The 70,841-nt window shown below is 46.4% G+C and overlaps 1 protein-coding gene across 2 annotated transcripts; it reads left to right on the plus strand.

Annotated features, from left to right (window-relative positions):
• Nucleotides 1–3,001: 3,001 nt before the first annotated feature.
• Nucleotides 3,002–36,919, plus strand: WDR11 (WD repeat domain 11). 2 transcript variants are annotated; one of them, XM_049764405.1, is made up of 29 exons: nucleotides 3,002–3,104; nucleotides 4,663–4,774; nucleotides 9,770–9,923; nucleotides 11,049–11,222; nucleotides 14,221–14,407; nucleotides 15,530–15,695; nucleotides 16,113–16,227; nucleotides 16,998–17,193; nucleotides 18,077–18,180; nucleotides 21,557–21,733; nucleotides 23,250–23,334; nucleotides 24,661–24,767; nucleotides 25,445–25,520; nucleotides 25,900–26,008; nucleotides 26,992–27,116; nucleotides 27,628–27,775; nucleotides 28,543–28,649; nucleotides 28,995–29,109; nucleotides 29,351–29,522; nucleotides 30,269–30,377; nucleotides 31,316–31,378; nucleotides 32,458–32,523; nucleotides 33,210–33,363; nucleotides 33,679–33,774; nucleotides 34,195–34,360; nucleotides 34,981–35,078; nucleotides 35,366–35,511; nucleotides 35,656–35,734; nucleotides 36,241–36,919. In XM_049764405.1, exons 1-29 carry the CDS (start codon nucleotides 3,019–3,021, stop codon nucleotides 36,391–36,393), a joined length of 3,645 nt encoding a protein of 1,214 aa, XP_049620362.1. In that variant the 5' UTR covers nucleotides 3,002–3,018; the 3' UTR covers nucleotides 36,394–36,919. The 2 variants fall into 2 exon arrangements, with proteins under 2 accessions (XP_049620362.1, XP_049620363.1); XM_049764406.1 differs by having other exon boundaries at nucleotides 11,073–11,222.
• The last annotated feature ends 33,922 nt before the right edge of the window (nucleotides 36,920–70,841 follow it).

Below are 70,841 nucleotides of genomic sequence, written 5' to 3' on the forward strand. Positions count from 1 at the left end.
AAGTTCCATGCTTTTGGGGCAGCTGGACTTCATTGCTACTGGGCTGCAGATAGAATGGTGATCTGGAGGGCCATGTGCAGCTGCCAGTGATGCAGAGGAAGAGTTTTGGAATCACTCTGTCCTGGGTTCAGAAACTGCTGCTGCCTTCTTCTGACTAAAACTCCAAGTCACTTTGTAAGTCTGATCATGTCATGTGGAGGAGGCTTGCAATTGTAAGACTTTGTGCCTTATGTAGGTTGAATAAATCTAGTGCATTGACCTGGCAACGTGGTACTATGGCTAATAAATTTGCCTTGCACATAGCCAACTTCAATTTGAGCCCTGACGTTGCATAAGCCCTCCCCCCACCCGAGCATCACTCAGAGTGATTCCTGAGTCCAAAACTGGGAGGAAACCCTGAGCATGGCTCCTACAAGCATATCCGTTCAGGTAAAGTATTTATCATAGCACTTAGCAGTTTACGAGTTCTGGGAAGTCAGTTGGTGACTATTGGCTTCCTCTTCAACATCTCCATCCAATGTGTCAGTCCTTGTTCTAATGTGATCTGGGCAAGTCTACTAGGAAATAAGTAAGTGATTTGGTTCTGTATTATTTCTAACTCTATTCCTTTCCTCTGCTTTCTCCTAACTAAGCAGCATAGGAATACAAAATATCACCATTGCAATCTTGTCACCACCAGCTTAATAAAAAAAAGAAAGGAACTGAGTTGAGCTAGTTTTGAGTACAAATAATCTGGTGGTAGAAGGAAGCTCAGAGGTCCTAGCACCCAGCTTGGAAATTGATGCTATTGGGCCCAGGATGCATGTTAGTTTTCAGCACTGTCATGGAGCAAAAGTTCTTCCCTACTACAGAGCTGTCCAGTGTCCAAGAGTCTGTCCTCCCACACTGGCCATGGGAGGTGCAGGGAAGGCCATAAATACCATTAGCATATTTAATGCCCACTCCTGTACCAGGGGAGTCATATTGCTGTTCCAACCCCAGCTGGTCAGCTGTACATGCCCTGACTATTCAGCATAAGTGTCATCCAAAGAGTTTCCCCATTTAAACTAATTAATCTCTCATCCGCCAAAAGGGCCTACCTTCTGTCCTCCTCCATCTGTGACCCACTGCATTGATTTTGTATTGTCATCTGTCTCCCGATTGACTATGATTATTGTCATTTAAAAGTGTTGAACAAGCAACCACTCATAGAGGACCAACCATTTGCCAGGAATGGGGTGAGGTTTTATGAAAAAAGAAAGATTAGGGTTTGATTTCTTTCTGAGAGTTCTAAGTCTACTAGAATAGATTTCTTTTCCTACATTATATTTGTTCTCCCAATAAGCTAAGTTTCCCCTTCTTAGACTAAAGAGATGGTACAGTGGGTAGGGCACTGTACTTGTCTTATTTATTAATTTATTTATTTTTGTTTGTGGGCCACCCCAGTGATGCTCAGGGGCTACTCCTGGCTATGTGTTTAGAAATCGCTTCCGGCTCGGGGGACCATATGGGACACTGGGGGATCGAACCACGGTCTGTCTTAGGTTAGTTTGTGCAAGGTAAATGCCCTACCACTTGTCCCACTGCTTCAACCCTTGTACTTGTCTTGCACTCAGCTAACCTGAATTCAATCTCTGGCACCGCAGATGGCTCCTTAAATCACTTTAGGGTTATGCTTGGGCACAGAGCCAAGAGTAAGACCTGAAAAATGGCAGGTGTTGCTGGCAAAACCAAAATCAACCAAACAGAAAAGTTTCCCCTCCTAGAGAGACACACCAGGCAGGGGATATGAGCTAAAATAGTACATAAGAATGAAACGTTTGATATCTCAGCAAGATCACAAAAGAGTGATTATATAGCCACAAAACTGCTCTTACATTTTATTGGCTAGAGCTGAATTTTAGCAACTCATCTCTTGTCTAAGTACGTGGGAAAGATATTCATGTAATGGAGTGACAATGTGCCCTGGTATGAATCAGTTTTGTTACTATGAAAAAGGTGGGTGATGACTGTTGGAAACCACTGAGCTTTCATGGGGACATCAATATTTTATATGGTTATGATCATCTCTAGTGGTCTCCAAAGCTTCTTTTGAACAAGCTTAGGGGTGTGGCTTAGAAGGTTAAGTGCAAGATGAGAAGGAACAGTATTCAGAGTAGTTGCAGTTGAACCACTAGAATCCAATCAATTCATTGTCTTAGTGACAAAGAGAATGCTGGAGTTGTTTTCAGAGAAAACAATTTCTTAAGCTGAGACAGACACGAAGGTGTATGATGCCAAAAATCACCAATAGTTGTGATTCAAGGAATCACATGTATGGGGAGAGAAACAAATGTTTTAGAGAAACTGTACCTGAAAATAAATCCCTGGAGTCAGTCTGCCAAGTGACACGTGAAGGATCTAAGGCAGGGATGGGCACAGCGGAGGCAAAAAGAAGGCCCAGAGAGGATGCCGTCAAGCCAAGTCTACACTACCCAACATTGTCTCAAGAGTAGGGCCTTCTTTTCATCCCATGTTCATGTTCATGTTCATCTCATGAGAAGAGAGGAGTGTTCTTCACACTGGGACATTGTCCTTAAAGGGCTCTTACATCTCACTCATTCTCTCTGTGTCCTTCCAGTTCACCGTATTCATTCATTCATCCCTAAAACTCCCTAGAGCTTTAGTTTTCTTTCCTCAGCTCTGCACTCCCCAGGCCCATGAGGATGCTGGACTTGGAGAGCTGCTTCAAATGAACAGATACAAGGTAGAAAGAAAGAGCCAGTCCACACCTTGACCATCTCCCACCACTGATTTCCCTCAACCCAGTTTCAGCCTCAGCCAGCCTCAGCCAGCCTCAGCCTGGAAGCGGAACCCAGCAGGAGGCGGAACTCGGAATCCCAAGCCCAAGTGCCGGCGGAAATCCCAGCGCGGTGCACGGCGGCGCCCACACGCCGGAAGTGGGTGTTGGCACTTCCGCCCGGGGACGCTGCCTCCGCTTCCTGGTCGCCCGTGGGTGGGTGGCTGCATGGGCTTGGGGGGCCCTGAGTGGCCGCCGCGATGCTCCCCTGCACCGTGAACTTCAAGGTGTCGGCGCGGACGCTCACCGGGGCGCTGCACGCGCACAACCGGACGGCGGTGGACTGGTGAGGCCAGAGGCTCTGCAGACCCGCTGGGCGTCGTTGCAAGCCGAGCGCCAACATGCACCTGCGAGGGGCTCCCCGTGCAGAACCCTGCTGCCTTGCTCGCCTGCTTCCCCTGACAGTGCCCTGCCCACCTTCTCGGGCTCCCCCTACCCCACCCCGTCTTGTCTCTGTGTCTGTCGGGGCAGACAGTCCCTTTCGGGGGGGTCTCTTCCCACCTCACCTGTGCATATCTTTCTCTTTTTTAAAAAATTTTTTTATTATGGTCAAAGTGAATTACAAATCTTTCACAGTAATATTTAAGACACATAGTGATAATGAATGAGGGGCGTCCCACCCACCCCCAGTCCCCAGTGTCATCCTCCCTCCACCCCTGTTCCCAGCATGCATCCCTATATCTCCCTCTTTTACCCCCCAGAATGCTAGTGCAGCTGTCCCCCCCTTTGTACAGCTTGATGTAGATTGGGTATCAACTGTTATCTTTGACTTTGGATTTGGTATTCAAGCCTGATCATTTTTTTTTTATTTTCACCAAATGAACATACGACTGTCAGGTCTTGGTACCATCCATTTCCCCCCCCCCTGCAGTTATGGTGCTGATCAAGGTGATTCCAGTAATGTGGCTCTATTGGGGATATAAGAAAGGCTATGGGATCACCTGTGCATTTCTTTTAGAACGAGACAGCCCCAGAAAGTTTAGCATCAGACATCTAGCTAGCCCCGCCCTTTTGCTAGTAGCTGCCCCAAAAATGGTGTGTGTGTGTGGGGGGGGGGTCAAGCGGGATTGGTACCACTTCTTGAACAGTTTGCCCAGCATTTTGGATCTTCTCTTGGATGCACGGGGCAAATGTCGTGCAGAGAGGCACCCTAGGCCCTTTGTGCATGCCCGGATGGGAAGCTGAGTAATAAGACAAGGTGTATATCCCGGAGGCAAGAGCAGCCTTTATTGACTTGTTTTTGGTTTGGGGGGATTTTTTTGCACTTGCGGGCTGGCATCTCCCTGGCACACCATCCTAGAGTGGGCAGTTAGAAGCATGGCGGGAGGCCAGCAGTTTTAAATTTTTGGGGTTGGAGCGATAGCACAGAGAGGAAGGCATTTGCCTTGCAAGCCGCTGATTCAGGTTCAATCCTTAGCATCTCATATGGTACCCCTGAGCCTTCCAGGAGTGATTTCTGAGCGCAGAGCCAGGAGTAACCCTGAGCGCTGCCACTGGGTGTGGCCCCAAACCAATAAATAAATAAACAAATAAATAAAATAACCAGTTTTTCTACATCTACTGATTGGCACAGGGGTCTACGGTTGGAAAATGATTCTATAGAGCACAGCCTTTGCTTTCTAAAGCCTAATGGCATTTTGATGTATGCCTTGTGTCTTTTTTTTTTAAATCTCAAAAAAAAAAAAAAGAAATTTTAACACATGTTTTAAAATCTAGCTAGACCTTTTATTTAACAGTGAGATGCCAATTAGGACCATGTCTCAGCTTATATTGACTCTCTTTCTTGGTAAAGGAAACATCTTGCTTTGCACCACACTTAAATTGTGACCTTACTGTTTTATTAGGGGCTGGCAAGGTTTGATTGCATATGGATGCCATTCGCTTGTGGTAGTGGTTGATTCCAATACTGCCCAGACGCTGCAAGTTTTAGAAAAACATAAAGCTGATGTCGTCAAGGTAAGTCCAAATCCACTTACTTGTGTCTCTTAAAGTTTCAGAGAGCATTGTAATTCTTCCTAACTCACATGTCAGATATTGATGAGCTTTTTTATATGTTGTGATCTATTTTGGGTGAGCCTAATGTGTATCTGTATACAATGGTGTCTGTCCAGGACAAGCTATTAATACTAGTCTTTAGGTTGTTTAAGCCTGGTGGAAAACATCAATTTTGGTGTTTCCCAAACCAGTCCTTCACTGGTAGATTTTGGGTACAGAGCATGTAGTGAAGGTACAGATGGATGAGAGGAAGTGCCTGCCCTCAGTGTGCTGCGTGAGACTGGATTGGTCTGTGAGAGGAAAGAGGCTTTGGATGTCCCTTAGTTGTAGAGATTCCTGGGATTCACGGGTCTCTCCTGCTCAGCGACCAGTGCAGAGAAGCTACTCAAGGGAGAGCCAGAGTGAGAGGTCTGCAGCCAACAGCAGAAATTTGCAGAAAAATATGTCATGGCCCAAAGATTGATCCTCTGGTAGGAATGAGATGAGGCAGCCAGAGAATACACCTGAGAGGTATAAATTATTTTGCTGTTATTATTTGCTTTGAGGCCACTCTTGACTGTACCGAAACCTACTCTTGCACTCAGGAATCATTCCTGGTGGGCTCTAGGGACCATACGGGGTACCAGGGATCAAACCTGGGTTGTCTGTGTGCAAGGCAAGCATCTTACATGTGATACTTTCTCCAGTCCCTGGGCTTTAAAGCTTTTGGGGGAAGTCTCCCAATGGAGCTCAGGAGTTGGGGCCCCCCTTCACAAATTGTCTTGACAGCCAAGCCAGTTCCTCAGTGTAAGGGCCTGGCCATGTGCAACATGGGCATCCCAGGCCACCCTATGGGAGCTTCAAAGATTTTATTGGCTCCATCAGGAGGTGATGGGGAAGTATGTGATGTAAGGGATTGAACCTAGGGTCAGCCACATGCAAAGGATGTGCCTTAGTCCTCCAGCCCTGTCATGAAAGTTTTCTAAAATTGCAGAGGAACTTTGATTTATACATAGGAGGTTGATATATCACAGTTGTATTTTAGAACTCACTCTGGCAACAGTGGAATAAGTTAGAGAAAGCCAGTTTGGAACAGTCAATGAGGCCTTTTAGGAAAATAAATTTTGGCAGGAAATGCTAAGGGCCTATGGTATTTAGGATCTGTTCAAGAGGTGAACCTGATCACCTTCAGATCGAGCACTTAAAGAAGAAGCAGAGAGGAGGATAACTTCACAGTTATGAGTACCTGAATGAGAGAGTTTTGGTGACAAGATGAATCTAAGACATCTGGAGCAATTACAGTGATGAACATTTAAGGGAGAAGTTGAAGGTCAAGATTTGGTTTTTTGGTCTTGTTTTTAGTAACAACTTGATTAAGCTATCCATACCATAAAACCACCCATGAAGACACTCCCACAGTTTTTGGTATATTCACAGAGTTGGTCAACCATCTCTATAATCCTCCACCCCCCAGAACTTTTGTATCCATTACCCTATTTTTTTCTTTCTTTCTTTCTTTTTTTTTTTTTTTTTTTTTTTTTTTGGGCCACACACTCAGAAATTGCTCCTGGCTCAGGGGACCATATGGGATGCCGGAGATTGAATCGAGGTCCATCCTGGGTTTGCCATGTGCAAGGCAGATGCCCTACAGCTGCACTATTGCTCTGGCCTCCCATTCCCCTATTTCTGTACCTTGAGATTTTCCTATTCTGGACATATCATATAGTGAAATCATGTTCTCTGTGGCTCTTGCGCCTGGCTTCTTAGGCTTGTATGTTCCTAAGTCCATCTATGTTGTAAGCATGTATCATTGCCTTTTTATTGCTGAATAATATTCCACAGCAGGAATCCCTTATATATATTTGCTAATGGGCATTTGTGTATTTCCCACTTTTCCAATATTCAATAAATGAATAATGCTGCTGTGGACATTGTGCCCAAGTTTATGTGTGAACCTGCTTCTCATGTCTTTGGGCTGTATGTCTAGGAGTAGAATCCCTCAAGCAAGTTCTTGCTCTTTGCCTTCCTGAGGAGCTGTGCCATTCTGCATTCTTGCTAGCATGTCAGAGGTTGTGATGTCCCTGCGCTCTCCGTGCGTTGGTCTGTCCTTTTGTTTGTTTGTCTTTGCTGTAATGCTCAGCTCCTGAACTTGCCTATTGCCAAGTTTATCTCCTTTGAGAATCAGTTCCTTCCTTGACTAATTTGAAAATTTTTTTCATTCTGGAATTATAAGAATTCTCTGTTCTGGTTATAGGTGTGTTAGGAGATATTTGATTGAGGTTATTTTATCTCATTTTGTGAGTTGTCATTCACCTTATTATTATTATTATTATTATTTTTGGTGGTGGTGGGAGATGTTGGATTCCAAAATAGTGTTCAGGAGACCTTGGGGCCCCCTCTTGTTGGTTCAGTGCCTGAAGATACATGATGCAAAGGCCCTGTGAGGTTAGGGGCATGGGGGCCACTCCCAGTGTTCAGGAGCATTTGGGCTACATCCAGCAATATGGGGGCTCTAGGGACACAATCAGTGATGCTCGGGGGACCTAGTGGTGCCAAGGATTGAATTTAGATCTGCCAATGTTAGGCAAGTACGTTAATGCTTTTACCAGCTCTCTGGTGTTTATGCTTTTGATGTACAAAGTTTGCTGTACCTTCACTAGTTCCAAAATGCCCAAGGCCCTCACCACTATTTTTAAGCCATTTGAGAGCTAATTTTTTTTCACTCGGTTTCTATTTATTTTTTTGCCTTATTATATAAGGTTGGGCCTCAACTAAAATTGATTGGAATGCTAGTTGGATACTCTTGTTTCTGAGCTTAGGGGGAAAATATTCAGACTTTCGTAAAGTGTAATTTGAAGTCTGATATTAGGTATTGAGTTTTCTGGAGAAAAACATCTTCCTTTATCTTGTGCTGTTTCTAGAGTTTTCACGTGTTTAGATTTAAGGTACTGTGTGTTACTAGATTCCCTTTGCTTGTACAGTTTCCTTTAAACATGTGAGGTTATACTTAGCTCTTGGTTGATTCTCTCAGGATTTTTGTTTGTTTGTTTGTTTTGGGGCCACACCTGGTGATGCTCAGTGGTTACTCCTGTATAATCGTGCAGAAATCACGCCTGGCTTGGGGGACCATATGGGATGCCGGGGAATTGAACCGCTATCTGTCCTAGGTTAGCCGTGTGCAAGGCAAATGCCTTACCGCTTGTGCTACTGCTCCGACCCCTTCTCTCAGTTTTTGTTTAAGGAAATTTTTTATATGCTCCAGGATTTTGCCTTGTGGTACTCAAAAGATAGCGCTTTATTATCTTCCAGCTTGCATAATTTTAAATGAGAAATTGGAAATGTGTGTCTTTGTCTGAGTATGTTTGGTTTCTTTCCCAGTGAATGATGGGGCTGCTTCAAGATTGTCTATTCTTGATTTTAAACAGTTTGGCCCTATATCTAGATGATTTTTAAATACATACACTTTAGACTTATTATATAAATGGAATTTATGCACTGTAAACATAGTCTTTTATGTGCACACTCTGCAGCAGGGGTCTCAAACTCAATTTACCTGGGGCCGCAGGAGGCAAAGTCGGGGTGATCCTTGAGTGCAAAGTCAGTAGTAGTAAGCCTTGAACATTGGGGGGTGTGGCCCAAACAACAAAAACAAAGCAAAACAAAAAAAGATTCCTCTAGGGCAGAGCCACAAAATGTTGTACGGAGGGCCGCAAACGGCCCGTAGGCCGGAGTTTGAGACTCCTGCTCTACAGTTATGCATACACACATAGGAGTTATCAGTTCTTCCTATGTAAATTGTTGGAAATACTGAAATAGTAATTGTTTCTAGAAGTAAGTGGGGTTAGTTGCGTTTCTGTGGTCACAATATATTTGCCATCAGATCAGTATATATCTCAGTATATAACTTATCTTCTCTGTTTCTATTGGAAGAAATCTGTCTTGTGGATTCATTGACATTCAGTTGATGGCCAGCAGCGCTGTGAGCTAGACTGAATGAGGTCTTGCCTTTTTTTCCCCACTGAAAGCACATCTCAGTTTCTTGTACTTAGGAGCATGGGACAGCACGTTGGGACCATGCTTAAGAACCATTTTAAATATGGAATCATCTTAAAAAATAAAAAAGTTATGTTTGCAGCATCAGAGCTCAGCTGCTGTGAGAATGCACATGCCTGTGGGGGGACTCTGGGTTCTCACCACTCTGCAGGTGTCTGGGAATGTTAGGGAAGCACTTTGAGATCCTGGTTTTGTAGATGAAATCACAAGTAGGTTTTCGTGAGTCGGTGACTATACACAGAACCACAGTAGGTGCCAGCAGTGAGGGTCAGCTGTGTTCAGGCCAGAGACAAATCACAGAGGTTCCTGTAGATGTATCCCCTGTGCCATATGCTGGCTGACTTGCAGAACACATACATACACTGGTGCTTTCTGAAGATCAGCAATGCCCTTGGATTCATGCCTGGCATCTGTAACATGTTGCACTCAATCTCTGGTACCAAATCTTCCTGGATGTGGCTGTGTGGACTCCAAAGCATCCCTGATAGCCCTCCTCTCAGCACCACTGAGAGTGACCCCTGTAAAAAAATAAAGGTTTTCAGTTGCTAGAATATGAAGTACACTGTTGTTGGTTTGCTTTTTTTTTTTTCAAAGAAGAGAATAAACTTTTACAACTTTATGAAAGATAGATTTTAGTTAAAATGTGATTTATTTTGTTTTCTGGATTTTTTTAAACCACACCATAATTTAAATGTAAGATCCTTAATACGTTTTTATTTTTTTTTATTTAGCTTCAATTCATATTTTAAAAAAATGTGAAAATGTTTGGCTTTTCAGGATGGAAGCCAGTTTCCTTCTTGTTCATATATACCCATTTTCATGACACAAACTGAGAACATTTCACAAATTCTGGTGTCTCCTGAAAGTTCTGTTCTGTTTCACACTGAGTATGCCTTGACCTGGCTAGTTTCTCCTTGTGTCTAGGTGAAATGGGCCCGGGAAAACTATCACCATAACCTCGGCTCACCATACGCCTTGCGCTTAGCTTCTGCTGATGTCAGTGGAAAGATCATCGTGTGGGATGTTGTCACGGGTCTGGCTCAGTGTGAGATCCAGGAGCATGTCAAGCCCATTCAAGGTGAGCATAGTCTGTGGGTCCCCTTACTCTCAGTGGGAGGTTCTCGCCTCTTCCCAACCAAGTGCTCTGCCTGGCTATGCTGATCCCAAACTGACTTTTCCCCCCTTTTCATTTGTGGGCCACACCTGATAGTGCTCAGGGGTTATTCCTGGTTCTGCATTCAGGAATTACTCCTGAGTAATGATGATGCTTGGGGACTCTATGGGATGCTGGGGATCGAATCCAGGTCAGCAGTGTGCAAGGCAAAATTTCTCTCTAATGTACTATTGCTCCAGCTCCTCAAACTAGCTTTCTTTTTCTCCTCTCAGCATGCTTTTGGATTGTTTTGCTTCCTTGCCAGTTGATTCCTGCCTTGGCTTTGTGTTGGTTTTCTGCATCATCCCCACACAGCTCTTAGGAACAGAATTAACTGCCATGACCTTGTCAGCTAAGCACAATAAAAGGAAATGTGGCGAATCTGCTCATTTGAATTGTTCTTTAGAATTACTTATCATTCGTAAAGATAATCAAATTCTGGCCTTTTCATATACAAATAGAATTTGCCTATTTGTCTAGAATTTGTTAGTATTATTAGCCTATACTCAATATGCTGGTTCGTAGGCCCAAGGCTTTGAGTGAGCTTTCATAATGGAGTGAATTTTTAAAAATGACCGTTAAAAAAGTATTAAGTCCTTACTGTGGACTAAATACTGATCTAGATCCTGATCCTGTTTATCATTGCCAGAAATCGTGAGATTTGGTGAAATCCCCTTCATTGGTTCCATTTATAAAAGGAAGACACAGTTGAGTGGGGTCGGTAATGGTTAGGATGGTCTTGGCTGTTGAATTTTCATTAGCAGTCAGCTCAAATGGTTTGGGATTCTCTTTAAAGTCATCCATCTCTTAAACACATTGAACTTGACATTTTAATCACTAGAGGCTCAAAGAATCATTTTGTCTTTAATGTGAGTTGCTTTTCTTCAGTCTGGATATGCAGATGTGCATGCACCATGCCAGGGCCAAGTCAGGGCATCAGTGTTTTGTGGGAGACAGAAAGAAGGGCCCAGTGAGGACATGCTCGCATTTGCTGAATGCTTTGGATGAGGTTGGTCCTGGCTTTTACCAGGGTGTGTGTGGTCTCTGCAGACCTACAATGGTTGTGGAATCAAGATGCGTCCCGAGACTTGCTGCTTGCCATCCACCCACCCAACTACATCGTGCTCTGGAACGCAGATACTGGCACCAAGCTCTGGAAGAAGAGCTATGCGGACAACATCCTGTCCTTCTCCTTCGATCCTTTCGACCCTTCACATTTAACTCGTGAGTAGCTGTTTCTTTGGAAAGTGGGTTAGAGTCCTTACAGTGGCATCATTCTCTAGACTCAGTTTGAGGGTTAAGACCTGTCTGGGGAGCTCCATTCTTCAGATGCACCGATGGGGCGTCTATGATGGGACCCTAGCTCGGTACATTTTATTTGGAGTGAAGATCTAGCCTGAATTTCTCCAGCTTCTAAATCATAACCCACCACTCCCCCATCATTTGTTAGTATGTTAATAGAAATTTAATTAAATCTAGAATCTGCACCTCTAGTGTGTTGACCCTGTGAATGGAATTAGATTAGCCAGGGAGAGCAGGGCTGTATTAGTCAAATGCCAAACTAATTACATTTGTTTTGATAGGAACATTTCAAGAACTAGAGTCAAGACTTTTATGTAGTCTGTGCTATAGAAAAAATGTCCTTTCTTTAGAAAACAAAATGAAACTACTGCAACAATAACAACAATTTTTTGAGGGCCATAAACAGACCAGGAGCTGAATTTGTCCATGGGTGATTTTCTTTGCAGAACTGGTTTGGACCAGCCAGTGCCACTTTTCATGCTTTTGTGAACAAACAAGGATAAAATCACATTTCTTTCTTTCTTTTTTTTTTTAAATGCCTTTGCAGCAGAATTATTCAGAAAATGTTCTTTGTTGAGTTTTCTTTCGGGTGTTTCCAGTGCTCTGTGGCTGTTTGTCAGGCACAGTTGGTGAAGTGAGATAGATCCTGCCTCCAGGAAATTGATTTTCTAGTTCAAGGGAGCCTGACTGGAAACCATGGTCGAAATGGTTGATAGTGGTGTTTTAAAGGGGAATAGGTGAAAGGGCTGTGTCAGGTGCTTACAGGAAGTGGTCTGAGCTAGGTCCCATGTGACATTTGATCACAACTAGGAACAGGAATTAACTACAAAAAAAAGCTGATTTAGGGGCCAGAGAGATAGCATGGAGGTAAGGTGTTTGCCTTTCATGCAGAAGGTCATTGGTTTGAATCCTGGCATCCCATATGGTCCCCCGAGCCTGCCAGGAATGATTTCTGAGCATGGAGCCAGGAGTAACCCCTGAGTGCTGCTGGGTGTGACCCAAAAACCAAAAAAAAAAAAAAAAAACGCTGATTTACCTGTTTTGAATGACTCGGAATTCTAACTTGTCCAGGGATATTAGACCAATCAGGTCTGTGCGGGTTCCAGGATGCAGCATTGCTAGGACCCTGAGGGACTGGTGGCCATCAGGGTTATCCTGACAGTGCTGGGGGGGGGGGGGCGGGGGAGTATCAGGGCATGCCTGATCACACCCACTGATCCTGAAGCACTTCTAGACCCAGGGATGCTCAGAAATCCATGTGGAGTTTGGGATTGAATCCTGATGCCTCACCCTCTTTGTAGTTATATAATCAAATTTTGGGGACCTCAGGATGCCCTGGGCCACACCTGAAGAAGACAGTTGGCTAGTCACCAGGCTGAGCCTGGACCCTGAAGATGTGTCACATCCCACAGTGCTGACTGGGGGCCACAAGAGCCAGGCCTGCTGATGCTCAGAGGACCATGTGGTGCCGTGAATTTAATTCAGCTCCCTGGGCATGCTCATTTTGTTCCCCTGTCCTCTCAGCTCTTTCCCAGGCCCTTCCTGGCCCCCACATTTGTGGGGCTGTTGAAGGAAGAGAGAGGCAGATAAGTAGGAATTCAAAGAATAATAACTGCTGTACAGATCACATAGTCTAGTCTTCAGACTTCGAAGTTGTCACCTGAATGGATGTGCACAGGATACAGGACTGTGGGAAGATAGTAGGGCTGTAGCCACTGTCAGAGAGGAGGGTCCCCACAGGAAGGGTTCTCAGTTCTGTCCTCTGGCAGGGCAGAGAGGCTTCCAGTTCCCTAGCTGCAGCCTTATTGCTTGTGGGATGCAGCCTCAGTGTGATGCTTTCTGAGCTTTAGTCCACCCACTGCCTTTATTTGACTTGGACCCAGCAGGCTAGAGTTGTTCTAACTTGAATACTTGGTGTTTGCTGGGTTTGAAGCGGCCTCTTTGGCAACAGTTACCCAGGGTCTGTAAGTGTCTGTCTGTTCGGATAACTGAATTTCTCAGTCCCAGTTTTCAGGAATATTATTTTTACAGTCACAATAAAGGGCATAATTTGTATTGCAAAATACGAGGTTGTCTCCTTGGAAATGTGTCTGTTACTTAGTAAGTTTCTCTGTTCGCATCTGCTTTTACTCTTTCTATAGAGAAAAAAAATAAACCCTTTTTGCCCATCTTAAAGTTCTAGCTGATGCTCTAGAAGGAAAAGAAGTTGAATTCAGACAGAATTCAGGGCTCAGGAGCATTGTACAATATTAGTATCAGCAGATCTAGAATTTGACCTTAGCCAAGTGCGATGCACAGACCCTCTTCTCTGGGATTTCTCTCCTCTTAAGAGATTTTTATATTCGGCAGCTTCTTTGTGTGTCATGAAGCTCCAGGATATAATAAGGAAAGATTTTTAATGAAAGTCCATGCGCTGAATTTATTTTCAAGAACAAACATTTGCTCGTTCTGCCAAGAACCTCCCAGTATCTTTTTAATATAAGACATTAATTTCAAATGCTCAGTTGGGGAGGCTGCTGATGAATTTTAATGGGCCACCTGTTTGGCTGCTTCTTGGAGAACATTCCCCTTGCATTATGACTTGCCTTGCACTGCCAGTTCTGCATTATTATTTTTTTTTACCATCTAAATTTTTATTTATTTTTTATTTATTTTTTATTTATGGGGACAAAGATGCAAAGAAAGAGGACAAGGTGAAGTTACAGTGGGAAGACAATCACCCATAAACAGAATTCTCAAAAGAAATCCCTTTGCTGACACCTTAATTTTGAACTTTCAGCCAAAAAAACATTAAGAAAAATAAAACAACAGTTCTGCATTATTAAAATGCCCATTACCGAGCTCTCAATGCCATTGGAATCAAGCTCTGCTTAAGCTTAGTTCAACCTGACTCAGTTTTGTCACTTCTCTCCCCGTCCAGTCCTCACCAGCGAGGGCATCGTGTTCATCTCGGATTTCTCCCCATCCAAGCCTCCTGCTGGCCCTGGGAAGAAAGTTTATATTTCCAGCCCACATTCGAGTCCCGCACACAACAAGCCGGCAGCAGCCACAGGGGCCAAGAAGGCACTGAATAAAGTCAAGATCTTAATCACGCAAGAGAAACCGAGGTGAGCTATATGAGCGCCATTGACTGGCATACTTATCTAACACAGATCTATTTATTGGCTGCTAATTAACAGCATTTTGGGTCACATTCTAAGATAAGTTTTTTTTTTTTCTTCTTAACCTGTGTTTTTCATCTGCTTATACTTGTGTCACACCCAGTGGTCCTCGAGTTACTCCTGGCTCTGCATTCAGGAATCACTCCTAGCATGCTCAGGGGACCATATGGGATACTGGGGATTGAACCTGGGTCCTCCACATGCTAGGCAAATGTCCTATCCACTCTTTTATCACTCTGGGCCTTCTTAATTCTAATTTTGGAAACAAGAATAAATATATATATATATTTTTTTGGTTTTTGGGCCACACCCGGTGACGCTCAGGGGTTACTCCTGGCTATGCGCTCAGAAGTTGCTCCTGGCTTGGGGGACCATATGGGACACCGGGGGATCGAACCGCAGTCCATCCAAGGCTAGCGCAGGCAAGGCAGGCACCTTATCTCTAGCGCCACCGCCCGGCCCCAAGAATAAATATTTTTAAGTGGTCATACCTAGTGGTATTCAGGTTTACTCCTGACTCTGCTCAGTTGAACTGTAGTTGGCTATATGCAAAGTCTTTCCAGACTCTAATTTTGAATTTGTTAGAGTTTTTTGCCTCCTCTTTTAAGAGATTTAGCATCTGATAGCTCCTTTGTTTTCACTAATGCCACACCCCTGATTCCCCACCACTGACTTCTGTAATTTCCTTGTGAAAATGTGAGATGGAGGCTCCAATACAGGGATTGTCACAGACATGAAAACCTAGGACACAAAACCAGATTTTCATTTGAAACATGTCTTCCTGGCCTTTGCCCTGTCCATTAGCAATTGTGCCAGCCTGTCAAGTCTGGGTCCATCTCACTCTAGTGTAGAAGTTTCTCACATAGAGCAGTGTCTTGGGAAGCCTCCGCATGCCCCAGAAGATTCTGAGTTGTTTGCTTAGATTTCATTATTCCAGCCTCTGCCATAGACCTGTGTAGACCTCATTCTGAGTTGTCAGGAAAATACACAAGTCAAGCCTTTGTTACGTTTTCTGCCATGAACAGACAGACAGAGCCTTTGACTAAGGACTTGTTTTCTGCTTTTCAGTGCTGAGTTCATGACACTCAATGATTGCCTTCAGCTGGCCTATCTGCCTTCCAAAAGGAATCACATGCTCCTGCTCTATCCTCGGGAAATTTTGATCCTTGACCTTGAGGTCAATCAGACAGTGGGTGTGATCGCAATAGAACGAACTGGAATTCCCTTTCTGCAGGTATCTAAAGTTTGTATATGGCACCTGCCAAGGTGGATTAGGAATGAGAGAGAAAATCCATTATCTCATCAAAGTTCCCTTTTTCTGTTTTAACTTCATATCCACCTGAAGGAGGACAATGCTACGTTTCCCTGCAATTCTGATTGGGTTAATTTATTAGAATTCCACATTAATATATTAAAATCTATTATATGTCTAATATTAGACTTGTGTATTAGAAATACTCTTGGAAATATTTATTGATATTTATTTTTAGGATTTAATAAATGAAATTTAAAATATTTTAAATCTTGAGGATTATCTTTAACTTTTTATTTTCTTGTATTTTTCCTATATACTCTAAATATGATTTTCTCCAGTATATACTTTCTTAATTTGTAGTTAAACTTTTAAAATAAATACATCATCTATTTAAAGGTAATACCCTGCTTCCAACGTGATGGTATATTTTGCCTACATGAAAATGGCTGTATAACCTTACGTGTTCGAAGATCTTATAGTAATATTTTCACCTCTTCAAATGAGGAACCAGGTCAGTTTGTATTTCAGAATAATGTTAATCACTTGTTCTTGCAAATTATTTTATAAAATTCTATGTGGCAAATAACAGCCACAAACAGAGAAAGTAGAGTGTGATTATCTTATGGGTCCCCAGATGTCTGGGACAAATCTCTCAGTCTTGTAGTAGTGAACAAAGAAAGAGATATTGTTATTCTTCTGATAGTGTCCTTGAACCAGGTAGATAATCCTTCTGTGAATTTACTTTTTAGCACAAGCCCAACTTCATAAACCCTTTTTTACAATTATACATTCTTCCCTTCTCTGCTGTATGAGTTTTCATTTTAAAGTCCCATCACTTCCAGAGCATTCAGCTGTCTTTGAGCAGATAAAAGATGTTTTTGGAATGATGTGCCGAGGAAATGGGAAAGTGACTTTCACAGTGAGTTTAAAACCTAGTTGGGTTTTCTTTAGGCTTATGGGCATCTGCAGGTTATTCTGGTCTGTAATGATCTGTTTATTCCTTAATCATGGGCCGCAATATCATCTGCAAATCCTCTTCCAAATGATTAAAATGGTTTTTAAGGATCTTTTAAAAATAAGCTCTCTTGGTCAGAGTTGCTGTTTTGGCAGTTCAGCTCGGCAGAGACCCACCCTTAAGTGAATTATCCTTATATTACAAAGACAAGAGTAATCATAGGGAGGGAGCTGGTTCTGTGTTGAAGTTCAGTGTCCCTTGAGTTGAGTCTTCTTCATGGAGACAGCAGGAGGGACATGGGGATGGTCACTTCCGTGCTTTGTCAGACCCAGACCCTGTCCAGGAGCTGACCTATGACCTCCGAAGTCAGTGTGATGCCATCAGGGTGACCAAAACTGTGCGGCCCTTCAGCGCCGTGTGCTGCCCTGTCAACGAGAATGCGGCTGCACTCCTGGTGAGCGACGGTAGAGTCATGATCTGGGAGCTCAAGTCTACTGCGTGGGACCGAAGTGCCCGCAGCTGGTAAGCGTATCCCTTGGATGGGGCTGCTTTGCTTCCTCTCTCCTCATTTTCAAATATTTATTTAAAACATTTTTGTTGGTTGGGAAGCATCTCTCACATGGTGCTCAGGCAGCCTACAAGTCTCAGCCAGCTGGGCTGCTCAGGCCCTGGGTGGCCAGGGACCTGGGCCATCCTGGGGCCTCCAGGATTCCTTTAGATGCTCCCAGGACCAGGAGGTGCCAGGATTTAAGCCAGGTGGGTGCGAGGAACCCCCTAATTGAACTGTCTTCTGGCCCTCCTCCCTGGTAAAGTGCCAGAGTCCTGTCAAAATGACACTTTGGTCCAAAAACAATTTGTTGTTTTCATTTGGGGGCCACACTCAGCAGTTCTAGGGCTGATTCCTGGCTCTATGATCAGAGCTCATTCTTGATGGGGCAAGGGTGGGGGACCATAGGTGGTGTCTGGGATGGATCAAAGCCAGGGCAGGCGTGTGAGGCAGATACCCTATCTCTTGTCCTGTCTGTCTAGCCCCAATACAAAAATATTTTTATAGTCTACTTAACTAGATACTGAAGGAATCCAGTACGCCTGCTGCGAAGTGTTTTTATTTATGAGGAAAAGGAAGAGGGAGGGGCTGGAGTTGATGCTTGTCTTTCATGGGGCCAGCCCAGGTTCCATTCTCAGTGCCCTATATGATTACCAGAAGCCATCAGTAATGATTCCTGAGCTCAGAATGAACCCAGAGTACTGCCAGGTATGCTTCCCCTCAGTAAAAGTGGGGAGGACAGATGGATGAATTATGGCTCTTTCTCACGTGAAGTAGCAGCCATTGATCGAAAGTGCCTGGCTTGTGACTGACCCGCAACTGACTGTGACGTGCTGCCATCCTGTTGTGTCTTTGCAGTACCTCTGGCATGTCCCCTCTCTACTCTCCAGTGTCCTTCTGTGGGATCCCTGGGGGCACGCTCCAGAGCAGGCTCCCTGACCTCTCCCTGGACAACATGATCGGTGAGTTTTCCTTCCTTCTCACCTATGCTGTGGAATTCTTTTCAGAGAAAAAAATCCTTTACATAGTCCCTGTTCATAGTTAGCATCAATTCTGGAGGAAAGGAAGAATCAACTCTTTATCTTAAATAAGAGATGTAAAATAAAATACTGACATATAAGAAGATACAGCTGTTTTTCAATTGATCTGTTAGTAGTTGGAATTAGGCAATGTTTCTTCACCAGGGAGGGAAAGAGACAGCAGTTGGGCAGCTCTGGTGATGCCCTAATTCGCCCGGCTTCATACCCATTGGCTTCCTGGACTCAAGATGAAATACATCCTTCGCCCCTCCCTCCCTCCCTCCCTCCCTCCCTCCCTCCCTCCCTCCCTCCCTTCCTTCCTCCCTCCCGTCCTTTCCTCCCTCCCTCCCGTCCTTTCCTCCCTCCCTCCCGTCCTTTCCTCCCTCCCTCCCGTCCTTTCCTCCCTCCCTCCCGTCCTTTCCTCCCTCCCTCCCTCCCTCCCTCCCTCCCTCCCTCCCTTCCTTCCTTCCTTCCTTCCTTCCTTCCTTCCTTCCTTCCTTCCTTCCTTCCTTCCTTCCTTCCTTCCTTCCTTCCTTCCTTCCTTCCTTCCTGTTGCCAACTCAGTCCTCAAGTCTTGCTGTGTTTTAATCTCTCAAACTAGTTTGATGTAAACCTTCTTTGCAGTTCCTAGTAATTCACAGCTGCATTGGAATTCTTCATTCTCATCTGATGCCTCTGATGGGGTCAGAGAGATAACACAGGACCGAAGGTAGTTCACAATGGTTCGAATCCCACCATCTCATAGGGTCCCTCGTGCCTGCCAGGAGCGATTTCTGAGCACAGAGCCAGGAGTAACCCCTGAGCGCCGCTGGGTGTGGTCCAAAAACAAAACAAAAAACAAAACTCCACAAGGGTAGAAAGGTTTTAGACTTAGCTTCATATTTTCAGCACTCAGCTCTGGTTCTTTGAGCATTTGAGATGTAGCGCTTGTGTAGTAGGTATTTATCCAAGGCCCATAGTAACTGAGCAATAGCAGAAAATGGTATTTTGACTTTTTGATAAAACACTTTTTATTTTTATGTGGGAGATGCTTCAAACTAATATTTGAAGATAAAATATGGCATCAAGTTATCTTGTCAAGTCAGTGTATCTAAAAGGAAACACGTGAGGATTTGTAATTTCACCTGTTACACAGCTAGAAATCTTAAGAATTTGTAAATATGCCAGGCAATTTTTGACTCCCAGCTCTTTAAAATTGTGGCGGTGGTTTACGAAGAATTTTCTGTTACTTCATAATGTAATCGAAAATATATACAAAAATATTTTGTGTGTGCGTGTGGTAGGTGATAGGTTTTTGATGTTAGAGCATTCTAGTATTAATCATCTTATTCAGAAATGGTATTTATTGGATACTTAGTCTTATAAATGCACAATAGAATTTCTTCACCCTACGAGGTAGGCAATATTATTTTCACTGTATGTATGTGAAATGGGAATTTTTGAAAACTGCCCTGAACCACCCAGCTAGTAAGAGAAGGAACCAGAAGACCCCCAGGCAGCCCATTCTGAGCCTAGTCCTGGCCGTGGCCTGGTGCCCTCAATTCCCCAAGAACACAGACTGGACCCACCCTCAGCCCCCTGAGAACAGGCCAGATCTACCGTCAGTCCCCCAAAAAACATAGGCCAGACCCACCTGCAGTCCCCTCAGAACAAGCCAGACCCACCCTCAGCCCCCCAGAATATAGACCAGATCCATCCTCAGCCCCTCCGAGAACAGGCCAGACCCAGTCTCCAGTCCTGCCCATGGTGTGATGCTTTTATGTCCCTTGACACTTTCATATTTAACTTTCTCTCTCTTCATCTTTTAGACATAAATTTATTTGAGGAATTTGACTTGACAAATAATCATGCCATCAATAAAACAATTTTTTGAGTTAATTGACCCTATCTGCAACTTAATATAAAATACTATAGTAAAATATTACATACACACATGCACAGGGCCAATCAGTAACATGAAGCCCGCGGGAACTCTAAACTTTAAGCTGCTTAGGTAGCTAAGTGAGATAAATTGCCTTTTTTGGTGTATGTGAAGTAAAATAGTTTTCAGTGAAAGAGATTTACTTAGCAAAGTGAAGTGTGAGAGGAGAGAGACAGACAGAGACAGGGGCTGGGAGACCTGTGTAGGAGAGAACACTTTTCTATATAGTAGAAAAATGCATATTTCATTTTTTTTAAAAAAGACAAGGATATGGGTTATAAGGCAATTCGTGATAATATAGTTAATTTAAAAGTATCAAATAAATAAAGCTTTGTTACTTAGAACCATTTTAATTAAAACTTGTAATTATAATTTTCATTTGAAGTTTTCTGTGTGTTTAGTGATCATTGAAAGCAATTGCATTAAGTAGAGAGGCTTGATTTGTAGTCATCGGGTAAAGTCCGTGGCTTGCGCTAATAGCTCGTTTGCTCAGCCTCCTGAACTCCTCTGAGGAAAGCTGCTTGGAGAAAAATCTGGAAGTTGATTCCCAGGAATCAACTGTTAGACTTTGTTCGTTGGGATTTGTAGCCACTATCTGGCTAATTCCTCCCAGATCATAAAAGTTCATGATAATTGGTGGTCATTTTTCAGTACATTTCAACAGATTTAAAAATAAAGCTGTTAAAACAGCTATGCAGCCTTTCAAGATTACCGCCAGAGGCAGCCACATTTTGTGATGGTTTCTCTTTTCCCAGTCACAGCTTGTGGGCATGTTCATAGATCTACTGGCCCGCAAGTTCTGTGTTTTACAACTTAATTCAGTGTTGAGAAATGACGGGAAGAAGAAAATGAATTCTTTCCTAGTGCATAGTCTTGTCTCTCCTGGACTTTACACATACTTATTTAGTTACAAGAGTTTTTGCAGGGGTCATTTTTTGTTATAGTTTGATATTTCATAAGCTTAAATAAAAATGTCAGATCTAAGAAAGCCACTTCAGATAGTCATTGAGACGAACACTTGTGTGTCCAGTAATTAACCCCTATTTTGAATCAACTTGATGTGGCTTGACCAAGGACAGGTGAAGGGCTCCTACCTGTTACCTGGGGTCTGCTCTCCAGACTCTGCTGCCTTCTTTGACCCTTCTGGGGACACATAGCAGGAGTCCAGGATTAAAGAGTGTCCCTGAGGATAGAGACCCATGCCTGACCCACCTGCTCCTTGAGCCATAATGATGTCACTGGCTTGAGTCCTGTGGGCTGCCTGGGAGCTCCATGTGTTACCCCAGGGCCCAAAGACAGTTTTTTCTTTAAGCCTTAGCTGTTCTTTGCAGCTTTCCAGGTCATAATGTGTTGTGATGAAGGTCACTGGGTTTGTGTTCTTTTCTCTTTGTAAATCAGGGCAGAGTGCAGTTGCGGGGGACGAGCACCCCAAAAGCCCTGTCCTACAGGAGGTTCAGCTCAAGTTCCTGCTCACTGGGTTGCTCTCAGGATTGCCACCGCCACAGTTTGCCATCCGGATGTGCCCACCACTGACCACCAAAAACATCAAGATGTACCAGCCGCTGCTCGCTGTGGGTGAGGAGCAATTTTATTTTGGCTTTTGTGCCAGTCACCTGTCTGCTGAGATGTATCTGCTGGTTCCTAGGGCAGCTTGCCCTCTCTTCAAGTGTGCTCTCAAGAAAATTTTGTAAAGACTCGTTTTAGGGGCCAGAGATAGTGCAGTGCATTTTCCTTGAACATTGTGGGCTGGGACACTCCCCTGAAGCCCTAATGGCCCCCCAGAGCCCTGTCAGGAATGACTACAGAGCTAGGAATAATCCTGAGCACAGCTGGGTGTGGCTTGAACCACCCCTGTCATCCATCTGGTTTTTTATATCTTTGTAATCATAGTGAAGGTCATCCCCAACCCCCAAAGCAGCATCTCTAGTTTGCCTCTGACATGCCAAGTGTGTTCAGGCCCACGTTTACAGCAATGTAGATCCATGCTTCATTTTTGCTTTAGAACTAGAACTAGAGCTTTGTGTTCAACTTCCTAGGGAGGTTAAGATAGAATTTGTTGTATGTTTGTATGTTTGTTCTATATACATATATATATATATAATATACATATACTATCAGTTTACCTTATTTTTCAGGTTATTGTGAAGCACCTAAAAGGGAAAAAATAGAAAAAGAAAAATAGGGTGGGAAGAAAACTGGGGACATTGTTAGAGGGAAGTAGACACAGGTGAAGGAGAGGGATGGGTGTTGGAACATTGAACTCAGTCAGGAACAACTTTGTAACTTTGTAAACATGGTGATTATAAAAAATAACTTTTGTCCCTCTCAGAAAATTGTTTCTGTGAATAGCACAGTCCTTGGAGCTAACTTGGTTGTGAAGTTCCCACTGTAAGATGCCTGGTTCTGGCTTGTGGTGAGCAGAAAGACACTGTTGAGTTGGGTCTGACCGAGTGAGGCAGAGTCTGACAGAAGGGCCTGGTCGACATCAGGGCCATCTGTCTGCCTTGGTCACAGGAACATCTCTGTGGGTCAGATCACCCCATGGTCATAAGGACATCCATATAGGTCATATCCCTGTGTGGAAAAGCTGTGCATGATTCAGCTTAGTCAAAACTCAGGGCACATAGGAAGAATTTGACAAAGAAGATCTATTCAGAGAAATGTTTTAGTAATTCTTTGTTTTTATTTTTTTTTGTGGGGGTACCCACCTGTCGATACTCAGGGGTTACTCCTGGCTCTGCACTCAGGGACTACTCCTGGTGGGATGAAGGCACAGGCTGCATATGGGGTGCTAGGTGGGCCATGTGATGGGCACGTGCCTCCCTGCCTTGATTTACCATCTTGCTCACCTTTAGAAGAAGCCCATTTTACCAAGCCAGTTGACATGTCTGGTGGAAATATGCCTGTGGCCTTTGAAGCTCAGTTTCAGCCTCCTTTTTAACTACAGTTAAGATAGACAGATGCACACTTCGAAAAACAGAAACTTACCACTGCCACAAAGCTTGGATCCCCATGAATGTTATGAATCGAAAATTTTGGGTGCCGTTTTTATCACATCACCTCCAAACCTGTCTTCTCTCCCCTCCTGTAGGCACAAGTAATGGCTCAGTGCTGGTATACCACCTCATTAGCGGCCTGCTGCATAAGGAGCTCAGTGTGCACTCGTGCGAGGTCAGGTGGGTGTCCCTATCCATCCCTGGGCCAGACCAGCCTTCTGGTCTCAGGCTGCTGCAGGGCCCTAGAGTCAGAGATGCTGGCTTGTTCCTGTGTCTGTTCTCCAGGCCCCTTGGAGCTGCTCGGGTGCTTGGCAGGGCTCTTTGGCTTCTCCCACAGTTGCTGATCCTGGGTCCTTCTCTTGTGGCCTGGTGTTTCTCAGCAATCCTCCTGCAGTCTCCAAGAATTGGAGTTCTTGTTCCTATTAGGAGTCCCAAGTAGGACCTTCTCATTTCGCACATGCTCCATTTCTTCATGATTGCTTGGTCAAAGCACCCCCAGAAAAGGACCCAAACTGAGCCCTTGCTCTTATACTTTGTGCTTGGTTACACCCATGTGCTTAGGAGGAAGACAGCAACATAGTGTCTGTGTTTTGTGTTCCCTTATGAAATGGGCCCATGGTCACTCTGAAAGATTCTGCTCTGCTTGTCCTATAACTGTAGAGCTAGGGCTCAGCAGCCAGGTGCTTGGTCACCACTTTCCTGCCAGTGCTCTGGCAGCCTCTGTGTGAATGACCTTTTGGGTACATGCTCTCAGTAGCTGCAGTTTTCGACTGAGAAAGGGCTGCCATCAAAGTCTCGAAGTCCTGATGGGGCATGCCCCGTGATCCCTCTGTGCTAGCTCTCCATTCTTTGAAGGTGCAGCCCAGTTGACTGTTTGCCCACACATTGGATGTGCCCTTCTGGAACCTAAGGGGTGGTTACATCTCAGTAGGAATCATTAGGCCTTTAGATGTGTGGCTGGGACCATCTTTTTCTTTCTCCTTGCCCCTGCTGTCTTTTTTTCCCCTTTTTTTCCTGCCTGCATTCCTCTGGATGTGTCTTTCAGGTCCAGCCTTTGTTTGTAGTTTCCTCGTATATCTACAAACTGTCCATTGCAACGCCATCTAACCTGTCTTTGGTTGCGAGAAGTGTATTTAGAACCACTGTGCAGCATGTGCTATTTTGCAGGCTCGTCTGTACCTCTAGGCAGTAGACACCCCCACTGTTCCCAGTTCACAGAGGGAGAAACTGAGTCCCATTACAAAAATTAAGTCTGGGCATTCCAGGCTCTTGAAGTAAACCTTCACGATGACTGTACATGCTAAGTCAGCTGAAACTGCACATGCGCACACTGGGACTGTCTGACTGAAGTAGAGGCTATCCCTAAGGCATCCTGAGACTTGGGACAGTCAGACTAAAGTCTACTGAAGGCTGTCCCTGAGGCATGCTGAGAGTTAGCTGCATGCTTCTGGAGTGAGAGTTTTCAGCAAAAGTACCAATTTATGCTTATTTCATTTCTCATTACAGAGGCATTGAATGGACGAGCTTGACTGGGTTTCTATCCTTTGCAACATCAACGCCCAACAACATGGGATTAGTGAGAAATGAGCTTCAGCTGGTTGACCTTCCAACAGGTCCGTGCCTTTGGACTGAAAACTTGGATGGTTGTGAGAGTCAAAAATGTGATGGATCAAACATGCACTGAGTTTCTTTCACCTTAGTTTCTGATGTTCTGTGCTTACACGCTTGTTTTTCTGTTCTATCATAATTACCCTCAAAAAGATTCAGGGTCATGTGTGTAGAAATTTAAAACCTGACCATCAGAGCTCCACTTAACTGGGCCTTGTTGCCAGAAGCGTGATAAGTACCACTGTGCTGCTTGTGCCATTTTGTGGACTCAGCTGCCCTTGTAGGCTGCTCACTGCTCCTTGTTCACAGAGGTTTACTGTTACTGTATCGCTTTAAGTAGGCCAGTTGTTTCATATGGAGATACTTGCTTTACCAGAACTGTATAACAACTTTGAGAAGTTGGTGTTTTCAAATACCTAAAGCTAAGTTTTTTTAAAGAAACCACAGAAGGTCTTCAAGATACTTTGTAAAAATGGAGAGAAAGCTATCTTTTCTCTAAAATAGAAAACTGCAAATGAAATCCAGATCGAAGTGGTAGCACAGTGGGTAGGTCGTTTGCCATGCATGTAGCTGTCCCGGGTTCAATCCCCAGTATTCGATATGGTCCCCTGAGTCTGTCAGGAGTGATTTCTGAGTACTTTTTTTATGTACTGTTTCTTATTTTTAATATTTGCAATTAAAGGTCGGAGTGTTGCTTTCCGGGGTGAACGAGGCAGCGACGAGTCACCCATCGAAATGATCAAAGTGTCTCATTTAAAGTAAGTACCAACATGGGCATAGCTGCAGTGTTATCAGAATGGACTCTCCAAAGTTTTATTTCATTTATTTATTTGGGGCTGGGGCCACACCTGAGAGTGCTCAGGTACTATTCTGGCTCTTGCCTGTACAAGAACTCCTGGTTGAATGATGGGTGTGTATGCCCTTGTAGGCTGCTCACTGCTCCTCAGAGCACCTCAGAGCTTTATCTTTTTTCTATCTTTCTGTCTTTCTATTGTTCATCCTGATGACTCAGTGATCTTTTACATGGTCTATGTTTAGAATGGGTCATTACATGTTTCTGATTGAGAGCTTTTGGACTACTTTATGTGAAAATTTTTTTTCAAAAGCAGGTTTATTGAGAAATTTGATTTGTTTTAGGCAATATTTGGCCATTGTATTCAAAGATAAACCCCTGGAGTTATGGGATGTTAGAACGTGTACCATTCTTCGAGAAATGTCCAAAAACTTCCCTGCCATAACTGCTTTGGTAAGTTTCAGTTTAAGATGGAGCAGTCTGATAGGGTGTCTGTCTATGAGCACAGTCTGTTGGCATGTCTTGTATTTCTGTGGGCATTTTGTTTGTTAGTGTGCCTGTCCGTGAGCACAGTCTACTATTGTGTCTGTCCATGGAGCACAAAGTCTGCTTTAGCTTGAATCAGAAACATTTCAGCTTTTGTTTTCGTCTTTAAAATTGTATGCTCGGGGCCAGAACTATAGCACAGTGTGGTAGGTGTTTGCCTTGCAGGTGGCCAACCTGGGTTCACTCTCTGACATCCCTTATGGTTTCTCAAGCCCACCAGGAATGATTCCTGAGCATAGAGCCAGGAGTAAATCCTGAATACTGATGGGTTTGGCCCAAACAAAACAAAAACAAACCAAAAGTAGTTTTTGGGCCAAAGTAATAGCACAGTGGGTAGGGTGTTTGCATTGCACTTGCCTAACAGGTTCGATCCCCAGCATCCCATATGGTAATTTCTGAGCACAGAGCTAGGAGTAACCCCTGAGTGCCGTTGGGTATGATCAGAAAACAAAAACAAACAAAAAACAAAAATGTGTACTCAGAGGAGACAATTCAAATAAGTGGAAGTGATCACTCTTATTTTCTTGGATAGGTGAAAGCTAATTAAAATTTTGTTTTGCTATTTTGAGGAACATGATGATCCTCTTAGCCCATGTAGCTGGGGTTGTTTGGAGAGAGGGTCTGGGGGACCATCCTTGAATGTCTCAGTTTCTGGCATCAGGAGCTCAGCTCTTTGGGAAATTCACCCTTAAACTCTTCAACATTTGGCCCTGAGTAAAGGCATAGGTGGAAGGAGGTAGAAATGTATCATCAAGCTCTGAGCATTATGCAGTCTTCCCATCTCTCTGCATGTCAGCAAAACTTAGGGCACACTGGGGGTGTCCCAGGTGGTGCTGCGGGGTGGGAGGCTGGAGAGCCATGGCCCAGAAGGCTCTGTGCTTGTCACACAGGAATGGTCGCCTTCACACAATCTGAAGAGCCTGAAAAAGAAGCAGCTGGCTACACGCGAGGCCATGGCCCGCCAGACTGTGGTCTCGGACACAGAGCAGAGTGCGGTGGAGTCATCCGTGATCAGGTGTGGTGGCTCTGGGCCCTGGTTGGAGATGGCCCTGTGCTTCCCCAGTGGGACCCCACAGCAAGTGCTCTCTGCCTCTGCACAGATGGCATTGGGGGTGTCATTGCATGCTTGGACTGCTCAAGTGCTTGATCCAGCTCCGTATTTCTCCATGTAGCCAGTTCCTGCACCTGTAGACCATGTCCACGGGTCATTTCCATGGGTCACCCCGTGGCCCTGTGGCCCTGCACTTTCACTTCCTCTTCCATTTGGCCAGTAGATCATCCAGGCTCTATCCCTGCCCCTTCCTTACCTCCTAGGATTTCCTCATCACCCTTGGGATTGTCCATATTCCTGAGTGTGACTGTCAGGAGTAATTGGTGTTTTTCTATTCTTCGTGGAAAGAGTATTTTCATCCCAAAAGGGTTTTGAATCTCCTATGAATGTGTTTTGGGTGTTTTGGGACATTAGCTTTGGGTGCCAGTCGAGGGGACAGAAACTTCTCACTATTACCTGCTTTCCTGCCCCAAAGTTTGTTACAGGAGGCGGAAAGTAAGTCGGAGCTGAGCCAGAACATCTCTGCCCGGGAGCACTTCGTGTTCACTGACAATGATGGCCAAGTGTATCACCTGACAGTAGAGGGGAATTCGGTCAGAGACAGTGCCCGAATACCGCCTGACGTGAGTTTCCTGGGGGCTCAGTGCGGACTCTGGATGCAGGAGCCCCGGGCTCTGTCTCTGCCACCTTGGGGTTCCCCGGCCCAAACACACAACATATGGAGTTCTATCTCCTATCCTAAAATTCTCTCTCTTTCTCTCTGCCTCTCTCTCTCTGTCTCTCTCTCCCCATCTCCCCCCCCCTCGGGGTTCCCCCAGCCCAAACACACAACATATGGAGTTCTACCTCTCATCCTAAAATTCTCTCTCTCTCCTCCTCCCCCCTCCCCCCAGTTGTGGTCCGCAAACGAAAACCAAACTGAAATTAGTTCTTCTTAGATTTGGTTGGTTTCATATCTAGTGAAGCTCAGGGTATCCTTCCTCACCTTTTTTTAACAGAACACAGGGGTTTCTCATGGAATAGACCTGTTTGTTATTTCATTGAGCAATATTTAGAGATGAGCTTTCTGGAAAAGTTTTACCCCTAAATTTTTCCCCTGGGTTTTCTTGAAGGTCTTACTTACACTCTCTGGAGCTCAGGTCACATACTATCTGTTCCCTGGATGTTAAATGGCATCACTGACATCTGCTGCTTCCTGGCAGTATTCACTGAAGATCAGCCTGCCCCCCCCCCCCCGCCTCCCCAGGGTCCGGCCAGTGTTTTGTGGCATTTAGACTAAGGAGAACCCCTTATAATTGTGTTGTATTAGCGCTTCTGGGGCCTACCATGGGCACTGCTGGTGCAGGCGTTTTTGCCTGGCCTTTCCACATGTCTGTCTTCTCCTTCCCAGGGCAGCATGGGCAGCATCTCCTGTATCGCCTGGAAGGGAGACACTTTGGTTCTTGGTGACATGGACGGGAACTTAAACTTCTGGGACCTGAAAGGCAGAATCTCCAGGTACTGTTACAGTTTGCTGTGGGGTACCCAGCGACATGGACCTTGTCCACAGATCTATAAATGTCACCAAGCTGGATCCTGTCTTTGTGGGTCTCTGTTCTCTGAGCTGGGAGGATGGGCCTTAACTGGCCCTGGGTTTCCATGGAGCCTTTCTTGAGTGGCTGGGCCAGAGGGCTGGGGCATTTTTCTCTGTGTTGTTGGGGGTGGCCCTTCCTGTCCAGAGTCACCTCTGCCCTGCAAGTCCAGGCCCCTGCACCAACCCTGTTAGAAGGGAAGTGGAGAGAGCTAGGAGAGAGCAGCCTCTCTCTGAGGAGCTGATGTCCTGACATGTTCGTCTGGCCTCAGGGGGATTCCAACTCAGCGGAGCTGGGTGAGGAAGATTCGTTTTGCCCCCGGCAAAGGCAACCAGAAATTAATAGCAATGTACAGCGATGGCGCAGAAGTGTGGGACACCAAGGAGGTAGTAGGGGTATCTCCCTGGGGATGGGAGGGGACATGTGTGATGGGGCTTCCATGCACCCCAAAGCTGCTTTCTTCATTGACAGCATTTCTGAAGCACAGGCCAAAAAGGTGATCTCCTTTTCTCTCTTCTCTCTCTCCTCTCTCTTTCTCTCTCTCTCCCTCTCTCTCTCTTTCTCTCCCTCTTTCTCTCTCCCCACCCTCTCTCTGTCTCTCCTCTCTCCTCTCTCTCTCACACACAGGTGCAAATGGTGAGTAGTTTGAGGAGTGGCCGCAACATCACCTTCCGGATCCTTGATGTGGACTGGTGCACCTCAGACAAGGTCATCTTGGCCACTGACGATGGCTGCATCCGCGTGCTAGACATGTCCATGAAGAGCACCTGTTTCCGCATGGATGAGCAGCAGCTCATGGGTACTGGACTCTGTGGGGTGTCCCATTTATTGACCCCAAACTCGGGCCCTGCCCCACCCAGCTGACTTCGGTTTTGAGGAAGATGAGAGCATCTTCCTCTGACTGGAGCACAAAGGTCCCATGGGCAGTTAGGAGTTTTGGTTCTGTGTGGCTTCGTGACTGTTGAAGGCCCAAGAGATGGCTCTTCCTCCCCCCCCCCCCCCCGGCCCACCATTTGGTTTGATTATTTCTGGATTTTATTCATGATTCAGCCTCTGGGAACTTCACATCAGAATCTTTTGAGGGCCACAGATGTGGGGATGCTGGACCCCTTCCCCATCCCTCTGTTCAAAGGCTGCCTCGCCCAACAGGTCCTGGGAATGCTGCACTCCAAGTCAGTGGAGCCCCAGGACGCCTAGCCCTGTGGGCTCACTAGTCTGAGGAGATGATAGAACAGGCCAGTTGGATTCTCCAGAACCTTCTTAGTTCCCAGATCCCAGTTCTCTGTTGGGTCCGTGTGTTGACCCTTCTCTTGGGACTGACAGGTTTTTGACAGGAAGGCAGAAACCTGAGTCACATTTACTTGAACCTTGACCCTGAAGGTGGTCAAATCCCACCCCTACCCCCCCCCCAAGCCCCATTCTGCCTCTGCATCCTCCTGGTTCTTCTAGACACTCCTGGGAAGGGGCCAGAGCAAAAGCTCTGAGTACAGTTTGAGTTCTGACTTAACAAGACTTTGTTTTCTTTCTCTCTCCTTTTTTACCCAGAACCTTTGTGGTGCCCCTACCTCCTGGTGCCCAGGGCCGCACTGGCGTTGAAAGCCTTCCTGCTGCACCAGCCATGGGCTGGGCAACATACTCTGGACATCGCACAGATGTAAGTCTCCCTTGCCTCATGCTTCTCCTGGGCACCTGCTGGGGCCTGAAAGGTAGCTCTGGCCTGAAGCCCAGACCCTGAGACTAAGCCTGACATGTGGGACCTTGGGGGATACGCGGCAGGCAGCTGTGCTAGTGGGACCCAGCAGGGAATGAGAAAAGGTCCATTAGGCCCAGGGAATAGGGGCCCCAGTTTTCTTGATATGGTGGCAGGACTGGGCCCGATCGGCGCTATATCCTATTTCATAAAACGTTAGCACCTGCCACCCTGTGGACAGTCACTCAAGGGTGACGAGTCCAATCCACAGGGGTTGCCAGACTTGCGCCTTATGGAACACTGCAGTTTGGAGACTTAGACAGCTAACCCGGGCTTATTCCTAAACCCCATGAGGAGGGACCCCATAGAGCAGAGCCAGGCGTAAGCTCCGAGCACCAAAATCAATTAAGTACCCTGAGACTAATAGGATAAGGTTTTGCTTGCATGGAGTATCTTTTCAGGTGTCTGGGAGAGGGGGTTCCTGGGTGCCCCTCAGCTTGGAGCACCTTGTGCAGGGCAGAGAGAACTTTGGGTCAACTCTCTTCTCCTGGCTTTGCTCTGATGGAATCAGAAAAGCAGATATTCTGGGGCACTGGTGGTGTCTCCCAAGTGATGCTCAAGGTCCCAGATCCAACTGGGCTCATGGTTCAGTGCGGGGTTCTGAGGGCTCTGTGCTGCTTAGATCCCAGGTGCTGAGGCAAAACCAGGTTTTTACCAAAGACCATTCAGGAATTTTTAGAGGAAGAAATGAATAGCCTTGGAGACTGGGCATTAAGTTCCAGTGTTTTGTGTAGGACCTGAATTCGCAGCCTGGTGCCCCCTTTAACACCCCTCCCCACATAATAACAGTAATAAAAAGTTCTAAATGAAGAGATAACTCATTCCAAATCTTTTCTATGCAGTGATTATCCAGAAAATGAAGAAATCAAAACCATCGTTCAAGAACAGCTGAATTCTTTGTCCAAGTAAGCCTGAGTCTCCCAAGTCAACCATGCTTGACAGGAGCATGGGAATAGTAAATGAAAACATGACCATCTAGTCATTTAGGATCTTCTGCATTGGAAATAAGTTCCATCTCCTGTGTCAGTTTTCTGCCTTAGCCTAGCTGTACCCGGAGGTCCCAGTTCCTGCCTGTCAGGAGAAACTATAGAGCTGCTCCCTTTTGCTGAGACCAGATCCGTAGTCAGGCCCTGCAGCTCAGCCTTGACTGAGACGTGCACAGGTGCCTGGGAGCCTGGAGCATTTGAAAGCTTGTACTGGAAATGCTATTGCAAGGAAGGAGGAAAATGTATGGTTCTACCAGGCCTTGCTGGTGGCTGGGATACATTTCTATTATCTAGACCTGATCACATGTGAACACAACACTTAATTTATCAGCACTTTGTAGCAGGATGTTTCCAGAGAGTTAACTTGTCTTGCTCTGGAAGTTACTTTTTGTGTTCAAGTGAAGAAGAATCAATCCAGGAACACTTCCCCCAGTTTCTGGAATTCCCTGATTCAGAACTTAGACTTAGATTCAGAACATCAGACTTAGAGCCTCCCAGCCTTTCCTTTGGGTTTCCCAAGTTACTCTTGATGCCGCCCCCCTGCACTGCAGTCCGTGAAGGGATCATCTTTGGGCTCCAGCCAGCCTTGGTTTCCTGGCTTTGGGGCTGAAGAGTTTGGGAATCTAAGAGTGGAGCTGAGGCTGAGGTGCGGCCTCTTTCCCCAGGGTCTCCTCATACGAGCCCAGCTTCCATTCCATTAGATGTTTCATTGATACCTACTAGGAGGAACCTTCCCCTTAGATGACAGAACGTTTATCCCTGGTGGTGGCGTTTGATTGAAAAGTCTCTCTCTCTCTCTCTCTCTCTCTCTCTCTCAATGTCTCTTTCTCTGGATGTCTCTCCTCTTTCCTCCTCTCCTCTCCTCTCCTTTCCTCTCTTCTCTCTTCCTCCTCTTTCCCCCACGTCTCTCTCTCTGTCTTTCTTTTGATGTCTCTCTCTTCTCTCCTCTATCTCTTCTCTCTTTACTCACTCCTCTGACTCTTTTTCTCTTTCTCCAGTGATATCAAGAAGCTCTTGCTGGATCCAGAATTCACGCTTCTACAGAGGTGCTTGCTGGTGTCGAGGTAAAGAGAAAGAGGATTCCAGGTTCATGCTTCTCTTTGTCAAGATTTTAGTTTAGACCAGGCTCTGTTGGGCTGAGATGGGTCTGGAGTGATACTACATTGGGTAAGGCATTTGCCTGGCATGGTGCTCACCTGGATTTGATCCTGCCATCCTATAGGTCCCCAAGCTGCTAGGAGTGATCCCTAAGTGCAGAGCCAGGAGTAACCACTTGGGTGCTCCTACCCCCCAAATATCCAACTCTCTTTAGCTTAGAAAAATGTCAGGCTTGGCTTATTCTCAATTGGAAGGAATTATTAAATTTGGATTCACGATCGCAGCATTTTCTTTTGAGAGGAACCCTTCCCCCAGCTCTCATCATGTCTGTGAAAATACTAGCTACAAAGGACTTAACCTGGATCCATGAATTACATTCAGAGCAGTAACCTCGGCTTCCTCCCATCTCATTTAAGCTGGCACATGTGAAAAGGCCTTTACTATTTACTATTCCCAGAATAGCATCATGATGTCCCAGGCTCATGCCTGAGTACCCTGGGGCAGAAGGGCGAGGGTGGGAGGGCAGTTTGCAGACCTGTCCCTGGGCAGAGCCCTTCTTCCGAGCACCCAGGCCAGCGGGGGAACTTGCAGCTTTGCCTGCTGCCTGCCTGCTTGCCCCAGAGCTCATCGAGCTGGTGTGTGCCCTCGTCAGGCTATATGGTGATGAGTCAGAGCTGCACTTCTGGACGGTGGCTTCCCACTACCTGCACAGCCTGTCACAGGAGAAGGCACCCACAGAATTGGGCCAAACCAACGACCCCCTGGACATCTGCTATGACATCCTCTGTGAAAACACCTATTTTCAGGTACCCAGGTGCTACTACAGGCTCCCCACATGGCCTCAGTGCTTGCGCTTCCTTATTAGCTTTGAGAAGGAACAGGTGGCTCTTTCACCTCAAGGTTCCTGTTTCGCCCCCAGCACACTGGCCGGGAGGGGCCACCCACACCTCCAAGCAGGCACCTGCTGCTGCAGTTCTGAGCTCACATCTGGGTTCTGGGAGGGGGACTGATGACTGACTAGTCTGGACAGCTGATGAACAGGCACTTTCAGGGTGACTTTCATGGATTCAACACCATTTGAGTCGAGCCTCAGTTTGTCCTTTTTTCCTTCCCTGTTCTAGAAATTTCAGTTGGAAAGAGTTAACCTCCAGGAAGCAAAACGGTCAACGTATGATCATACGAGAAAATGTACAGATCAGCTGCTCCTTCTTGGCCAGGTACCACCCCCCCCCCCCCCACATACACACACCTGCGTGCTGGGGGTCACAGGCTGCCAGAGCTTCCTGGCACTTAGAACACACACTGTGAGACCATGGTCTCGGCCCCTCTGCCCACTGCCTATATGAGACCCTGGGTCTCAGCCCCATTCCTATCAGTGCCCCCTTTTCAGTGAGGCACAATGTGGATGTGTCTGAGATCGATTTTGTTCCATTTTCCTAGTGGACCTGGTGTCCTGCTCAAAGCCACATTCTGTTCCTTTGAGCACCAGACCCACCTCTCCTCTGTCTCACAGACCCATTGCAGTGTGTGTGTGAGCACAGTGCTTGGAGCATGGATGGAATCCAGCTCCACCCCAGCCCACCTTTTTTGCTGTGAGCGTCTGTGCCCCATGCTGACCAGCTCCCACCCACCCCCAGACCGACCGAGCAGTGCAGTTGCTGCTGGAGACCAGCGCTGAGAACCCGCACTATTACTGCGACTCCCTAAAGGCCTGTCTGGTCACCACCGTCACCTCGTCTGGCCCCTCCCAGAGCACCATCAAGCTTGTGGCCACAAACATGATCGCCAGTGGCAAGCTGGCAGGTAACCACATTGTGTCCACCCACGGCACTGGGCAATCAGCACGTCCCTCAAAGCGGGTGCCAGTTTCAATTCTTCCTGCTCTTGCTTTTGTGCTGGGAAATTGGGGCGTGTTGCACTCTGCTCACAGTGACCAGTACTGGGTGTTGGGACTTCTGAAACTGAGCTGTTTGCTTGTTTGTCTTTGGGTGTTTTTCCTTGTAGTATCATGACTTACCTACTCTGGGCCCCTTGCACAGGATCACTCCTAATGTTGCTAAGGGCATAACGCAATGCCAGGGCTCAAACCCAGGCCTCTTCTACACAGAGCCTGTGCTCTTGCCTGCGGAGCCATCTCTGCCGCCCCTCTGGAGCGGAAGGGGCACCGTTGGCAGCTGCTGAGACAAAGCTGAGGTGGCCGAAACCGGGCAGTCAGTGAGCATGTTCTGCTCTGCCTGTGTCCACTGGTGCATTCCATCCTGGTACCTAAGCATGGTGTGGACCCTGCACAATACTGGCATATTTCAGGCCAAATCTGGCCCCTGTGGTAGTCAGTGAAGTCAGTGACATCATGAGTGCCCCTGCTAGTGCGTGGCTGGTTGCGGGAACTTCCCCATTCCTTATGTCTGTGCTGTGTCTTCCAGAGGGGGTGCAGCTGCTCTGCCTCATCAACAAGGCAGCAGATGCCTGCCGCTACCTGCAAACCTATGGTGAATGGAACCGTGCCGCCTGGCTGGCCAAGGTAGCTGCTTCTGCAAGACTGGGAGAGGCTCCGGAGTCAGGAAGCAAGTCTGGGGGTGGGGCAGGCATTTTGGGGGATATTCTGGCCATTCACGCTGATTTCTGTGGAGAAATGAGTTTGCATTGGTCCAAAGTTGGGTGGCCTATTGTCGACTTGGGTGAGAGCCCAGAGGTGCTCCTAGGATGCTGGATCTTGGGGCCCTGGTAGGTCCCAGCCAGGCTTCCTGACCCTGCAGTCCCAGGCTTGCCGGAAACTCACCTTGGTGCTTACCATGTGCCTACCTGCAGGTTCGGCTCAGCCCTGAGGAGTGTGCCGACGTCCTGAAGCGCTGGGTCGACCACCTCTGCTCACCTCAGGTCAACCAGAAGTCCAAGGCTGTGCTGGTCCTGCTGTCCCTTGGCTGCTTCTCCAGCGTGGCTGAGACGCTTCACAGGTACCTGGGTGTCTTGGCAGGGCAAGGGCACACGGTGGGCACACGACGGGCCACTCCATTCTGCACCACACATCTGCAGGGTGTGGGAAGCCCCGCATTCTGGGCCACCCTTGCTCACACTCACTCTCTCTGTTCCCTGAGCAGCATGAGGTACTTTGACCGGGCGGCCCTGTTCGTGGAAGCCTGTCTCCAGTATGGTGCCCTCCCGCCCAGCGATGAGACCCATATCCTTTGCCAGTGCCCTGGGCCGGGGGAGGGGGGAAGGGTGGCTGCAGGACGATGGGACATGCATGGCTTGGGGGAAATTCCCTGTTGTGACTCAGTAAAGCCAGGAGAGAGGCGTGGAAGGGCAGGCTTTGAAGGTGACTCCAGCATGTCTTCTTGGATGGATGGACAGATGGACATACTGTGCCGGGAGGAACCTCAAACTGGTAGTTTTACGTGGACATAGAAGGCACTTTCTGGGCAGAAGTCTAGAAGCTGGTGATTTCAGAGCAGTTTCATCTCAGAACGGTGTCCCTGGTCAGTGCCCAGGACCTATGACGCTGTTCAGCCCTCAAGACTCCCGGCCCCTGCCTCCTGTTCTGCTGTGAGCTTCTTTCTGGGCAAAGGAGTCTGGGGGCCACAGAGAGACCTCATATTGCCTGCCCCTTCACACCCTCCTGGTCACTTCGCACTGCCAGGCAGAGCCTGAGCACCCTTCCTGCCCTTTTCCTTGACCGAGTCTCACAGAAACTCGTTTCTGCCATCTATGCAGATTATGCCCGGAGCCTGAAGAACCTAGGCTTCCGGCAGGGGGCTCTGCTCTTCGCGTCCAAAGCAGGGCCAGCGGGCAGGGACTTGGTGACCGAGCTGGAAGCCCTCAAGCAGGAGAAAGAATGACATTGTGGAAGTTGGGGATGGGGGTGGTCACTATGGTGCCAGTGACACGGTCCCTGTGGGTGCTCCCAGGTGAGGTCTGCAGTGGTCCATGGGCTCCGTGAATGAGGCCGCTGCAGGGAGCCTGGGAGACCCTTGGGCACTTGTGTCTTCTGACTCTTCAATGACAGCAACTTGGCTGCTTTTCCTGTGGACCAAAGGGATGGAGGCTTCTCTGCTACAGTGACTGACTCAGCAGATCCTTTCTTCGGAGGTGGGAGTGGAGCTGCCTTGGTTCCATGGCGCAGGGCGGCCTCCTTCCTTTTTGAAGTCTCTCTGTCTCTCTATTTTTGCATCTTTATGTTCCTACAGAGGTTGCCTCCCTTTTTGAAGTCTGTCTCTGTCTCTCAATGTTTGTGTCTTTATGTTCCTCCAGTGCCTGACGTCAGAGATGTGCACCCCACCTCCACCCCCCATCAAGGCTCAGGCCAGGATTAATATCCACCACTCACAGAGGCATTTGGGGAATAAAAATCAGAAAGTTCCACCAGGCTTGTGTCCTGCGTCTGTTCCTGTCCAGCTCCTGGGGCCATTCCACCTCCCCCCACTCCTTCCAAAGCACATACTGCCTACCCCCATCCTGGAAAACATAGACTTGGGCACCCCCTGACTGCCTGTCTCTGAGCTCCGGAAGGGGCACTGGGCGAGGGAAGGGAAGAAACAGTCTGTGCTTCCTTGCTCGGAGCAGGGATCCAGTTCTGTCCCATAGCCTCTGGGCCTCTGGGCTGGGGGAGGTCATGTCAGCTGCAGCTGTTGGGACCATAAGTAAGTGGGGCCTGTGCTCTGGTTCCCGCTCACTTCAGCTCCCTGTGGGTTTGTTCTTCGACTCGGTTACTTGACAGCCCATCCTGCTCTGTGCTGGAGGGGGCTTCCTGGGATCCAGCCCCGCTGTGCTCGCTATCTGGGCTCCCCTTCTGGGCCTTTCCCTGTAAGCTGACACCCAGCTATTAACCCAAAACAAAGGCGGTCTCTCCCATCTTCCTCTTTCCCTTAAATCTCTCCTTTGCTATACAGAAGCCCACCTGGGTAGGTACTTTTTGTCTCTTTCAACCTTCCCCTACTGGTGAATTGGTAATGGGTTAATAAAGAGCAGGTTGGGCTTGGTGCTCAGAGAGACCACGAGGCCAAAAGCTACTGACTCCATGATTCTTTCCTGACTGGCTTAGTTAATTAATCCTTCACGGCTACCCCACCTGCTTCAGATCCATCCGCCTGGGTATGGTGCCTGGGGTGGTTTCCAAGATGGGGATTTATTTTACACTTCCCAGTCTCAAGCATACCATGGGTCATCCTCCCCTAACCCAGCACTGAACCCACAGAACCTCCCACAGCTCAGGACCAGTTGGCAGGACTCAGGCAGAAGGTGGGATGGAAGGAGGGCGAGCCCAGAAGAAAAGGAAAAATCTGGGGGCAAAAATGAAAAGCCAATCGCCTGGCTACATAGTGCCGCGTCCCTTGCTGCCAGCCACATCATACGCAAATAACATCCCAAAGGCTACATGCACTATCAGCACTGGGCAGCGGGGGGCAGCAGAGGACTGGCGCTCCAGGCCCTGCGCAAAAGAGCCAGAACCCCCTCTCACTTCAGCTCCAGTAGGGCCCAGGAGACAGGCCTGGAATGAGGGCCCAGCTATAGCCCCTTTGGAGAGCAGCAAGAGGCAGGAAGTGGCTGTTCGCTGGGGGTGGGGTCCAGGATACCCCCCATATTGCAGGTAGGAGTAGCTAGTGGTTGGGGTTGAGCCCGAGGCCCGGCCCCACGAACTGCAAACTGGACTCCTTATAGGGCAAGGTGTCTGGGATGCAAGTGGGCACCAGCTTGGGGCAGTCAAACCCACTCCCTGCTTGCACCTTCACCTGGGTATGCCTGTTCTCATGAGCACTCACACCTGGGCATCACAGGGTGGGCAGCAGGACCCTTTGTGGTCCAGGGGATGTCCTGGAGTTTGTCATGCTTCCCCATGGCTGAGACTGCCCCATTCCCCACCTCCCAGCACAAGGTGCATTTCCTGGGCTCCTGCTTTGCCCCCAACCAGGTGATGCCGAGTCCGGCCCTCAGCCTGGGGTTTCGGGCCTCCGACACATCTGTATGGGGGTGACAAGCAGCAGGGAGGCACCATCCCTGCATTATCCAGAGGAGTGTGTGGACAAAGGGGGTCCCGGAGGTAGTGGGAGACACAGAGGTAGAAGACCCAGCCTTGAGACCTGCGTGTCTGTCTGCTGCCCCACTTAGGTCTCACCTGAAGGACAGAGCGCCGAGCACCGTCCTGGGAGCCGCCCGCCGGCCCTGCCCACCTGCACTGACTTGACTGGCTCTTCATGCTTTGGTTTGGGGCTGCCTGGTTGGGAGATGAAACTTGCTTTTAAAATGCTGAAAAAGGGGGTCACTAGCAAAGGCAGAACAGGCTGACTCCCAAATAGGTGGAGGCAGTCTATTCGGCTAAAGAACCCTCCTGTCCACAGAGGCTTTCTCTGCCCTGCTGATGCTGACACCACATCCAAGCTGGCCTCCAAGCTGCTTCCCGCCCAGCCAAAGGTTCATTGTCCACTAACCCTGGACTCTCAGGGCTTGTGTTGTCCTGGGAACTGGTGATGAAGACAGAGAGGTCTGGCCATGCACCCTGAGGAGAGGACCCTGGGTCATGACTGGCGGCTGTCGCTTAGGTCTGGGGGCTTCTCTCCCAAGTGGGACTCAGCCTTATTGCCTGGTCAGTCCTGCACCACCGGCTGCTGCTGGTTTGACAGGGCTCCTCCAAAAATGGTCCCCCAGGGTTGGAGGGGTCACATTCCAAAGCCAGTGCCTTTAGGATTTAGGGGATGTAAGGGGACCCATGGGTGGTGCTCAGTGCAAGGTCCTCAGCATAGGGCCTGTGGGTGCCTTGCAAAGCACCCAGCGCCTTCTTCATCTCTCTAGTCTACACTCACCGAGCCACCGAGTCTACACTCCCTTTCCCTGCAGACCAAGTCCAGGGCAACTGAGGGCGGACAAACTATTATTTTCTCAAATCTTGTTTTTTTGTTTTTGTTCTAAGCAGTGCTCAAGTATTACTCCTGGCTCTGTGTTCAGGAATTACTTCTGGTTGTGCTCAAGGAGATGCCAGGGATTGAACCTGGGTCTGCTGTGTGCAATGCAAGGGCCCTACTTTCTGTGCTATAGTTCCTCCCCCTATTTTCTCAAACCTTGAACAGGACATTTCATGTGTAATTCCTTGTGCTTTAGTGGACCATCACACACGTGACCCCATCACCCTGGAAGCATTTTCATTGTCCAGTGGGTACAGACCCAGTGGGCCCAGTGGGGTTCTGGCTACATCTCAGCAACTCAGCTCCAGACCTGGTGTGTGTTTGATGAAGAATGTGGCATTTTCTGGGGAATACCTTATTTTTCTAATTGTTTCAGCTGGTTGGCTGCTTGGTTATGCTGGGCCTCCTTGACACCACTTTTGTAAGGTCTCTTGAACCTGTCCTCCTAGAGGCTGGCGGCACTGCACTTTCCACTTCCCAGAGCCCAGGCAACTGGACCATTCCCTTTGCTGCTGCTGCAAAGTGTCCAGGCCCAGAGTGGCTGCCCCCCTACTCCTCACCCCCAGTCCTTGGCCAAACCTCTTATCCCAGTACCTGGATTCCAAACACAGATCAGAGCAGGAGACCCGGCTGCGCTACTAGGAGTGGCCACGCGATGGCGCTGATCGCCCTTTCACAGGGTCCAGCGCTCCAGACCCAGAATTCCAGGCTCAGAATTTGGAGTTTTGAGGTGGTGCGATCGATCAGTGGTGATGAGACTGTGGGTCAGGGAGTTGCGTTCACAGCTTGGGTACAACCCTTCTGAGGTTAATGATCAGCAGCCAGTTGTCCATCACTTCCCAGGGCTGAGTCAGCCCCTGCCCGAGGCATGGGAACTGGGCTGGAGTGGCCCAGACTCTGACTCTCGCACTCCTGGATAAGCAAGTAACTATACTCGGGCTCTTGAAATGTCCCTGCTTTTCTGTGTCAGCTGCAAAATGGGCTTTATGTGTGGTAAGGAGGGACCTGGCTGTGAAACTCAACCAGGGCTACTGAAAAGGGCTTTTCTTAGTCTTCTGCAATCTGCAGTCAATCCCAGCCCTGACCTTCTCCAGATGGGGGAAGCACAGTGTCCCTCCAAGAATTCCTCCAGATGGTGGAAGAACAATGTTCACCTCGACCTTCTCCACATGGTGAAAGGACAGTGTCAGCATGACCTCCTTCAGATGCTCACCAAGAAACTCCTTCAGATGGTAGAAGGACTGTATCCATCCTGGACCTCCTTCAGATGGTGGAAGGACAGTGTACATTCCAAACTTCTCCAAATGGTGGAAGCACAGTGTCCATCCCAGACTTTCTCCAGATGGTGAAAGGACAGTGTACATCCCGGACCTCCTTCAGATTGTTGTGGAGCTGTGCAAGATCAATGCTCAGTATAGCTTCTTGATATTTTAAGATGATGATGTTGATATGGGGTGTGTGTGTGTGTGTGTGTGTGTGTGTGTGTGTGTGTGTGTGTGTGTGTGTGTGTGTGCTTGTTAGCAGACCCAGGACATCTGGGCTCTTGGGTAGAGGGAGGGAAGAATATTCTCAGGAGAGAAATGTTGACAGTGGCATGGCTGCACTTAGAAGAAAACTGGAGAATGTGGAGACACAGCTTCCTCATCCTCACAAACCAGGAGGGGAAATTCTTGAGAAATAGGTTCTGGGCAGAAGGCACCACTTGGGAGAACGGAGGAACTCAGGGTTGACACTGGAGCCTTTCTGGAAGGCAGTGAGACTCAGCCCTGCTGGGTCTCTGGCTTGTCCTTCTGTCCCTGGTCACTGGAGCATGAAAGCCTGACTGGGGACTGGGGTGTCCCTAATTAAGAGACTCATGTCAAGAATGTGAATGCCTGCCTTTCCCAGGCAAAAAAAAGGGTTTGGTTGGTGCCTTGGGATAATTCCAGGCTGAGGGAGTTTGAAAGAGCCAGTGTTACTGTTTAAAGTGTTATCAATTTAATGAACTGCTTATGAAGTGCTAAATGCAGGCGAGTGTAAAGCTGGCATCTGGTCTGGTTTGACTACAGGCTTCAAACTGGGTATGGGGTGTTTGGAATATGCCAATTAATGGTGTCAAGTCAGAATTTCTAATGAGGAAACAGGAGATTCTTTGATGCTATCTCCCTAAGTTATCTCCAAAGGTATCTAACATACTCAGGCATTCATACACAAACAACACAACCAACTAAGCCTTGGAAGAAAAAAAATTTTAAATTAAAGTAAAGCAGAAATTTGCCTCGACTCTGCTGTTACACAATGAAGTGTTTTTGCTGGAGGAAAGAATGAAGACTTTGAAATCAACCAGCTACCAACAACACACATTTCCCAGAAGTTGTTCTAGGAAATTTGTCATTCCTACCCAGGTCTTCCAGGCCAGAAAACAGGCAGTCAACAGGAATATTTACTGCCTTCTCCCATGAGCAAGATGTCCCTTTAATAGCAACCCAGTTGGATTGGCAGCAAATGGAAACATTTGGAAATTGCTTATTTTCTCCCAAAATTTGTATTTTTCTTCCTTATTTCCTGAGAAATCAGTGCCACTCATTGGCCACCAGATTTTTGAATTAGACACTCAGCAGAATTTTTGCTCCAGACTGTCTTCCAAATTAAACTTTTCAGTTTCCAGGGAAAGTGTAACAAATGTTTAAATAGCTCAGGAGGGAAATGAATGAGAGACAGAAGACACACAAGAGTTTCTTCTCTTGGAGAAGAAAGTGCTTTTCTTCTTGGTTTCCCCAAACTGCTTCGATTTCCCAGTCTTGATGGACCATTGGCCAAGCAAGAAAGTTCAGGTAAACACGAAGATCTCTGGATAAGGAGGGATTGAGTCATTCTGATAAATGTCCCTTTTTGGGGACACTTTGTGGTAGTTTGAGGATTGCAGCAGTGGGTGTGAATGGGTCAACCTACAGCCAATTGTGCTCTGCCAATCCCTCCTTCTTTACAGATGTTGTTGCAGAATTACTAGATGTGAACTGAGCCCAGGTCCAAAGGGTGGGTTAGAGTGGCCTATTTATAGCTGGGCACAGCTCTAGGTCCTGTTCCTAAGGGTCTCTCTGGAGTTCAGTGTAGACAGGGTTCATTACAAGTGAATCCTTTCTCTCTAAAAGCAGTGCTCCCTAAAGGAAGCAGGTCGGTCACATCACCGCTCTCTCTGTCTTTGTTCTGCCTTGGTTTATTTCTCTCCAAATTAAAAAGCCTTGCATGAGTAAAGGAAAATTGGAAGAAGTGGGGCCAGAGAGATAGCACAGCATTAGGGTGTATACCTTGCACCCAGCCGATCCAGGACGGATGGTGTTTTGAATCCCAGCATCTCATATGGTTCCTTGAGCCTGCCAGATGCAATTCTGAGTGTAGAGCCAGGAGTAACCCCTAAGTGCAATCAGGTGTGACGTCCCAACCCAAATGAACAAAAACAAAACAAAAAAAAATTGGAAGAGAAGGAAGAGAAATTTAGATTATCCCATCCCCAAATGAAAATGGTCAAATTAATCAATAGCCAATGATTCTCTGCCCAAATGCCCATGGTAATTAATTCTCAGGGAAATGCAATTGCCAGTTAGGACTGGCCGAGCATTCTCACCTCACCTGATAGCGGACTTACTTGTTCTAAAAAAACCAGAAGCAACAGTCATTGGTGTGGATGAGAAGAAAAAAGACCTTCATTCACTGTATGTGGGAATGTCAAGTGGTTCAAGCCCTGTGAAAAAATGGTCTGAAGATGTCTCAAAATGCAAAGAGGAAGAGTAGGATTTCCACAGGATGCAGCAATTCAATGCCTAGGTATCTATCTAGCTCAAGAACAAAAAAGTACTTAAAATGATATGTGTGCCCATTCATAGCATTACCGACAATTGCCAATACCCACAAATAACCCACAGGCCTCACAACTGACGAAAGAATAAAGAAGTTGAGTCCTCTACACACTCAGCATGATACTACTTAGCACAATGTAAAGGTGGAATCTTTCCTTTTGCTGCCACATGGACAGGCCTGGATGGGATTGTGCGAAGAGAAATACTTCAAAGAGAAAAATCAATGCCAGATGGTCTCAGGCCTATGCAAAGTATAAAGCAGCGCTCCTCAAACTATGGCCCACAGGCCACATGTGGCCCACCAAGGACATTTATCCGGCCCACTGGATGTTTTTGCCACCAATGCCTGTACTGCTTAGCAGTAGCCATTGGAGCGCTGTGTGCACGTGTAGGATATGCACTCTCCGACTCCCCTCCTTTCTATCTCCAGACTCCTCCTCTTATTCTCAGGCAGGGATCCTCAAACCTGGCCCGTGGCCTGATATTCTTCATAGTTTTTTAAACTATAGTCTAACACTTCAGTGGTTTGAGGGCCAGTGATTTGGCCCCCTGTTTAAAAAGTTTGAAGATTCCTGGTCTAAATGAATAAAGCGAGAGGATAGACTAGGTCTGACAAGAGAAAAACCTTAATTAAGATCTGGCCAGAAAACAAAGATTAGTAATAGAAGAACAGGGAACTGAGGACTACTGTAGGCATTGGGGAGAATATCTGCACTGTGTCCTTGGCATGGTAGATGGTACTGGATCCCGAACACACTTGTAAACCATTTGTAAATGCAAACTTGGAGAAGAACAGGTTTGATTTTTTTGCTTCTTTATTTTTTTGTTTGGGGCATACTTGGGGAGTGATGCTCTTGAACTATTTAGGGAACTAGATGTGGTGCTGGGGATTGAACCAGGGACAGCTGCATGCAAGGCTAACACCTTCACCTAGTTTTTTCTCTCTCTTTCTCTCTCCCTCTCTCTTCTTTCTCTCAATCTCTCTTTTCTCTCTTCTGTCTCTATCTCTATGCCCCCACCCAAATCAAATATTTTTGGCTTGGGGTCATACCCAGTGGTGGTGTTCAGTCCTTATTCCTAGATCAATGCTCAGGTATCTCTCTCTGGTGGACTTGGGCAGGGACTATGGGGTCCCAGGGAGTGAATCTGGATCAGCCACTGTAAGGAGGCAATTACCCTACCCACTGTACTATGGCTCTGGTTCCCCAAAAGATCAGTTTGGAGGGAAAGTTGTAACTTGACTCTTTTAGTCTGAGGAGATAAGAAGCATGTTTGGGTCAAACAGACTGAGTTTTCGGTAGCTGGAATGTTCCTTCCAGAGACATTTTGGTAGCTTGGTCCAGATTATTATGAGAGGAAAGTGTATTAAAAAGTATGACATCATTGAGGGAGAATCCAAAAAAAGGAAAAAAGGAAAAAGGAGGTGTTCTAACACTTTAATCACCTAATTAAACCACCAACAGATGAATCAGTGAAACAGAGTGTCTCAAATACAACCCCCCAATTGAGATAATATCGATAAAAATTAGTACCTGGAAAAGATGGGTGAGGAAAGGAGAATTACCAATAAAAAATGCTGGGCCAGCCATGTGGGAAAGATTAAAGTTGATCCTTTGTTCTCCCAATAGACTCAAATAAATTCCACATGCATTTAATAGCTATATGCAAACATAACATAAAACTGGAAGGTAGATAATTTTCAGATCTTGGAAGAAGGTCTCTGTAGATATGAAAGCTTAGACACAGGTTAAGAAGTAAAAGACTATTTATTGGGATTGACCATGAAAACATGAGAACTTCTAGACATCAAGACCCCTGGAAATATGTTTATGATAAATGAAACAGAGTACCTGAATGTTTTATTATTTGCAAAACAATGAGAAAAGGGCTTGTATAACCATGATGAAATGTACACAAACAGGAATAAATGGCACAAAACATAAATGCTCAATGACTATGTAGGGGAATTTAAAAAAATGATGGGGAAACCGCATCTCTAGCTAATAATGTTCCTCTTGCTATCAAGTTGCTGAGACCTGCTCCTCTTGCTTTCCACTGAGAGATATTTTCTGGAAAATGATGTTTGTCAAGAGCCTTATTTAAAGGCCATATATTTGGGGCTGGAGCAATAGTACAATGAGGAGGGTGTTTGCCTTGCATGCGATCGACTCCATTTCAATCCCCAGCATCCCATATTGTCCCCGAGGAGTGATTCCTGAGTACAGAAACAGGAAGAATCTCTGAGAGCTGTGGTTGTGGCTCAAACCAAAAACAAATAAATAAAATAGAATAAAATAAAATATAAATATAAAGGCCATATTGTTTCATTCAAGATTTACGGATATAAAGAAAGATCAGTGATATAATGCTAAATGAAAGATGCTGGAAGTAAAACCTGTATGTAATATATATTTTCTTTTTTACATTTTACTTGGGGATCATACCTGGTGGTGCTCAGGAGCTACTCCTGGCTCTCATAAAACATATTTATAAAATTTGAGAAAAACATCAATTTTTTTCAGTGGGAGGTCAGAGTTGACTCCAAAAGCTAGAATATGTGGTTTTCTTGTGGGACCCCCATTTTCAATTTCAAGAAGATACCCTGAGCTTTACCTGACAAAGTACTGCATGTAGTTGCATGTAGTTGTATGTAGATATATGTTGTTGCATGTAGATATATGTAGTTCAAGCCCTGGGAATGTATTTCCTGTATGCCTCCCAATAAAGAAAAAATAGACTTTCAGTGGAGTTCATTGGGATTGGCACAGTTTTCTTTTCTTTTTGGGCTACACCCAGCTGTACTCAGGAGTTACTGTGTTCAGTAATTACTCCTGGAGAAGTCATGGAATGCCAGATCAAATCTGGGACAGCTGTGTGAAAGGAAGCTCCTACTCACTCTGGCCCATGGGCACAATTTTTATTTTTTTTCTTCTTATATGTCAATTCCCATATCCAAAGAAGCATATTCACTTCTGATTAAAAACAAACTGGGACTAAGGTAGCATTTCCATCCAACCCTACCTAGCAGGCCGGTTTGGCAGTGGGTGCTTGATGGAGCAGAATTTTCCCAGGTGCTTGATCCCTCCTGAGCCTGGGCATGTCCTGATCAAGCAGGACCAGCCCTCCCACAGTTGCTTGTATATAAGCTTGTTCTGTGCCTGTCAAATCCTTCAGAGCAAGTCTTCCTGTCTCATTGAGAAGCTAACATTTTTTCACAGTCACAGAGACTTGAGGCCTCACTTGTTCACAACCCTATGCATATTTCCCTCTGGGAAAATGAAGAGTTTGTTCCAATTTTCTAGGCAAAAGACGATTGAATTCAGGGTCTCTAAAAGCTTAGAGTTTTCAGGGTTTTGTTGGTGGTGTTTTTTTTAAACATTTTTTTATATAAAATCTTTAAGCGCCATCATGATTGTAGTTGGGTTTCAATCATAAACAGAACACCCCCCTAAATAAATAAATATTTATTTATTCTTAGGTGTTTGGGCCACAACGAAATTGCTCTTGGTAGGCTCAGAATCGAACCTAGGTCTGTCCTGGGTTGGCCACTTGAATGGCAAATGCCCTACGGCTATGTCCTACGCTCTATTGCTCTGGTCCCGTTGTTGTTGGTGTTTGGATTTTGGGCCCATACACAGCTGTGCTCAGGGCTTACTCCTGGCTCTGTGATCAGGGAACACTCCTGGCAGGTTCAGGGGATCATATGAAGTGCTGGAGGTTGAATCCTTGTGGACAAGCCACATGCAAATTCGGGGCCCTCCCAGTGCCTTACCCACTATAAGGTTGGGAGAGCTTTCAGTTCTGATTGTTTACCATAAAACTAAAGACCCTAAGTTTCTCCTTAGGTCCAAAGTAACCTCCATATTGCTCTCAGTGTTTTATCTGGGCACTGTTGTAAAAATTGAAGAAGCTGAGGTGTTTGGGTTTTTTTAGTTTGTTTTTGTTTTTGTTTTTTGATTTTTTTTTGGTTTTTGGGCCACATTCTGTAACACTAAGGGGCTACTCCTGGCTATGTGCTCAGAAATCGCTCCTGGCTTGGAGGACTATATGGGACACCAGGGGATAGAACTGCAGTCCGTCCTAGGTCAGCCATGTGCAAGGCAAATGCCCTACCACTGTGTCACCACGATGGCCCCTGAAGAAGTTGTTTTACACTTCAAGAGCCTTATTGATTTGAGAAGTTGTTCTTTTTGAGGGTGTGCTATGTCTCTGGGTACATGGATATCTGTGACCCCTCTCCAATGCCCATATGCTAATCTCACCTGGAAGGTGAGACCCACCCACAGCTGGGAGGGGTCTGTGATAGGTAATTAAGGGGTTGCCTGTGGGGAGGAGAGATCAATGCAATACAGGATGGATGCAGAGCAGCAGAAAATGAATTTAGAGGCCATGTGAAAAAAGCACACGGCAATTAGGGCCTTGTAATAAAGCTGGATTTCTCCTGAAACTTCAGCTGACTGCCTGTGGATCATTTCTTCGCAGTCACCCTGCACCTACAGATGTGTCGGCGGAAAGGACTACAGGTGCCGGGCCAAACAGAGAAAGACCTCACCACCATCCACACCACTAGGACTTTATAATTAATAGTTAATACAACAGATATCTGGAGCCAAATCAGGATACTGGCAAGAGCTTACTTTGTGCCATTTTCCCAACAGTATGTCTCTCCCTGTGATAGCTGAGAGCTGAAGGTTAGTCTCTGTGAAAGTATTTACACCATGGGAATAGGCAGGTACTAAAACAAGATCTTCATATTTTCCGGGAGGACCTCCAAACTACTTTATGTTAATTCAAGATCTACCAGCGCAAGACTGAATGTGCTGAAAACAATAATTATTCAGATCGGGGATATAGCACAGGGGTTAAGGTATTTGTGTTACCTGTAGCCAAGCTGGGTTTGAATCCTCAGCTTCACAAGCACCTCCAGGTGTCACTCTTGAGCTCAGAGCTGAGAATAAGTCCTGATACTGTCCAGTGTAGCCCCGCAAGCCCCCCAAATTCAAGACAATCAATTAATGTTTCACAGTTTTTGTGGACAGGAAATAGAGAAAAGCGTGTGTGTAACTTGAGTTTCGTGCAGCTGGAGTCAGGTGGGGCAAGGCGAGGGCTAGCTAGAGCCAGGAAGCGTTTTCTGCCCAGTCTTGAGTTTTCCTGCAGTAGGCTTGAATCTCCTAACATCAAGGCGCCCCCCTGGACCCCCCCCCCCCCGGCCCTGAGATGTCAGGGCTCAGCCCTGGTGACTCTGGGCTCTGTGAAAACATCAACTTAGTTTAATAATTGTGCAAATGAAAGTCACAAATAAACCCAGACTGTCTAGTCCAGTGTGTCTCCTAACCTTCTTTTAACCGTGGTCCCCACACTTCCAATTCTACAGGTTTGCACTTTACTTTTGTGCTGTGATTCCCTCACTTACACATGACATTCATCTGTGACTTCCTCATAGAATATTCTGGGGACACAAGGTCTCCAGTTGAGAAATTCTGGACTCATGGCACACATAGCCCACAGGTGCTGGCCTAGAAGGTATATCACTGTCTGCCTTTGGGTAAAGCAGACATAGGGTGTGACTATATGGAACTTATGGGTAGAGAACACTCTGGAAAGACTCCTATCAATAAGGCATCATTGGGTTTACATAACCAATTAATGCTATTCTTTGTGCTTCTCGGATGTTCTCATTGTTCTTCCATGAGAGGTTTTACCTTTAGAAAGGTGTGTGTGTGTGTGTGTGTGTGTGTGTGTGTGTGTGTGTGTGTGTGTGTGTGTTTACCAGATGCTTACTCCGTGCCAGGAACTGGGTTACATTCCTTAGTTTTTGTGCTTTCTTTTAAAGTTTAGGAAAATCTGCTGTTGATGTATGAGATCTAAGGATGAAGCTAGAAAGAAAAGCCTCCAAATGACCAGCTCTGTAGGCTACCTGGAAGGTGCCCTGGGAAGGCCCCTCTGAGAATAGGAGTCATGAGAGGAGATCCTGGCCAGTACCCTCTACTTCTGAAGGTGCTGAGGCCTGGGCCTTCCCCATCAGGCCAGATTCCTGCTCCCGGCCAACAAGAACATGCCAGGATTCAGGCAGGAATTTCATCTGTCTCCTCTGTGTTTTATAAGAAATAGCCACAGGATGAGACCAATTTGAGCTGTTGTCTGGAGCAGAAAAGCTGCAGCTCTGAAGTTATAAAGGTTTGTCCAGGGTCAGGTCTCCTGGGAGAAAGTGGGACTTCAACCCTGAGTGTAGTCCAGCACCATGTGAGGATGGGCTTCAAAGATGTCCCCTCACCTTAGGGAGTTTCTGCTTACAGTGTGTCTGGAAGAGCAAGACACTATCAACAGTCTGGATTTAAAAAAAAAAAAGTTATTTTGTTTGGTTTGGTTTGGTTTGGTTTTGGGGCCACACCCAGTGATGCTCAGGGGTTACTCCTGGCTCTGAGCTCAGAAATTGCTCCTGACTCGGGAACTATATGGGACACTGGGGATTGAACCACGGTTTGTCCTGGGTCTACTGCGTGCAAGGAAAATGCCCTACTACTGCGCCATCACTCCAGCCCCTTAAAAAAAGTTTTATTTTTATTCTAACATCATGATTTACCAGATTGCTCAGTCGTTTCAGGCATTCAATCCCACCACTAGGTGACCTTTCCACCAAAGCTCTCAGTTTCCCAACCACCCTAACCTGCCCACTTGCAGGTGCAAACAAATTTACTTCTTATTGTGTGTTACAACACAAAGGTAAATTTAATAATAAAAAATGAGATAAATAATATCACTTTGTGACCATTGTTACATCTCATTATTATTATTATGACATTATTAAGCCATTAAAGATGTACTGAGTTGGTGCTGGTTTAACCTCTGTGTTATTGTTTAGGTTCACTGAGATAATCAACTTTCCCATCAAATTTTCTGTGATCCTCTTGGGCTGTCAGGACTGTGAAATTTGGAGGTTTCCTTTGGCTTTGTCATGGCCCAGGAAAGATAGAACGAGAGCAATTTGGTGGCTTAACAGTTTGATGAGGTTTGATGTGGAGCTGGGCCATTTGTGGTGAAGGGGTGTGGGCTGCTGTGCTTTTAGGAAGGGGTATTTGCTTGCCTCAGTCTGAAAATGCCCAAGAGTTACCAGCCTGGGCAGGTCTACCTGTGAAAATTAAGTGGCAGAAGAAGAGAGTTGGGCCTTTAAAGGCCTCTAAGATCAACTCAATTTTTGGGGTGAGGGGGCAAGGGAGTTGGGACATACAGATGGTGCTCAGGGGTTACTCCTGGATCTGCACTCAGAAATAACTCATGGCAAGCTCAGGGGGATGACATGGGATGCTAGAAATTGAACCTAGGTCTTCTTTGTGAAAGACTAATGTCCTACCCACTGTGTTATTGTTCTGGCCCCATCAGCATAATAGTTTTCACCAATAAAAATGTTCAAGATAACCCAGGAAACTGCAGCATCTGAGGGTTGCATTGGTGTCCAGGGATGTGGGGCAGGTCCCATGCTTGCCTCAATGACCTACACGAAGCCACTAAGACTGCTCCAAATTTAGCTACCCAGGGAGACAAGCAGGTTGAAAACCTCAGTCAGTGTTTGTTGTCTATTATGAAGATAAAATTAAAAACCTAGGTTGGGGAAGGGCTGGAGCAATAGCACAGTGGTAGGATGTTTGTCTTGTATGTGGACGACCTGGGATGAACCTGGGTTCAACACCCAACACCATAGATGGTACCCTGAGCCTGACAGGAGTGATTTCTGAATGCAGAGCCAGGACTATACCCCCTGAATACTGTGGGTGTGCCCCCTTAAACCAAACAAAAACCCTAGGTTAGGGTGCTCCAGGGCCCCTCCAAAGACCAGGCTACACCCCTTTACTGAGGGGACTGGCAAGAGGAGCTGCTGGTGGGATTCCTGTGATTAAGCGTTCATGACAGGGGTCTTCCAGGTCTGACCTTAATCTGTAAAATGAATCAGTGTCCCCAATTATCAGCTCCTGGGGTCTGTTCAAATTTTGTCACAGAATTAGGCCCCATTTCTGGCTTTGCAGGGAACCGGGCTCTCTGAGATTTGTGAGGACATCAGCTGACTGGGATCCCTCCAAAAGGACCCAGCAGCTTCTCAGCCAGGGGCTGACCCCCTTCCCTCCCAGCTTCTCAGTGCTTCTGCGACCAGACAGCAGGAATGGGAAGGAGCCAGAGTCCAGGCTCAACCACAGCACAATCTTGGTTTCCCTGGGAGGGCTGTGAGAAGAACCCAGAATTGGGGGCCCTGTCTGTTCCTGAGGTCTCTCCTAAGTGCACCCTGTGGGGTGGGGCAAGCAGCCTGCCTGGGCCAGTCCTGAGATGAGGATGGAATGTGGGGGGTGCACCTGCCGGGTAGGCCCAGGTCATCAGACTGCAGGTGTGTTTCCAGGAGTGCTGAACAGGGGAGGGACTAGGGAGAAAATGCCTGGGGTTAAAAGAATTGAGAAAAGGAGGTGCTGGCAGGTGGGAGAAGAGGGGGGAAGGGAGGGGAAGAAAGGAGATAGATGGCTTCTGGGGAGCCCAGGCCCTCCATCTGGGCCTCTGGAAAAGGGATTGGGCAACACTAAGAAGCCATTTCAGTCCAATGACACCCAGAGGATTCGTTCAAGAGAAATGCACCCTCCTCACTCTCCCCTTCTGCCTCCAGTTGACTTCTAGGTCTTTGTGACTTCTAGTGGCTGAAGCTTCTGTGCTCCTGCTAGGGGTTCCTCCTCCATCCCCAAAGGACCTACTGTCTCTTTCCAGAGGCAGGATTCAGCCATTAGTAGGGTGTAGACACTGTGTAAGAAAATTAGGGAGGCCAGAAAGGAGCTTAGGACTTGGGCACAGGCCTGTTATGGAGAAAGCCCTGACTTGCAGCTCCTCAAAAAAAAAAGACACTAGAAGAGAAAGGGTACCTCCCCACTCCTGCCCCTCCCCCTCAGCTGTCCAACTTGAGGTCCCTACAGCCTATCATGAGGAGACTTTCAGCCTTTTCCTTCTCTCAATGAGGGAAAGGAAAAAAAAAAAAAAGCAGAGCATGTGAATTGAAATGTCTGAAAAGCAGAAATACTGTGACTCCAAACCTACCTTAATACTACTTCAATGCTCAAATCAAACTGTGTTTGGAGCTGGAGGCCAGAGAGATAGCACAGTGGGTAGTGTTCGCCTTGCATGCAGCCAATCTGAGTTCGATCCCTGGCAATCTCATAGGATTCTCCAAGCTTGCCAGGAGGGATTCCTGAGAACAGAGCAAGGAATAACCCAAGTTTGGCACGGTGTGGCTCCCAAACAAACAATAACAACAAACTAAACAACAACAAAAAATTGTGTTTGAAGTCTGAAATTAGGCCAGAGACATGTTACATTTTCTTTAATTCTCAGGATCAAATTCAGGGCCTCACACCTAAAGACACTAGCCCTGTCCCTGCACTGAGGGGTCTTGTGGGGTCTGTTTAAGATAACAGGATAAAGCTACTCCCAAAGTGAGGGTCCTGGGCCCCTCAAAATATTCAGTAGAGAGTCCTTGGCTCTTGGCTCCCAACAGAGACCCAGAAGTAGAAGGATAGGGTGCCATGTCATCTAAGTGCTGAACCCCCTAGAAACTCTTTGTGAACAGACCTCCTGGTTTCTCTACATGTCCCTGAACCTTTTCTCCTCAGATCTGCCTTCTTCTTACCTTTGAGTCTTTGGGGACATGTGATGAGGAGAGAAGTGTTCAGGCTCTCTGATGACCTGGGAGCTGAGCCTCAAGTTCTCCTTGTCTGGAGGAGACCCCAGCCCCAAGCCTGGCTGGACTTGGGTCCTCAAAACTACAGATCCTTCCTGGAAGTGCCTTTTTTTCTCCTTGAACCTGCTCAGACCACTGGCCAGTTGCCAATAGGTATGGTTGTTTTTCAGGGGCTCAGAAGCCAGCCAGGGAGTCTGAGTTGGTAACGAAAGTGGCAGAGCCAGAACATACAAAAAAAAAAAAAAAAGGGACATTGAACCCAAGAATCTGTGAAAAGTGGGAAGACTGCCTGGAAGAAGTGTTTGTAGGTCAGACTTCCAGAGTTGATCTGAGTCTGCAGGAGAACAGCAGGAAAGACCTGAGTGAGAGCACTGGCCAGCATGCTTGAGGCCTTGAGTTTAATCTCTACATCACCACCTGGCCCTTTCCTAGCACTCTGGGAGCCAAGGAGCACTGAGAGTTGTCCCAAGCACCTAAGTGGGAGCCTACATAGCTGGGCTGAGTTTCCCCTTGGAGAGCATCCCCCTTCCACAGTTTCTGAGCACTGCTAAGGATCTTCCACACCTGCTACTCACATCAAACAACTAAGTGAGGACAGACACAGGTTCAGGGTCTGGCTGGGCTTTCAGCAGAGGGAGAGAGCCTGCCTGCTCCCCTGGACACAGAACAGGATCCATCAAAGCCACAGAGGGAACCCAGTGTCTTCTACATGACAGAACTTCAGCTCCTGGCCATGCAAAGCCATTATTGAGCCATCTTTATGGCCCCCTTTGTGGTCACCTTTGAGGCATTTCTGTGTGTAAACTCGGCTATTCCATGACAGCCAGGAGAGCTTCCACCAGGCCTGCAACTGGATCTGGAGCTGGGAGGATAGGTTAGGGGCATGGAGGGAACTGGGGGAATGCAGCCCACCAAAGATGGTTTGGGACCATCAGCTCTCGAATCTTCTGCAAGGCTGTTAGAAATGTGGACCCTGTTTCTACCCCCTGGCCCCAGCTTCTCCTGCTCAGCAGAATCAGCATCCAGGCTGTAAGGGGTTATATGACATGCAGGAGGCCCAGGCAGGGCTGGGCAGGGCCAGGCAGGAGCAGGATTCTCTCTAGGGGGAGGCCCCTCCAGCTCTGTGATCCGGTTCTGGTTGTCCATGTGGGAGTCTGGCCAGCAGGGCACAGGCTTTGCGGTGCATGGTGTCAGGGTGTCAAGGCATCAGACACAGAGTCAAGAAACCAAACAACCAGGAATGCAGGTGAGCTCATGGGGCACTGCCCTTCATGTTACAACACGCCATGTGTGTCTCCCCAGGAGACGCTTGTCCAGGTGGGGCTGGGCCCAGCCTGTCAGCACCTACCTGAGCCCCGTTACCTGGATTTTCTTTCCATTTTCTCCCCCAGAGGGAGATGGAGCTTGGAGCCAAGTTGCTGGTCTTCACTTTGGAGAGACTAATCCCCAGATACATGGGACAAGTGGGTGTGAGCCTGTGTGTGAGTGTGGGTAAGTATGTGGACATGTGAGCATGTGTGTTATAGAGTATGTGAGTGAATACATGAGCATGCATGTAAGCATATGATGTATGGTGTGACCATCTCTATAGGAGTGTGTGCATATGAGCACGTATAGTAGAGCATATGAGTGAATGTATGTGCGTATATGCAGACATGTATCCATGTGTATATATGAATGTATGTTTGTGTGTCCGTGTGTATGAATATGTGAACATGTGTAAGTGAATGGATGTGAGCATGTGTGTGAGTTTGTAAGTTGGTGTGTGTGAATGTATGTGCCGTGTGTGTGTGTGTGTGTGTGTGTGTGTGTGTGCGCGCGCGCGCGTGCATGAGTGTGAGTGCAGAGGGAAGGACACAGCTCAGAGATACACCATGTCCTGTTGGGAACATCTCAGCAGTTCTCAACTGATGTGCAGGTCTTGGCGGGAGACTCACCTATCATCACTCCAAGGACCATGAGCATCTGAAAATCTCACTGAGGAACAGTGCCTGAGTTAAAAATCAAAGCTGAACCCTTTCTGTCTGCAGGGAGCTGACTTAGGGGCACAGTGTGGGCTGACTTAGTAGAAAGAGCTGACACCAGCCAGGCTGCAACACTGGAAGCAGTCAGACACCAGCCTCCCTGCAGTAAGCAGGGATGACACTTCTGTGAATTTGCTGGTGGCCCAACTGGGCATCTTCTGGTCCAGAGGGCAGGCAGGACTAAAATGTAGATTCCCAGGAACACCAGAGAACAGTCAGAATCTCTGTGAGAATTTTAAAGTTCCCCCTGAGGAATTTGAGGTGCTGCTCGGACTAAGCCACCAAAGCCCCTCAGTTGGAGGAGAGGAAGCTATATGCTTTGTCCCAGGGTCTCCTCTTCTGTGTGAAGGGCTAGGAGCCTTCTATGGGTGCAACAGTGATGATCTTTGAGCCTCCAACTCTTGAAGACTTTTATCAACATATAGAGGGTCCCAAATTGGTTGGAGCCAAGAGTTCCCTTATAAGAACTCCCCAGAACACAGCACTTCTGACTTCTGGTTCCCTCCAGGCAACACTTGGCAAAGAACATGCCCATCCAGCAATGTCACTCTGTGTATCGTTTTTCTACTCTTTTCTATTGGGAATCCATTGCTTATTGTTTCCTACTGAATTTCTATTGGGAATCTATCCATTGCTTCAGCTGCTGTGGCTGGAAGCGGTAGAAAGTTTTATCTTAATCTCATCTAGGTCAGCAGAGGAGCTCAGATGTCTAATATGGCCCCAAAGGCTGAAATCAACATGCTTCTGGACTGAAATGCTTTGGGGCTGGAGGGAATTCTCTTCTTGGCTCTTTCCAGCTTCTTCAGGGGAAGAGGACTACACTTTTTGACTGCTCTCAGATGGCTTCTCTGACTCCAGTGAGACTGTCTTGCTCATTTGAGAGCCTCATGATTGCAGTGGACTTGGCAGAAGAATGGACTCATCCGAGGACCCTTCAATTCATCCTCTCTGTAAAATCCCTCCTGCCATAGAAAGTCCTACTTACAGGTACTAAGGGTTAGGACATAGACACACCAGGGGACTGTGGTTTTATTCCTTCTCTCCCAGCGTGACCAGAGCTATGTGACTCTGATGGATGTTGTCTCTGCCAGGAAGAAGATGAGAAAGTAACAGCTCATTGGAGACAGATGTGCAGCTCGCAGAGTATGGGGGAAACTACATCCTAGTCAAATCTCCACCTAAACTCTATAGCACTTAGTGGCTGCCTCTTTATATCCTCACCCTTAAGAATCCTCTGGCCTTAGATCCTTCTAACTTCTATAAAGCCCAGAGGGCCTCTTCCTTCTGGGACTTTGGGTCTCCATATATACATGGCACCAGCTGCTGAGAATGAAGTGGTGTCACAGTAAAGCCATGGCTGAACCAGACCAGGTGTGCCCCAAGGGTTGGGGACTAGGTTCTCACTTTTAGGAGCAGCTCATAACTCTGAGTTTCCTGGACCCCATGGACCAAACCATTCTGCATACAGTGATGTCACATCCCGTGCCTCTGAGCCACTTGTCAGGATTAGATGTAGTCACAGTTAAATAATCTTCACATTTCTCTTTCATTTAATTCCTCCAGGATCACAATTATGGTGGTTTTGTGGCACCCCCATGACCCCCCCAGCACCATAGAACTTCAAAACATTTTTAATTTTTGAGGTAATATGGGATTACAAGAGTGTAAAGGTTTATATTCATCAGGGATATGATTTAACTACACTGTGCCCACCCCCAAAGTGATAATATCCTTCATCATTGTCCATAGGATCCTTGACCATCCTGTCCACACCTCCAAGCCTGGCTTGGCAACTTCCTGGTATCAGAATTTAAGAGTTTATTTCCATTGGCCATTATGTGTTCTCTTGCTTTCTTTTTGCATGTCCCACATGAGCACATCTTTCTCTTTTTGACTTATTCTACTTTGCATAAAAATATTCCTTCTACTTTCATCCACGTTGTAGCAAAATACCCATTTACCTACTCACCCATGTGTTGTTGGGCTTTTGGGGTGTTTTTAGAGCTTGGCTATCATAAGTAGCCAAAGAACATAGGTTTGCATGTATTTTTTGAATTCGTGTTTTTGTGGTATTTGGGTAGATATCTAGGTATACTGAATTCAATGTTCATTCTATTAAAATTCTTTTTAGACATAACCAAACCATTTTCTTGAGGGTGCACCAGTTTCAGCCAACAGCTAAGGAGGTTTGTTATTCAAGTCCCCGCCCACACTGATTATTTCAGGCTGTTCTCCCAGGTGTGAGGTGATATCTCATGGTTGTTTTGATTTGTGTGTCTCTTATCATCAATGATACTGAACAATTTCTCTGTGCCTTTCTTGTTCTACATTACTGTATTACCCCAGCAGCAGGCCAGCACCAGCAATAAAGGGGGTCAGTCTCTTTAAAAAAAAAAAAAGACCTTAATCAACTATTATTGGCTGGCTAGAGCTATCACACCCCCACTCCAAACCACCCCCCATGAGACTGGAGTGGAAAGTCTTTGGAGAGTCCTTGTGGCAGTTTGAAGGGGCAATTAGAGCAACAATTTGACTGAAATGTTTCTACCCCTGGCTAGAGCTTTTCTGCCTAATTTTGACAGATCTATGTCTATATCTTTTTGGACTGTTTATCCTTTATTTTGCATACCTATTCCTTTTACCTGGCCCTAAATCTGACCTTATCCCAATCCTAAACCCAGCTCTTTTTCCCTCTTCCAGCCTAGGGGTATGTAATATCCACTGGCCTCTTATATTAAAAAGGCATGAAGTACTTGTTAGAGTCCTTGCCTGCTTGACCTCCAACAAACCAAAGGCCCCCTCAGACTCTGGCACACTGTGGCATGATAGGAAAATGGTCTGTGTAGCTCTTCTCCCCATTTTTGATGGTTTTCATTTCTTTGTGTAGTTGTTGAGTTTTGTTGGGTGGTTGTATATCTGTGTATGTGTGTGTGTGTAAATACACACACATATATCATTTTTGTATTGGGGGTAACACCTGGCAGAACTCAGCTTAGCACACGCTGGTGATGCTCAAACAGTGGTGCTTAGTGGCCCCCAAGGCCATGCCTGTGCTCAGGAGTCTCAGAAGCCTTAATATCTGCTAGTTCTCAGAGAATCAAACTCAGGGCCTTGCACATGTTCTGTCTCTTGATCTCCCTCTTCAGCTTCTCCAGAGTGTCCTCGAAGCCACAGCAGTAGCATCAATGTTGCCATCTGCTTCCTACCCAAGAGGTGAAGTCTACATCCTTGTTTCTTGACATGGAACCATAGGGATAAATAGCCCTTCCCCAGCTCAACTCCACAGTGGGCCATGTGACTTGCACAGTTGACTGTGAATGTCTGAGCAGTGTTCGAAGTCTTTACATGGTGCAGTTCTGCTCCTCTTCTTTCTCTTTGCCATGAGAACACAATATCCCAAGGAAAACTACTCCCTGAACACATATGCCAAATGAGAAGACACGTGGGAAGAGTCACCATAGCTTTCTGGCCTCTGTTCCTAGGAGCAGAATGGACACTGCTGCCAATGTAGGTCACTGAGACTCGGGGATTTTTTGTTACTGCAGCACAGGGAACAAATTCTGACAAGTACAGACTTCACTGGACAGCTCAAAGCACAGTCAATTTTCTCTCTTTGTAATGGAGACCGTAATGCCACCTCTTAACTCTGTGAATTTGAGAAAGTCATGTGATCTATTTTGTTCTCAAATTGCTCTACAAATCATTCAGGCTTCTGCTTCTGCAAGTGTTACAAGGTGTGATTCTAAAGACTGAGCTTCCTTCACCTGTGCCCATTCTTGGCTCTTTCATAAGTATTAGCATAGCACCAAGGAAGTCAGCCCAAATTTTCAGTTCATAAGTGATGTTTCTTGGGCAATTTATTTTCTTTCTCTTACTATTTGCCCGTCTTCTTATCTGAAGAGAAAGATTGACCACATGGCCCTGTGGTGCCATTTGATTCATAGTAGACTCTCAGTACATTCAAGTGGTTTGCCCTTTCCTGATTGGGTAGAGCCCTCAAAGGCACATTTTTGTGCATCTTGCCCACTCTGAGTCTGGGGTGAAAGTTACCTTGGATGAAATCCTGTAGAAGTATAGCTGGGAAGGATAGCAGCATTGTTGATAATATCCCAGAAATAGAGGCAATAAGGATTCCCCTATGAAGAGCAGATAAACAAACATGGACATATCCATAGAAGAAAACAGTATTTTATCCAAGGAGGAATCAAAATTCTGATTCTTATTACATAAGAGAGCCTGGAAAGCATTAAGTTAAATGAAATTTGACCTCACCAATAACTGGGTAGGATATGAATCAGTTTATATTAATATGCACAAAGGAGTCAAGAGTTGAAAGGCAGAAAGTGGGAGAAATAATCTTCTTACCTCTCAGAGGTCAGAGAAGATGGGTGGCTCTGAAGGCCAGTGGATGTTGGGATTCTTTCGTGTGAAGTGAAGCTATTTCAAAGTTTGCATACATTTGCAATCACACTAGAAAACTAAATTGTGTCTTTTTTAATTCTTTATTTTTGGAGGGAAGGGACACACCAAGCACTGCTCACAGTCTACTCCTGACTGCATCCAGGGATCACACCTGGTGGGCTTGAAGGACCATATGGGGTACAATGGAGTAAACCTGGGTAGGCTGCATGCAAAGCAAGCACTCTATCCAGTGTGCTATCACTCTAGCTAATGCTGAATTGTGTATCTTAAAAAAAGCAGACTGTATGGTGTGTGAATCATAGTGCATATGTAGTACTATATTTGTATATAGTATATATCCAGGTACTATATGTATTTTATATGAAACTACATATGGTACCATATAAAATATGGTTTTATAGTACTATATTCATAGTACAATATGTATTATAGTACAATATATGTTATAGTGATACATATATATAAATACTATATATATTGGTTTTTGAACCAAACTCATATCAGGGGTTACTCCTGGTGGACTTCAGGAACCACATGGGATTGAACCTGAGTTGGTTGTATGCAAGGAAAGCACATTATCTGATAGACTATGGCTCTGGTCCTAGTATAATACTTTTAAAAGTCTGAAGGATTCACAGGGGACAGTAGCCAGGGCTAATGGCCAATCACATCTGTGCTTCTCTAGCCCTCTTGTTGTCATCTGCCTTTGGCCTTCCAAAATCTCTTTCTTTTTTTTTTTTTTTTCCTATGGATGCCACTGGCTGAAGGAGAGGGAAATTTTCTCTGTGCTGGACTGAAAGGAAATAGACACTTGGTGAATAATTTAGAAAAACCTGGAATGGGACTGAACCCCAGAATGTCCCACAGTGAAGGTGATTAGAGATGGGCAAAGCTCAGTTTTCTCACAATGACTGCAGGCACAGGTCAGTTCACAAGCTCTGTGTCCTTCCTCTGGCTCATTCCTGTCTGAGAAAACCAATTCTTCAGTCTCTGTAAATCCTCTGGATACTCCTCCCTATCCTCCTCCCCTTTCCCTGAGCCTTCGTGTTCCCACAGTCTGATAGGAATGAACGATGACACAGGATTAGCTGGTCATGTCTGCAGGGATGCAGCCTTCCACCCTGCCTATCCAGAGGCCAAGGCACTGGTGAGGAGTGGAGAACCTTCTTCCTAGCCCTCAGCCAAGTGGAAAACTTCCCCAAAGGGTTCCACAGAGGGTTGGCCATGGAGCCACCTGCAGAACCCCCAAATTATAACTTTCCTTCACTTTCTGGTCTCTTGTCCCACACAAAACTTATGAGTCCAAAGGTGGCTGGCTGCTCTACAATCAGGGGCTCTGAGCAAGAGGGAAAGAAAGAAATATTTCCCTGCCCTGATTTTGCTTGTGTCTTTGGACATGTTAAAGACAATGCAACTTTGTGCCTGGTCACTGTATCCCCTTTCCTCTCTACCCTCTGTCATCCCCACTAAGGCATTTTCCTTTCTTCTGAAGGTCCACTTACTCCTGGCAGGGAGGAATGCTGGGGCATGGGGGAGAAAAGCGTTATCTTGAGTTTGCAAATGTGAACATGTGCGGGATCTTGAGTGCTTGAGAGAACCTTATTTACTGAGCACTCACTCCTGTGGCCAGGTTCAAAGGCCTGAGCTTGCCTCAAAGGCTGTGTAGCCTCAAGGTCAATATTTGGGGGCCAGGCTCCCACTCAGATGGCTTTACAAGAACCACCTCACCCCGGACACCCTTCATCTTGGGGTTGCCTGGACCACCCCTCCCTGAAATACTGTGCCACTAGGGAAACACTCGACTTTTAAAGGCTGAGCTTGTGCCCCTCTGAGAGTTAGTTCCCCTTTCTTTGGTAACCACTGGGCCCTACAAATCAACCTAAATCAACACTTAGTAGCTAAGTGGCTTACACATCACTTTGGCTGGAGGAGATAGTGAGGGGACAAGGACACTGTGGCACAAAGAGGCTGTGAGTCCCCTCTCTTGCCCCATGCCGTCTGATTCCTCCAGAAAAGCAGCCCTGAGAGAAGCAAGGCTCCTTCCGGTGCTCCCCTAAATTCCCCCTCTCAGGGTCTCCCCAGAGCAGGAAGCTCTGGGGGCTGGGTGTTTGCTTCTTTCTGAAGCACTTTCCCAGGCCTTTTCCATTTTTCCTACTCTCTCTCGAACACTCACCCAACCTCTGTGCTATGGCTCCAGTCCCTGATCTGCAATTTTTGAATCAATAATGATCCTCAACATTTTTTTTTGTGCACTTTCTGACTAATTTTGTCCCTTCTTGGAGCCACTATATGATTTGAGAACTCACTAGATTTTGTGCTTCAGTTTCCCTACTTGAAAAAGAGATCAACAGAAGGTTAAACGGGGTGATGAGCTGAGGAAAGTAGGGGTCTGACATCTCCACCTTCTATCATCTCTCTGGGGGCACTATGAGTATGGAGATGCTGAGGGCCTGCTGTGGGGAGGGCACCAGACTGCCTGCATTCCATTCAGCAGGGTCAGGCTGCACAAAAAGAGTCTCCCAAATCTCTCATCTCTGCAGATCTGCTCCTTGGGGAGAGGACCAGGGTCCTGCAAAAGAGATGCTCCCACCCCATAAGACTGGGGAGATATGATTGAGGGGATGGGGCTGGATCTGGAGGCTGAAAATACATGGCTGACTTCCGGGCTTTGTCCTTAAGAGAAAAATTTAAAAACCATAACTTTATTGAGGTACAATAAATGTCTCTGTACTTTGTTCATATGCTTATAATCTACAATTCTGAGGTTTCTGGAAGAGTCACAGAGCTGTACAATTATCACTTGACCTATTTTAGAACTTTTCTCCCCAGGACAAACCCCAGACCTATGGACCATGACTCTCCAATGACTCTGTTCCCAGTCTGTCCTAACACTATATCCTGTCTCTGCAGCCCTTTTTCTGGATATTATTGAGGGGATTATACTGTAGATGACCCTTCACGTCTGTCTTCTGTCCATGCAATGCTGCATGAGCCAGTCCTTTATGCTTTCTTGAGGCTGAGTAATGTTCCACTCTATGGAGCTACCACATTTTATTTATTCATCTATTGATGGGCATTTGGGCTGTTTCCAGTTGGTTTTGCTATTATGGATAATTGCAAGGACACCAGTTAACACTGTTTTGCAGACTGTGTATGCATTTCTTTTGAAGAGGGAGGAAATCTTGGATCATATGACAGAACCGTTCAATGCAAAATAGTTTGATGAATTGCCATGTTCCTTTTAGGCAGAAATTGCACACACTTTCATGTCCACTTGTAATATATGAAGGTGGAAATTTCAGATTTCTTCACCTTCTCATCAGAAATTGGTTGGTCTTGTTTTTCTTTATCTCTTTTTAATTCAAGCTGTCTTAACAAGTTGTGGTTTTGACCTGAATTCATTTTCTTTTTCTTTCTTTCTTTCTTTCTTTCTTTCTTTCTTTCTTTCTTTCTTCTTTCTTTCTTCTTTCTTTTTTCTTTCTTTCTTTCTTTCTTTCTTTCTTTCTTTCTTTCTTTCTTTCTTTCTTTCTTTCTTTCTTTCTTTCTTTCTTTCTTTCTTTCTTTCTTTCTTTCTTTCTTTCTTTCTTTCTTTCTTTCTTTCTTTCTTTCTTTCTTTCTTTCCTTCTTTCCTTACTTCCTTCCTTCCTTCCTTCTTTCTTTCTTTCTTTCTTTCTTTCTTTCTTTCTTTCTTTCTTTCTTTCTTTCTTTCTTTCTTTCTTTCTTTTCTTTCTTTCTTTCCTTTCTTTCTTTCTTTCTTCCTTCCTTCTTTCTTTCTTCTTTCTTCCTTCTTCTTTCTTCCTTCCTTCTTCCTTCCTTCTTCCTTCCTTCTTCCTTCCTTCCTTCCTTTCTTTCTTTCTTTCTTTCTTTCTTTCTTTCTTTCTTTCTTTCTTTCTTTCTTTCTTTCTTTCTTTCTTTCTTTCTTTCTCTCTCTCTTTCTTTCTTTCTTTCTTTCTTTCATTCTTTCATTCTTTCTTTTTCTTTCTTTCTTTCCTTCCTTTCCTTCCTTTCTTCCTTTTCCTCCTTCCTTCCCTTCCTCCCTTCCCTCCCTTCCCTTCCCTCCCCTCCCCTCCCCTTTCCTTCCCTCCCCTTCCTTTCCCTTTCCTTCCCTTTCCTCCCCTCCCCTTCCCTTTCCTCCCCTCCCCTTCCCTTCCCCTTCCCTTCCTTTCCTTTCCCTTCTCTTTTCTCCCCTCCCCTCCCCTTCCCTTCCCTTCCCTCCTTCCCCTTCCCTTCCCTTCCCTCCCTCCCCTTCCCTTCCTTTCCCTTCCCTCCCTCCCCTCCCCTTCCCTCCCTTCCCTTCCCTTCCTTTTCCTTCTTTCCCTTCCCTTCTTTCCCTTCCCTCCCTTCCCTTCCCTTCCCTTCCCTCCCTTCCCTTTCTTTCCCTCCCTTCCCTTCCCTTCCCTTCCCTCCCTTCCCTTCCCTTTCTTTCCCTCCCTTACCTTCCCTTCCTTTCCCTACCTTCCCTTCCCTTCCTTCCCTTCCCTCCCTTCCCTCCCTCCCTTCCCTCCCTCCCTCCTTCCTTCCTTCCTTCCTTCCTTCCTTCCTTCCTTCCTTCCTTCCTTCCTTCCTTCCTTCCTTCCTTCCTCCTTCCTTCCTTCCTTCCTTTTTGCTTGCTTCTCATTTGTTGGACAACACCTGGAAATGCTCAGGGGTTACTCCTAGCTCTGTGCTCAGAAATTACTTCTTGCAGGCTCAGATTGCCATGTGGGATGCTGGGGATTGAACCTGAGTTGGCTGCATTTAAGGCAAATGCCTCTAACTGCTGTGCTATGACTCTGGCCCCTGACCTGCATTTTCTGATGTAATAATGATGCTCAACATTTTCTTGTGCCCTTTATGACTATTTTTTCTCTTCTTTGAAATCACTTCATGGTTTGAGAAAGCATTAGATTTTGTGCTTCAGTTTCCCTACTTGAAAAAGAGACCATCAGAAGGACGTTAAATGTGGGGTGATGAGCCAGGGTCCCAGATATGTGGTTAGCCTAAACAAAAGACTGGCTTTCTGCACTGATTTGAAACATTTAATCAAAAAGGCTGGAACCATGGTACCCCATATTCTCTTTCCTGTCTACATCTGGGCTCAGATAGACCTGGGGAATTATAGGGGTGCATTTGGAGAGCTCAGGAATCATTTTTGAAGCTGTTTTCTTGCCCACTGACCAGCTGGTCTCTATCCACTTCATCCTTACATAGAGACTTACATAAAATATTCCAGTATCCAATGTTGTGCAAGACCCAGTTGTTCTCAGACCCCAGCATCTTTGTCTCAGGATGATTCTGCTGCTTTGAGAAGATCTTGTCTAATGAAATAATCAAGAACAGTTAGTTTCCCCCACTGGACAATCCAGAGTCTGAGACTCAGGAAACGAGGTCTCCTGGACTTCTGTCCACACAGGTAACCCCAGGTCTCCCCCATAAAAGGGAGGCTGATAAAGCATCCATTTATCTGTGTGCGGTTCCTTTACTGCTGTTAAAAAGTGGCTATTATTATAATGCACATACTTTTTTTCCTTAGAGCTTTGGAGGTCAGAGAGACACCTTGGTCTTTTTGGATTTGGATGAAGGCATCATGGAGCTATGTCTTCAGGCACAGATACATCTGTATCTGCATCTTTGTCTTCCCCAGCTTTCTCATTGCTTTGGCTACTGGCCTCTTGTCCCTTTTCAAAATCTAGAAATCTTTCACTCTCTCATAATAACCTTCATGCCTGCCTTTTACAAGGGGCTTTACAATTGCATTAGATCAGTCCCCGGGAACCCAGGATAATCTTATCTCAAGGTTCTTTCCAGCTACCACACATTAAATCTACATGTTCACAGATTTTTAGTGTTAGAAAGTGATTTTCTTTCAAAGCTACAATAGTGCCCACCACACCTCCAGATCTTCCTTCACTGCCTCCACATGGCTCAGGACGTAAGAGACTGATCTAATGGGACATAGATATTGGCTCCCTGGCCTCTTTATGTCTGAGGATTCAGCCAATGGGAAGCAGAGACCAAAAGAAACCTGAAAACATAGACATGTTCCTGGTTTCCTCCCCCTAAAAGGTTATGCCAATGCACTTTTGCATGTCTAATCTGTGGATACCCAGAGGGTTCTTCCTTCCTACAGGCCCAGAGCTGACAACCTTGCTCATCTTACCATTGAGGCTGGAAATAGTGTTTGTGCCTCTCAAGAGCAAAGAGATTAAGGTTCTGTACTTAACTTGTTGTTGTTGTTATTATTATTATTATAATTATTATTTGGTTTTGGTGCCATACCCAGTGATGCTTAGGAGTTATTTCTGGCTCTGCACTCAGAAATTGCTCCTGGCTCGGGGGGCCAAATGGGATGCTGGAGATAGAACCCAGGTCCATCCTGGGTCAGCCCTGTGCAAGGCAAATGCCCTTCCACTGCACTGTTTCTCCGGCTCCACCTTGTTCTCTTTTGACCTGCTTGAAAAAAATTTCTTTTTTCTTTCTTTCTTTTTTTTTTTTTGGTTTTTCGGGCCACACTCATTTGATGCTCAGGGGTTACTCCTGAAATTCAGAAATTGCCCCTGGCTTGGGGGGACCATATGGGACGCCGGGGGATGGAACCCTGGTCCTTCCTTGGCTAGCGCTTGCAAGGCAGACACCTTACCTCTAGCGCCACCTCACCGGCCCCTGAAAAAAATTACTATTTGACATAATTTAAACAGCTAACCCTCTTCAACTCTTGAATTATGACATGGGACATATCTTTATGAGCTTGTGGTTCTCCAAGGATTCCTTGATAATCATAAAAAAAAACCCATCATTCACAAAAGAGAAAAATCAATAAACTGGATTTGCTCAAAATCAACAATGTTTGCTCATCAAAGACTATCAAGTGGAAACCAGCCTAGAAAGTGGGAGAAAGTATTTGCTAATCATATATCTGTTATAAATCTACCAATAAGATTATACAGAGAATGTGAACCACTACATCATGGAAAGACAAACCACCCAAGTTAGAAGTAGGCAAAGAAATGGAGGAGGCACAAAAGAAGCCCATAAAAAGATGCCCAACATTCTTAGTCAACAGTACTATGCTAAGCTAAACATAGTGAGATACCACTTTGCATATGTTTGGTCCTAAATTGGGGTCAAACAAAGGAAAATAGTGAGTTTTGGTGAGAAAGTGGTGCACATGATAGAAATGAACACTGGTATGACAGTATTTAACAATAAGGGTAACATCCTGATACTTCCTCAATAGTACCTAGAAACCTAGAATTCTAGAAACCTAAGATGCTCATTTAATCCAGCTTTTCTGCTCTTCGAGGAATACTGAAAAGCATGTTAAACAGGTGTTCAAGTAAAAACTTGCTCTTTAATCTTGATAATTTACCTGAATTCATTATTCACAACTGCCAAAAGGTGGAAACTTCTCAAATGCACATCAAAGGAGAAAGAGGTAGATAAATGAGACATATTCATACAGGGGTATATTATTTGACCATAAATGGGAATAAACTTGATATATGCCACCACTTGATGAGTCTTAAGTTGTGTGCCAAGAGAAAGAGTGATCCTAGATAGTCTAATTTCACTTCAGATAGGCATATCTGAACTTTCACATAGCTGAAAAGCTGCGGGATTAGTGATAATCAGGGTGGAAGGCTGTGCAGCGAGGTGAGAATGGGGACTGACTGTTAAATGGACACATGGATCCCTTTTGGGGGATGAAAGTTCTTGAACTAGAGAATTCTAGAACTCAAGAGTAATGATGTCTGCAGCACTGCCAATGTTCTACATGCCAATGAATAGAACATGTGACAATATATTCAGTGGGTTGTTCTGTGCACAAAATATCCTTCCTAAAGTGCTTTCATATGCTGTGTGATTTAGCTAAGACCAAGTGCACACACTGGCTCTTCCATCGAGATGGGTCCCAAACTTTATTATCATGGGGATCAGTGCTGGTGTTGACTTCTGCCTTGGAAAGCTCTTTTTGCAGAAATGCAAGGAAATCTTCTACAAAGAAGGGCCAGTGCAGCTGGATCATGGCATCTATGCATGATCATGGCAGATGGCTAGAAACATAGATTCTAGAAACTTCTTTTGGGCAGTGAGTGTCTCTTAAGCTGTGCTTAGGAGATCCAGGAAGACTGCCAACAATTTCAGCAGTGTGAAACCTAAGGGTGTGATGCTGAACTGGTGGAGACCAGACCAGTGATGGTGCTCCCCAGGTTGTACCAGTGATACTCAGGGGACCATGTGATGCTAGAAGGTCAACCGGGGTCATTTGCAAATAAGGTATATGCCTAGAACAACTCTCCAGCCCCTCCAGATCTTCCTGAGAATATGGAGACTTCTCTAAAGAGAACCTGTGTCCCCTTTGGGGCTGAGGGCAGTTACCACACCACCTCACAGTATTCCAATTTACCCACATCAATGCCCAATTCACTCCAAAGGTGGTGTGAGAAGGATGTTAGGAGAGAATCACTACCAGACTCCTGCCCCCCCCCCAGGAAATCTTGGCTTGTCTCTGAGGGGAGGAGCTCCTTAGCTGGTCAACTGTCCCCCAAACCTGCCTCAAAACTCAGGGACACCCATATTTTCCAGGTTATAGCCTCCTCACTAATCTAGCTCTGGGGATAATGACTTCTCAGCCACTTCATCTTTTCTCTACTCAAAGCCTTCAGAAGATTCCTCCTGGGTTCAAGGTTAGATAGAGTACACCACAAATTTCTCATGTATATTTCAAGTCCTTCTCTTTGTCTCACCCTCAGTTTTCCCCTTTAAGTCATCAATGTCTTTTGTGGGCCTAGTCAGTTGTGTTTCTGTTTCTCTGCCCTTGGGTGCTAAAGGCTAATCCCTGATTTCCATAGTCCCTCATGGGAGATAGAAGAGACCTTTCCTGTAACATGTCCGGGCTTCCTGCCAATCACCAACACCCAGAGTTCGAGTGAAGGGCTAAGCCCACCCACCTCTGCTGTCACAAAAGCCATACACTTTGGGGGTCTTGCCAGTTGACTGGTTTCCAATATGCTACTGTGGGTATAAGCTGCCAGCCTAGAGGCTGTCTAATTCATGGGGCTTCCTTTCAGATTCAAACAAGGTCAGAGGTAAAAACAGCCTGGCCCACTGTGCCCAGAATGATTTAGATGGAAGCAGAGGACCAGAGTGAGGGGTGGGGACTTGGTGTCTAATGCACTATTTCTCCCAATGATTGGATTCTGTATTGGCTCTTGCTTCCCCCAATCTGGAGCCCTGCAGTCCTGTTTGTGGGAACACCGCCTTCTATCTGGCTGCCTCAAAGGCTCCCTTAGTGTTCAGAGCAAAATCTAACTCATTCATTCATTCTCTCATTCACTCCATCAGCTGCTTGGTGACTCACCCTCACCCCCCAAACATCTCTGTACCTCATCATCTCCACTTGTGACTTTGACTCCCCATTGACTGCCCCTTGTTCCCAATCAATTGCAAGTTGGGGGGGGTGCCCTTGCTCCTCCTCACACTCCTATCCCCAGCCATTACCCCTTATTTCTTGTTCCTTCTTAGTCCCATCCACCCTCAGACTCCAAGTCCAAATTGTCTGGAGCTCAACTCCAAACTGTGTCCCTCCATCAAACTTGGACTCTCGTGAACCCCCTTTCTTTCTGCACCCTGGATTAAAAAAAATACCTACCTCTGACAGGCATGATGTTGAGGCTGGGACTTCAGCCATAAGGCTCTGAGCCCAAGTGGGGACAGCAGGAAGTTGTGATGAGGGTGAAAAGTCCCTGCTCAGGGCCCGGAGAGATAGCACAGCGGCGTTTGCCTTGCAAGCAGCCGATCCAGGACCAAAAGGTGGTTGGTTCGAATCCCAGTGTCCCATATGGTCCCCCGTGCCTGCCAGGAGCTATTTCTGAACAGATAGCCAGGAGTAACCCCTGAGCACCGCCGGGTGTGGCCCAAAAACCAAAAAAAAAAAAAAAAGTCTCTGCTCTTGGAAGCAGAAAGTGGGACTATTACTCTAGGACCACAATCAGAACACAAGCTGCAGAGAGGGGCAAGGTCCTAGTAGTAGTAGGATGGGAGTTAGATTCAGACTCAGGGCTTCAGCCAGTCAGGGGATCTTTCCCTTGACCTCGGGATTCTCATTCTCTACGAAACACCCACAAAAGTTTCTGCCTCTTCCCAATCAGGAACAGTCTGACATTGTGGGAACCACTTCAGGCTGTGCTCAAGGCTGTGCAGTTTGAGAATTGAACCTAGGGCCTCCCATGTGCTTGATTACCTGAGCCACATCCCCAGCCCTGCATGCCTTTTTGTCCCCTACAACTTCTCAACATCAGATAAACACTGAGTCTCAAAGAGCTATAGAAACACACCTCCTTCTTGAAGCCTTCCCTGATTTTCCGATTTACATAAAATCCTTCTTGGTTACCATGGTCTTTTTTTTTTTTTTTTAATGCTTTTATGTCATACACAGCAATGCTCGGGGGTTAATCCTGACTCTGCACTCAGGAATCACTCCTAGCCATGCATATAGAATGCAATTATCAAACCTGATTGATCACATGCAAGGCAACTGCCTTACCTTCTGTACTAACTCTCTGGCCCCTACCCTTGTCTTCTAAATGGTGATGACAGAAGGGATCTGTGTACTTCTCTTGGTTCCATTTAGCTCAGGTGGGAGTGACCCTCAGTGTTCAGGTTTGTGGGATTTCATGGATGAACCTGCTCAAACAAACTTCACTAAGGTAAAGACAGACTTAAGAAAAGGCCCCAGAAAGGGGCCTTTCTCCAGCACCAGCAAAGAAAGAATCAGCCACGTGTCTGACATGACCTGTTCTATGGGTGGGTGTGGTTTCCTGGAACCAAAATCTTAATACTCAGCCACCACAGCACCCACCTGGGAACAAGCCAAGTGGGACACTCCCTCCTTTCCCCATCACCCCCCTCATGAGTGCCCCCAGGGCCTCATTCACCAACAGTCCTCAGCCCCCAGTAGTTCACAGCAAGCATGTCCTGACCAGAGTCAGTATTTCTGCTTGTCACTTCTCCATACCTGGCCCCCGGGTACTTGCCTAGAGATTGAATAAAAGCTCTTGCAAATATTTTAGGCAATAAGATGGGGATCTTCCTCCCAGTCCCCCCCCCTCCCGTGCCCCCCTTCTCCATTTGCTTCACTTCTCAGGCCCTGGCAGGTCTCCTCCTGTTTGCTCTGGCTGTCAGCCCAGCCCCAGGACCTTCCCCCCATACCCACAATTCTTCAACACAAGACATCTCACCTTGACTATGGAGAAAGTCTAAAAGACCCTTTTCTGCCATTGTCTTCAATTATTTTTTATAAATGGCTTTATTTATTTGTTTCCTTTTTTGCATGGTTAGGAAGGCTGGCATGATTGGGGGATAAGGAATGGAGAGAACCCAGTTGTAGCATATGAAAAAGTTTTCATAAGATGATTCTTGGAA

This window comes from Suncus etruscus, chromosome 17, assembly GCF_024139225.1.
Source record: "Suncus etruscus isolate mSunEtr1 chromosome 17, mSunEtr1.pri.cur, whole genome shotgun sequence".
NCBI lineage: Eukaryota > Metazoa > Chordata > Mammalia > Eulipotyphla > Soricidae > Suncus > Suncus etruscus.

Coding starts and splice junctions, on each gene's coding strand:
- WDR11 (XM_049764405.1), top strand. CDS start 3,019: ATGCTCCCCTGCACCGTGAACTTCAAGGTGTCGGCGCGGACGCTCACC. Junction 28,650..28,994: donor CTGAAAGGCAGAATCTCCAG/GTACTGTTACAG, acceptor GTCTGGCCTCAG/GGGGATTCCAACTCAGCGGA. Junction 29,110..29,350: donor AAGTGTGGGACACCAAGGAG/GTAGTAGGGGTA, acceptor TCTCACACACAG/GTGCAAATGGTGAGTAGTTT.